Source organism: Porites lutea, chromosome 2, assembly GCF_958299795.1.
Source record: "Porites lutea chromosome 2, jaPorLute2.1, whole genome shotgun sequence".
In the NCBI taxonomy this organism is placed as follows: domain Eukaryota; kingdom Metazoa; phylum Cnidaria; class Anthozoa; order Scleractinia; family Poritidae; genus Porites; species Porites lutea.
In genome coordinates this window covers 34,990,615-35,062,703 of record NC_133202.1, presented here as the reverse complement: position 1 = coordinate 35,062,703, position 72,089 = coordinate 34,990,615, and the positions used below count along the sequence as shown (strand labels likewise).

The 72,089-nt window shown below is 39.2% G+C and overlaps 4 protein-coding genes across 4 annotated transcripts; 1 reads left to right on the top strand and 3 right to left on the bottom strand.

The window, feature by feature from the left end:
• Positions 1-11,473: 11,473 nt before the first annotated feature.
• Positions 11,474-14,811, bottom strand: LOC140928468 (uncharacterized). The gene has a single exon (XM_073378223.1). It carries the CDS (start codon positions 14,665-14,667, stop codon positions 11,920-11,922), a length of 2,748 nt encoding a protein of 915 aa, XP_073234324.1. The 5' UTR covers positions 14,668-14,811; the 3' UTR covers positions 11,474-11,919.
• Positions 14,812-44,416: 29,605 nt separating this feature from the next.
• Positions 44,417-47,067, bottom strand: LOC140928467 (uncharacterized). Its single transcript, XM_073378222.1, has one exon. It carries the CDS (start codon positions 46,941-46,943, stop codon positions 44,517-44,519), a length of 2,427 nt encoding a protein of 808 aa, XP_073234323.1. The 5' UTR covers positions 46,944-47,067; the 3' UTR covers positions 44,417-44,516.
• Positions 47,068-53,102: 6,035 nt separating this feature from the next.
• Positions 53,103-55,078, bottom strand: LOC140928466 (uncharacterized). The gene has a single exon (XM_073378221.1). It carries the CDS (start codon positions 55,058-55,060, stop codon positions 53,348-53,350), a length of 1,713 nt encoding a protein of 570 aa, XP_073234322.1. The 5' UTR covers positions 55,061-55,078; the 3' UTR covers positions 53,103-53,347.
• Positions 55,079-55,702: 624 nt separating this feature from the next.
• On the top strand, positions 55,703-61,669 carry LOC140928465 (uncharacterized). Its single transcript, XM_073378220.1, has one exon. It carries the CDS (start codon positions 56,087-56,089, stop codon positions 57,941-57,943), a length of 1,857 nt encoding a protein of 618 aa, XP_073234321.1. The 5' UTR covers positions 55,703-56,086; the 3' UTR covers positions 57,944-61,669.
• The last annotated feature ends 10,420 nt before the right edge of the window (positions 61,670-72,089 follow it).

The window sequence follows — 72,089 nt, the reverse complement described above, 5'->3', positions numbered from 1 at the left end:
GGTGGCACACCCATGGGTGCAGTGTAACCCAGTGATTCTTTAGGTAGAGCTAACAAACATAGGCCGCACTTTAGGTGGCACACCCATGGGTGCAGTGTAACCCAGTGATTCTTTAGGTAGAGCTAACAAACATAGGCTGCACTTTAGGTGGCACACCCATGGGTGCAGTGTAACCCAGTGATTCTTTAGGTAGAGCTAACGGACATAGGCTGCACTTTAGGTGGCACACCCATGGGTGCAGTGTAACCCAGTGATTCTTTAGGTAGAGCTAACAAACATAGGCTGCACTTTAGGTGGCACACCCATGGGTGCAGTGTAACCCAGTGATTCTTTAGGTAGAGCTAGCAAACATAGGCTGCACTTTAGGTGGCACACCCATGGGTGCAGTGTAACCCAGTGATTCTTTAGGTAGAGCTAAAAAACATAGGCTGCACTTAAGGTGGCACACCCATGGGTGCAGTGTAACCCAGTGATTCTTTAGGTAGAGCTAACAAACATAGGCTGCACTTTAGGTGGCACACCCATGGGTGCAGTGTAACCCAGTGATTCTTTAGGTAGAGCTAGCAAACATAGGCTGCACTTTAGGTGACACACCCATGGGTGCAGTGTAAGCCAGTGATTCTTTAGGTAGAGCTAACGGACATAGGCTGCACTTTAGGTGGCACACCCATGGGTGCAGTGTAACCCAGTGATTCTTTAGGTAGAGCTAACAAACATAGGCTGCACTTTAGGTGGCACACCCATGGGTGCAGTGTAACCCAGTGATTCTTTAGGTAGAGCTAGCAAACATAGGCTGCACTTTAGGTGGCACACCCATGGGTGCAGTGTAACCCAGTGATTCTTTAGGTAGAGCTAAAAAACATAGGCTGCACTTTAGGTGGCACACCCATGGGTGCAGTGTAACCCAGTGATTCTTTAGGTAGAGCTAACAAACATAGGCTGCACTTTAGGTGGCACACCCATGGGTGCAGTGTAACCCAGTGATTCTTTAGGTAGAGTTAACAAACATAGGCTGCACTTTAGGTGGCACACCCATGGGTGCAGTGTAACCCAGTGATTCTTTAGGCAGAGCTTACAAACATAGACTATACAGGTGTACATCAGATGGTAACAAGTTTTCCAGTTAAAACTTTGTCATAAAGTGCTATACCATGGCACTTCGACTATTTCATTATCGCGCTTGTTTTGACGCACAATTGATAGTCAGGAAAAGTCGTATTGTCTAAAACCATAGCAAAAGACAAATTTACACACATCACAGCGTTAAGGTAAGGTAATACACGGTATTTCCTTCAGGTACATTTACATTTTCTGTTAGGTTATAAGCGATTAAATCACATGCAGCGACGAACAAAACGCGAAGCCGTCAGATATTCTAGAACCGTGTTATTTACAGTGCTGTGGATTATTATTGCTTAACTAGCTAACTACGCGCTGATGGAAATAAGTTTCGGCCGCTTTAAATTTTGAAACATTTCACTGGTACTGTATGGTCATAATTGGAGCGGAAAGTTAGCACGCAAGCAAGGCGATTCTGCTGTGGTTTCTGTATTGTGGAAGATATTACGGCAATGAGGCTCCCGAGGTCCGTTCTGGAAATCACATCTACATGTAGGATGAAATGTATTTTGCGTGCAGACGTCTCCTTTTCCAGGTTAGGTTAAATAAACCGTACCAACGGTTTGTTTAACAAAGCTCCCTCGAGACAGTTTCTTGGTGATTTTATTAATTTTTCCGATCTATTTTTTTTTTCATCTCTATTTTCGCAGCTTTTGTGATACAAACTAAATTCATGCTTAGTTGTGATGGCATTACACTGCTTAATCATGACGGCTTTGGAAGAAACTGAATATATTGCGCTTCGCGATTTCGCAAAATCGCTGCGGGAATAAAAAAATATTTTCTTCCAAAAAAGCGTTTTCACGCTTCTTTCTCTAGTCAATTATCTCGTTTGTCTTGTTTTCTCAAGGTCCTTGAGAACAAAATAAGACAATATTTTATTACCTACAACCTAAAAACTTGATTTTTGACCAGATCAAAACAAAAATGATCTCTGAAATGGAAGAAGAAAAGCCTTTGGCCTGCCGACGCAATCGTGTCTGTTTTGCTTTCATATGATGACATTTTCGTGACAGAAAAGTGTCGGGAAAAGCACCTCGCGCTGATCATACATGACAAAATCCGTCGCGCCTAAGCTAATTAAGAAAAGTCTCCTCGAAAGCTCCATACAATTCCTTATAACAAAATTATAAGGAATTGTATGGAGCTCTCCGGGATACTTACAGTGCAAGCCCTGTGTGTCTTCTCATGATTGTCATTAATGTCATTAATTTTTGTGGCTAAATAAGCTTATCAGTGATGTGCCAGAAGAAGCCATGTTAAAGATCAAAAGACCTGTCAGTGTTCTCGCCACTAGGAGCTTGTATCAGAATCTGATGCACAGTGGGTGCCGCAAAATAGCAGCCTCATAGGTTTCTCTACTGGCTCTTCCCCTTTTTAACTTTCCCCAAACAGAGAGCCTGTACTGTTCACAGGCTATGCAACATAATACATGTATTATAGCAACATAGAGCTGAAACAATCGCCAAAGAGTTAAGATATTGAGAAGTGTTTTGCTGCAAACCTAAGGAAAGTTAAGGCTGCTTTAATGTAAAGAGCTTTCAGCAATGGATGTAATTTGTTTATTAGGCTCATTTGAATTTCGACTTTCAATTAAGGTGTTTACTGATTCCAATAAACAAAGTGAAATTAAATGTTATCACTGAATTGTGAATATGTACACAATGTAAGCTCATATTATAAAGCTCTCTTGAATAGATTTAATTCTGATAAATCTGGCACTTTCTCAAGTAATAGTTATCTCACAACTACTATTATAATAGTATTCTCTTCACCCGGAAAAATAAAGGTATCTATAAAGTTGATCAATTCGATCGATAGTTCAGCACGCATTGTTGTTGGTTAAGAATTTACATTTACACAGTAATGCAGGTAGTGTGCCTTCGATTTTGCAAGGACAAATACGATATGTGAGAAAAACAAAGAGGCATGAGATATATTTTTTTCAGTTATTGAATATTATTCTCTATACTGGTTCACTTTTCACCTCTGAACTACCACACAAGGTGACTGCTTTGCAAGTTGTGAAAGTGTTTTTCAGTCCGTATAGTGTAAGATCCCCACGAAAATTTATGGTTTGAATTTTAAATTCAACATTAGCTTTTAAACCCAACTCTTCTATTTGACCTTGCTCGCTGTGTATTTTCAACTCGCTTCATCAAATTACAGTTACATGTAGAACTATACAATTTTCAACTCAACGCTGTGAATAAAACTATACATACACGGGACACATTTTCCTATATTGCTACTTTTTATAAGCTTGAATGCCTGAGCCAATACTTGGTGCATTTTTCCCCTTACCGCGTCACATTTCAAACTCGACCATGTATATTTTCAACAAAACTTATGATTTTTTGTTTACACTACAGTGATCATTGATCAAGACCAGGGAGACCAGGTGATATTTGGAATAATCAAGGTCTCAGTAAGTGTTATCAGCCTCGGCCTTCGGCTCAGCTGATATCATTTAGTCAAACCTCTCCCTTGATTATTTCTGGCTATCACAAAACCTCATCCCACACCATTTATTGTTTAATATTAACAAAGTGAAGTAAGACTGTGGTGGCACAGCCCCTGTACATTAATTTGTAAATACTCAGTATCTTACATTTCAGTGGGTAATTAAGGCAGCAGTGACAAGTGAACTTCATTGATTCCTGATTTTCCTTTCAATACTAGGCAAACATCTTAGGAGCACTATACAATATTGTGCAGGTAAGTGACACTGGGGTTGAGGGGTTTGTACCAGAAAATAGAAGAAAAGTCAATGTTACTGAGAATTTGTAATTACATGTAACAACAAATGCTGAAAAGAAAAAAGAATACCTTATTATTTATTTGATATTAAAGTGCTCAGCCTCAAGTAACTGCCCACCTCCAATAACCCTCCACCTTATAGGCAGAAAAAAAATGAATTATCTCCTAACCTTGAATAAGTGCCTACCCCATACCAGCTAGATCGAAAAAGACTAAGTTCTACTAAATTAAGAGACCAAGTTTTCGTAGTACAGTATTTTAAAGAAACTTTCAATGAACAGTTAAAAATCTGCTTTGGAACTCAAACAAAATTACTCTATCTCCAACAAAATTACTTTTGATGAAAACTGTGAGAATTCATTAAACACCCAGCCCAAATACACGCATTAAAGTGACCAACTTGAATAATAGCCCACTCTCAAGGTGCAAAACTTTAGTGAGCACCCAGGCAAGGCACTTAATCAAATAAATATGGTATTTTGTTATGGGACCTCTTCATTGTAGCGGTACATGCAGTCACGTTTTCCAGTAGGTGTAGTGCTTGATTTATAAACACACAAGCTGTTTTATAAAAACTGCATTGACAAATTAGATTTGCAATTATTGAGAATCTATTTTATACCAATACAGCATTACATTTCATTTCACCCTTCATTAATTCGGCTTTGCTTTTTCAAAAACACTGTATCTCAGCTCCAGGTTTTGTCCAAATTACCGTTAGTTAAAATTTTTTGTTCATTTAAGATAGACAATATTATTATTTTTGAACCACTGTGCAAATTAACCTTTTAAAAAAATAATGTATGAAATAGCTGTACGTATGATCTGGAGATAGTTTATCTACAGTGTATATGTAAACTGCTTTTAATAGACCTTTTTACCAATACAGCAGCCATATTGAATTAATTCGATTTAAGGAGTATTATAGGATGCCCAGGGGGCATGAGCACATTAATTTTTTTAGTTTGTATTTTGGAGTGCTTTTCGGGAAATTTTTTCGTAAAGTTTTCTTAGAATAAGATTGTAATGGGAAAAAAGATCCTTGTGCCCTGTTTGGATGTAATAATGATCGCCTTTTTCTAGTTCAGCATTAGAAATATGGTCTTTCACTGTATATTTCTCGGGAAAAAGGTGATCATGATTACATCCAAACATGGCACAAGGATCTTTTTTCCCATTAGAATCTTATTCTAAGAAAACTTTAAGAAAAAAATGTTCCGAAAAGCACTCCAAAATACAAGCGAAATGTGCTCATGTCCCCTGGGCATCCTATAATACTCCTTAAATTGAATTAATTCAATATGGCCACCGTATCGGTAAAAAGGTCTATTAGTACCCTTATTTTGTTCGGCTGTTGATAATAATAATGTTATTGAGGACAATCACCTGTCTTTTTCCTTCAATTCCCAATTTATTTTTGTGCATTCCTCACAGCAGGTATGTCAATGCCAGAAATTTCAAACCCATTGAATTTATTGGGTGGCAACAAGCTACCTTAAACTTCAAGGACACTTTGGAGGATTCTTGCTGATCTCAGCAAGACTGTTCTTTGAAGTGCAGTGCCAACTCAATCCCAGAATTATTTATGTTTTTTCAGTTAAACCTCCAGTTTCTTCAGAATAGTACCCAGTGCTCCAAAACAAAAGGGGCAACTTTTACACCTTCATCTTTCACAAGTAGTATCTTCATGCCAGATGAAGATATTAAGTCTTGTTGACTATACTTGTTGTTGATCTCTTGTTCGATGTCCACCCTTTTGTCACAAGGACATGCAATATCAGTGATGAGGCAATTTTTGTTCTGTTGGTCCACACACACGATGTCAAGGCGATTGTGATCCAGTTTCCTTTCTGTTTATATTATATACAGAAATCCGAAAGAAATTTGAAAGTCTTATTATCCTTAACATCACAATATTATTATTATTGTTGTTGTTGATGATGTTATTATAAGCATGGGTAGTACAGAGGTTCATACACATGTACAAAAATAAACTACCTTAACCACTATTTTGGGCTCTAATTTGTGGTTATTGCTCACTTTTTTCAATGACTGTGCTTTGCAGATTTTAGTAAAACAGATGAAGGTGCGAACAGATGGTTAAGCAGACCCTGCAGCAGCTAGATGCCAGCTCCTTGGTTAATTCTTCCAAACCCCAGAGTTTAAGGAGATCCACCTACAAGCCAACCACCCTTTAGTTCACATGCATGGCCATTGTCATTGATTAGCAGTGGAGCTAGTTGTCACACCAGTACATCCTCCTCTACTGCAGCCTCCCTCCCCACATTCTCCTTTACTTTAAGGAGTGGCAGTGATGATGAACATAGGATGGAGAATGGATGGATTAATCTCTAGTTGTTGCCATTGTTTGATTAAATTTAGTATCTTCACTTTGAATTCTGTTTTAATTTTTACAAAACTTTTTTTTAGAAAAAATTGAAATGTTTTGAAATCACTCATTCTGAATATTCCAATCAACCTTGCAACTGTACCTTGTATATTTCTTTGAATGAATTGTCAACATGTCCGAACACTTTTTAGAGTAAGGTTTATCAACTGACACAACTTTGCACGTTTTCCTGTCAGAATTATCAAACTTTGTTCCTGTATTTGAACTTTAAAATAAATGATGTTACGCGATTTAAAATCTGTGTTTTTCCCTCATGCGTTGGGCAATTAGTTTAAGTGAATAAGACTGGGGCGGTGATAAAAATGGTAGAATGGTCGGAACTGTTAAAAATCATTTTCAGTATAATACTGCAACCCCACAAATAAGTCCCTGAAATGCAATGAAGTTCAATGCTGACCAGGAAACATATCGTGAGGTATCAATGGAGTGAAAAGGCGGTATCACTTTTTTCAATATCAGGCATGGAAATTGAAAGTATCGTCGAATTTAGTACAATAAACGTGTTGCAATTTTCGCGTATCAGGGAGTTTTGCCACGATTTCAACATCGGTAATTTCATCATGAACCGTGGAATTCCAGTGGTGTTTGAGTCCCTGGTATTTGACGTACCATGGAATTTCGGGGAAGAGAAAACACTCGAAACTTCACGTATCGTGGAATTTCATCGCATTCTACGGAATAGAATCTTCACGTGTCGTGAACGTTTGGAGTATAAATTAGGATAACACAATCCGTAGCGCGGAATTTTAGTGAAAATGAAAGGCAAAAATTGTAGCGTTCATCAACGGCACTCCATGATTCTCGGCAAATCTAGAAAAATAAGGACGTTTACAGGTCTTGACACGCCGCGTTTCAATGACGTGTCCGGATATCGGATATTCCATGCCGCGGAAAAAGTTCGATTCAGGAAAAATACGGGTCCTGATACTCAATGTATACGCTGCGTGTCCGGAACCCGATACCTCTCCATACTCCCGTTTTTCTCAAGAATACGGGTTCGTATCGACTAATATCGGGACCATGACACAACTCATTTCACACAGTGGTAAGCTAGCAGCAGGCCGTGATCCGACACGACGTTTTCTGGTCTATTTCGGATCTTATGTTTGATTTTCTTTTTGGCCTCATGTCTCGATTCGGGAAAAGCAACTGAGAAATCGAAGCAAAAGAATAAGAATCCCGACCCCCGACTTCCAGTCGGCGTTTTACTTACAGTCGCAACACGGAATGATGTTATATTCTATTGAGTTGATATCAATACAGGTGTTGAAAGCCTTGGGATGTTTTTCAGTTTAACCAAGAGAGAATAATGGAACAGACAGGGACACGCTCAGTTTAGATATTGTTAATTTTAGAGAAGTTATTTTTTTTTTCATGACGGAAGTTTTGTATCACCCTGCCCGAGACGTCCGCTTACTTAATAAGTCTTTATTTAAGGCTTCCGTGCCTTTACTGTAGAATGCAGTGGTGGATCCCGGAGAGGGGGCCCGAGGGGCCCGGAAGCCCCTTACTTTTAGACCAAAATGAAACCCGAAAGGTCCACCCCGCACCCCCCCCCCCCCCCCCCACCCCTCTCCCCAGCTGAAAGTCTGGATCCACCACTGGACTGTTTGGGGTTCATTTATGCCTTAACAAGTATCAATGTCCACCGTGTATTGGTTTTACTGTTTCGAAAGGTAAAAAGTATATGGTTTGCCGACTACTCCGATCCTCTGGAAGCCTCCGGGCCGGCTCTGTTTCATTATTCCTCTTGGTTTTACTCAGGAAGAGAAACGCAAATGAACGTCAATAATTTCCATTTTGGAAATTTTCTGCCCAATAAAAAACGTACATGGGAAACCGAAATAATATTGATAATATTGTAGAAAAAATATACTTAGAAAAATTGACCTTGTTTCTTACCACGCTTGGATAGATTGAAAACTGTTAACACTGGCCACAAGATACTCCTGACGTATAAGGTTTCCTCAGTAATAATTCACAATCTACTTGGCCTGCAAACAGCAAAATTAAAGTCATTACAATAGAAACCAAAAAAAGCGAAAATATTTTGAACATGGTGAAATAGTCGTTTCCAGTTCCGAATTACTGAGAATAATAAGAGAAAAAGACGCAGAGTATTTTTACTATCATAAACGTAAAAGCGTATGCAGGCCTCGGATTTTAACTTGATAAGTCGAGAAGATCGATCAAATTTGCTTCAACAATAACTTAAGACAGAGCTTAGAAATGTGTTAACAGCCAGATCCGAAATTTGTCGTTATATTTGCCAGAGGACCGACGTCCTGTACCATTATTCCTTTTGGTTCTATACTCAGAAACGGAAATGCAAATGAACGTCAAATTTCTCGAGCAATAAATGAGAATGAGAAAAAGCGAAACTACAACCAGCGAGTTCTCGTGTTCTCACTGTATTGCGGGCAGAGAAGTGGAACGATTTCTCACTGAACTAGCCCTGAAGTTATCCGAGAGGAAACAATTGAAGTATAGTTTCGATCGTAATTCCTTGCTAAGAGAAAAATAGTATCTTTCAACATCAGCAGTTTTATATGTTATATTGAAACACAAAGTCTAGTAAGCAAAACCGTCTTTAAACCAATGCTACATACATGATATTTTTTTCCTTGTGGGACTTGAGTAAACCAGACATCGTAGTTTTCTTCGAACAAGGCTATTAATACACGGCCGAAATATCTGAAACTGAGGCAATGTTTTTAGACACGGTGGTATACATAGGCACGAGATTCAACGAAAAAGTTGTCCACGATGTAAAGACATATTTTAAACAAATGGAAACCTTCCAGTACACACATTTCACCTTTGTCAAAGGAGAAGCCTTGAGAATCCTACAAAACTCCTCTGAAGCAACGTTTGAGGAAAGTATCATTCAAATTTATATAAAAAACACTTGATGGACAAAGGTTACCCATACAATTTGAAAGGAAAATCATGTTGCTAGCATAAATAAAACTCGCAGGCAGCGTTCACACTTGCCCGGGCACGGTCGGCCGAAGTGTGGTACTCGTTGAGCACGAACTCACCCTTTTTGCGCAAGTACCCACGCTAAAATTCGGATGGTGCCGGTGTCCGAGTACAAGGTCTCGACCCTGTACTCCGGCACAAAAGTGGGCACCGGATCCCTCTGTGCACACAATTTTTGTAAGTTCCGGGCAGTCCACTGCTTTGTTCTCGCTGCTATTAGCTCATGTTTCAATATGGCGTCTGACCGGACATTTCATTTTTTTATCCGCTCTCCCTCCCTCCTTCCCCCACCCCCGATAGAAGGCTATCCTATGTAGTTTTTGTTGTCGGCAGCATTGAAGCATCCTAGAGGTCTAAAATGTTCTTAGCCTGTTCCAGGCGTTAAGGTCGTATCGTGGGGAACACACCCTGCTCCACTATCCGAAAAAAAGACAGAGGCCGCCTTTTATTGCTTATTGCGGGGAGGGGGAAGGGGGAGCGAAAAAAAATTGGAATGTCCAATTTTATTTTATGTCCAATTTTATTTTATTTTGCTCCGCCGCCGCTGCAAAGGGTACAAATTCGTGGCTAAAACTATTCATTGGTTCGAGTTTTATTTCCTTTGACTATAATACGTGAGTTTGAAACAAAACGGGATCCAAAGTAAGACAAACTTGAACCTAAAAAACACGGATAGGTAAGGGTCATTTTATTGTATAAACCTAGAGTAAGGACCTACAATTTAGGTACCGTTTTTCACTCAGAACATTAAAATCAAATTTGTACGTAATATATTATTAGGTGATCTGGTATTTATTGAATCAAGCCGCTATCTAGTCTGCTACACAGCCGTTTTTAGTGTCGTCACGCAACGCTCCTCCCCACTAACTTTGTGGGCAGGAGCGTTGCGTGACGACACTAAAAACGGCTGTGTAGCAGACTAGCCGTTACCTGGTTACTTTATCAAATGTAATCTACCCTCAGGAAGTGTATTTACCATGTTTACAGTTGTTTATCAAAACGCAAAAAGTTACAACCATTGATCAGCGGTTGGCAGTCTGTATACTGCGGGTCTGGTAGCTACTGTAAACTACAAAATAGAACACTCTCCATTTTAAAAACACACACAAAAAACTATTAAAGTCAATTGTCCTTAAAAAATGTCACGAAAAATTGTCACGAAAATGCGGATGTTTTACTCTTATCATGACTTAAATTACTTTCGGTTTCAAATCACTTTCCGTCGGCTTTGAGGAATTGACCAATTAAGGAAAGAACTCTAGTGCCAAAAAATCGCACACAGGAACTCTGTAAATATAGTATCAACTTCTGTACGAAGCTTGTTTTCATAACCATAAATTTGCATTTCTTTATTTTCAAAACACTGCGGAGGAAATACTGCAAAAGATCCAATGTCTTAAGTTTCGCTCTTTTTTTCTACAGACTTCGATACTACAGATAGTTATGTCATAGCATTATTTCAAAAACACAGCAATTTAAGACCCGCCTTATGTGTTTTTTTCCTTGAAATTGTGCAATGTTAATAAGTCATACTGGACACTAAATCCGAGAGTTGGCAATTACAACGCAATAAATTCACTTCGAGAGAGAGGGGGTACAGCTCAAATACCTCGAGCTGGTATAAAAATGATACTGCTTACTCTAACTGTCCTTCTAACAAGTAAAATAGTAGCGGTTTTTATAGCCAAAGCAAGACATGTTTGTTTTAGCTGACCGTGGGAATAAAAACAAGGTAAACTCGGTGTGGGTAATGTTTTGGTATACTGGTCTTGGGCCCGGTTCAGACGCCGATCTTTTCATAAGCCGAACCTAATACATTGAATTAAGGTACAAGAAAGGTTCGGCGTCTGAATCAATTCAGGCGGTCTAAATAGTTAGGGTCGGTCTTAATTCGAATTAGCTAAACGTTCTGCTCACGAAAAGTTTGGAGTCTGAAAACCGGGCCTTACATGGTTGCGATCGGCAAGAAGCTACAAACCAATGAAGTTCAGTTAGTTATACGCTCATTTTGTCGACAGACTGCGATACTACAGAAAGTCATGTTGTCATGTCATGTAGCGTTTTGAGACCTGCCATATGTGACTTCGTTTCTTATTAAATTGTACGACGTAAGATTGACGATGAATCCGACCGCAACGCCAAAAAAGGTAGTATCTTTTTATACCAGCGCAACTTATATGAGCCCAGTGTACCCCCTCTGACTCTCGCGGAGAATTGTACAGACACGTTTCAATGAAATCATATTGTGCAACCATTCAAAGGAGAACCCTTCAAATTTACTTGGGGATAATTCTTTTTAAATGCTTAAGTCATAGAACATAAGATAGTTTTGTCTCTTTTAGGAATGAAAAAGGTGAATGAAAATGAAATGAAAACTTTATTTTAGTGCTTTGCAGCCAATGCTGGTGACTAAGCTAGAGATCTTCAACGGCATAAACAGCACTAGAATTTGGTTTTAAGAAATTCTGGACTCAATTCGCTTGTGCACGCATCAGTTCGCGACTCCAGGCGAGACAAGAGACAGCCATGAAATTTGCCCACTACAATTTTGGACACATTGTGTCGAATCATAATTGTTTTTCGCTTCACATTCATACCACTTTTTTTTGTTCATTTTTCTCACCAAACTTTCCCTGGGCGGTATGCTGTCAGGGGCAGGTTGAATTTGTCCTTTTTTTAGGAGGAAGGGGTGGGAGTTCTTTTACTTTACCCCATTGCGCCTCCTGATCGAAGTCTTCGGCATCGACATTTACATAAACATTTTCGACCTCTTCATTGGAGTTCTCCAGTTGCAAGTAGCTTGATGTTCCTACCTCGACAGTGTTGTAGTTGGCAGATTCCACACCATGTTCAGCACTATCGCCGGTACTTTGTCCACCTTGTTCAGAATTGCTCATGTAGCAAGCCGAATCGTCTTCAATGTGGGAGAATTCTCTTTCGCAGCATTCTGCATAAGCCTCATCGCCGTCATCGGAATCCAGAGTATTGACGGGAGAAATCGAATTTGAAGTTTCCTCTCCTGTACTCTTTTCAGTTCCATCTTTGTCCGAACCAACATTTCTGCTCTCTGAGCCAATTTTAAAATTGTTTAGCGTCCTAACCGAAATAAAAATGTTCCTGTTTTCATCTGTCCTGTTTTCCACTCTGTCAAACCCGTAAGAAGAGGCCATTTCATCGATGGTGCCGGACAACACACGTGATTCATCCCCCAGCCCTTCTTTTACACCGACTTTTTTCTCAAGATCATTCACGTGGTCACGCATGTCGTTCAACTTTTTCCTGATTTTAAGAAACTGTTCAATGTCTTTAAAATCCATGAAATCGTCCTCGCATCGGTTTGAGATTATCAATTCTTTTTTCAACCTACGCGATGAAGCGATGGCTGGTTTTTCTTGACTTGTTTGCGTAGGACATTTGACGTTGTTTGGTGTGCTGGGATTCGTTGACGGTACAGTAACTTTTTTCTTTTGTGGGTTCGTGTTCGTCTTCAGTAGATTTTCCTCTGTCGAAGGAGACGCACACCAAGTATCAATCTCCTCGTACGTCCCATCTTCCACACTGTCTTCTTCAGCACCAATTTCCTCAGCTCCCCGATAATCATTGATTTCGTAAGATGACTCGCCATTTCGTTGCCTTTCATTTTCCAGCGCACATTCTTGGGGTTGTGACCCACAAATGTCGCTTTGGGTTTGCAAGGTTCCAGCACTATCTTGACTAATGATGTGTCCTTCATCTTTGACTTCGGTGTACGCAAATTGGTCCTCATACCATTTCCAGTTTGTTACATTGACTACTTTATAAGCAACATCTGATAATTCCTTCCTAGGAGGTAACACTGGTAAGGGATTTTTACTTCTTATGAAGGCAACGTTTTCTTCTTTCTCGACGCGCTCTCCAGGACAGCTGTCCCCGCCTTTCCTTGGAGGCAGTGGTGGAGGAGGACTGTCTTGTAGCATTAAGCTATTATTTTCTTCAGTGTCAGCAAGCAATGGCCTGAGGAATACAGGCTTTGGTGGCAGCTCAGGTTCTGGATTACCCCTTCTCTGTGCCGATTCGCTGTATTCATCGTTATTTGTCTCTCGCCAATTTGCCTGTATCACTTGATAATCTTTGGATACGTTTTCATACGCTGCCATTGTCACCAGCTGATTTCTTGAAGTGGGCTCAAATGAAGACGGACTTTGGAGTTTGACAGTTTTGGCTTCATTTGTGTCTCTTGAATATGATCTTGTTTTAGGGGGTAGGGCAGGTACCTCAGAATTGAATTCATCTTTGTGATTGACTTCATGTGAAATTTCTGAAGATGATGAATTTTCGAAAACGTCACCAAGGCCTTTATTATCTGTAATAGGCTTGACAACCGCACCTGGTTCAGATGTTTGAGCGTCTCCACTATTTTTTGGAAGGAGTTTCCTTCTTGGAAGAGGTTTAATGGATCCTGGCGAAGCCTTGTCACGCGCTTTAGAGTCATAGCGTGATCTTGGAAGTGGTAATGGACAAGTTTTTTTAGGCAGCTGAACGCGGAAACGCCTGACTGGATTTGCTGTGAAATAGAAGGATTCCTTCACTGCATTGTCTAGTTGTTTCACTTGACAGTCATTTTCCTGCAGGAGCCTTTTGCATTCTTTTACCTTATCGCTAGCTTCCGTTGAGTCGTCCGATCTGAGGCGAACAGTGATGTCAAGAGTCCTAGGGAAAACGTATAGCGACAAGTCGTGGTTGAACGATGCCGCAAAGACCATTGTCACTTCGGTTTTGTGTGTAAGAAGGACGTGACCTAAATGTGCCAAGGACTGTGAAGCGAAGCGGGTATTGGGCTTTGATAAATCAGATATAAATCGAACATTTACTGGTAGGTGATTGTACGCTAGAATCTCGTGCAAGTAGTATTCTGAGGGGTCCAAAAGCGGCAGAAACTTTCCTTTCACATGAAGAGGGAGTAGAACATCCCGGAATTCGTCTTGACTGAAGACAATTTGGCATTTCAACCAGTGAGGACTGCTTTGTTCATCCCTCAGCAGTTTCAGCTTACTTCCTGAAACGATCCCAGTCGTTAAAATATCTTCAAGAACGAGAATAAAAGACCATTGAACATTGGTAAGTTCTTGAACTGTTTCAAATGTGCTACATTCGAGCGGAAGAAGGTAAACTTTGGTGTTGGAATTTTCTTGTATGCAAATCTCTTGACGATATTCATCAAGTCCTAGAATTGCTTTCTCTGTCTCTAATCTGTGGAAAAGTAAGACCTGATCAGGGTCCAGTGTATCGTCGTCATTAGCTCCACAAAACCCATCGACAACCCTGACTGTCTTTGGTAAAGCATTTCCATAACGATCAATAAATGCAGCGAGATCGCACAATGATCTTTGCGCGTGAAAGGCCATGATAATTAACATGAACGTGCGTGTGCTGTTAGTGATTTGATATGCGTCTTTCCTTCAGCGAAAGCCACTAACCCAACGGGATATTCATATTTGTGTTCCACAAAAGGTCAATTATGTAGACGGGCGTGAAGCCAAAATTTAAAATCAGAATGTTAAAAATAGAACGGAGGGTCCTAACTCATATCAAACCAGTCCATTTTGTTTTTCTGACTGAATAATTTTACAAATTATCTTTTAACTATTAAAACCTCGACCTAACCAAATTTAAAACAGTTTGACCGTCGATAATTATGCCGAGGATCGGCAGGGAATGATAGGCCGGAGTTCCTGTTTGTTTAAAATCATAATCTTCCCTTTATCTCTTTCGATTTGGCATTCGGATTATAGATTCCCACCCCTGCCTCGGCCAGAAGTTGCACAAGCGTTTCAGATCCTGAGAGTTCGGGGCCAATGTAAACTTGACTTGTGCAATCAGCTCGATCGACCCTCCGGCCGCGATCCGCATCAGTATAAATTGATAATTGCCATCAAACCTTGTCCAACTTGATGAAACAAAACTAAACTTCTTAAAAGATGAGATAAATCCGGCTTAAAAATTACTTTCCAAATACTTCACAACATTTTTATGACGTTCTTATACTTCTTACAGTGTTTCTTGGTATGTTGTATGTTAATCGTGTACTTCAGTTTTAAATTAAAACATAATTAAGTCTTAGATAAAAGGGAAGTATGAACCTTCGAAAACGATGTATTGGAAGCATTTAAGTATTGGTTATATGTTTAAATAATTTTTTCCACTTGATACCAAGAGAGTTTTAACGAGATCTGATTGCGCGGACGTTAATGATCATGTATTATGTCATTTTCATTGTGTTTATTTCAGTTTTGAAAGACTATGAATAGTCGAATCTAGTTTTCTTTCTTTCTTTCTTTCTTCGCCACCCTAATCGGCCTCTTTGACTGTTAATATTCAAGGACTTCAAGATATCAAATGGCTCCATGTGGATGATTTTTGTACAACACCTTTTTCAGGAATTTCCGCGATTTCTTAAAAGTTACGTTATACTCGTTTGTTATTCCTTTGACACATGTGTTTCGTTCAACAATCGTGGATTTCTTTGACCAAGTTAAAAAACATGAGACGCCTGTAGTTTAAATTCAAGCTTGCGGCATGTTTATTTCTATCCCCGACGTCATTAAGGCGTATTAAAGGGACAGTGTCCCGATTATGCGCACGCGCGAGCGTCATCTGTTTTTTCTGTCACATTGACTCGACAAGATTTCCTTCCGGACCCCACCGCCGACGCAGATTTGTTGTTTATATTCCCAAGGAATATTTCAGAGTTTCAAAGAAGTCTTTCGTCTTATTTAAAATTTGGCTCGCGCCACGAAGACTCATCGCGATTTTGTTTCTAGCAGGGCTGCTTTGCGACCCGAAAATCTCGTTCCGCTCGCTTTAAAATTAAAATAGCTTTTCTAATTTGAAACTCCTGTCAGAGGTTAATCGTTCCAAGTCCAGTAATATTTGCCTAATTTGCTCGCGTTCTAGCAAATAAAAATGCAATCTCAACGCTATATGAATCATCGCAAAGGTTAGTCAATTTCATTGCACTAGTTTTTCTAAACATGCATGTAGCGCCTGTTTGTTTGATTTTGTCGGCCGTAGGGAGGTTCATTTAAAAGTTTTCTAACGCGTCGTTGCAAGACATTCTGCTTCACGAAGCTCCCCTCCACAGGATCTCCTCAGTCACATCAATGTCTCAATGGTTTCTTTCTTACAGTCTTAAAATTGTAGCTGTTTCATTTCTGCGTATTCCTTTCATAATTATCTGAGCTTGTATGGAAGTTAAGATAGCTCAAGAAATAAGCCTTCAATCGGCATCAAAGCGCTTCCCATCTTCTGGTCCTCCGGCCAACGGCAATAAAAGTAACGCCAAAAAATCCAGATTTCGCCCAAATCGAAACTTAACAGGAACAATATATCATTGATCTGTAATCCTGAGAACTTTTAGTGTAGTAGCGAACTCGGCCAAGCGCGATGCAAACGAATTTTTCAAGGTTCTCTTACTCTCCTCGCATCTTTTGATTTCGCGACATCCTGTCCAAAAAAAAACAGTTTGGTGCATGCGCAGTAACGCGATACTGTTCCTTTAAAACTTCAGTGCTGTGTGAGCATAAATTCCTGGTCGAACAAACATCATGTTGTCACGAAGCCAAAGAAGGAAATCTACAATATTTACATCAGGACGCTTTCAGCATAGCGTGCGTGGTGGATCTTAATTGTAACCTGCGATCAGGCGGTCCTTCTTCACATTATTTTTTTGCGCTTTTCCTGAAAAAAGAACTTCTGATTGCTGGTTACCTTGCGTGCTAGTTGCAAAATTTAAGTTGTGAGTAGAACATAGAATCGTTAGAGATAAACGCGCTACGCTAGGTCAAATTAAGTTCTTAAACCTTTAAACCTGATATCAAAATTTAAATTCTCATTTGTTGTATTTATGCACTTTCTATAGACGCAGTGGGGAGAAGTTGTTAGAGAGTCCATTAAATTCATCTTGAGTGATCAGTCCCTTAATTGTTGTACGTGACCATAATGTTTTATGGAGCAAAGATATTGGAAGAGAGCGTTTGTTGGCAAAGGGCGCTTGAAATTTGACATGTACAGGAAGTTTTTGGTTGACGAAAGTCGTACACTCAAGACGTTACCTCAGATAGTCTGCTACACAGCCGTTTTTAGTGTCGTCACGCAACGCTCCTCCCCGCGTTGCGAGACGACACTAAAAACGGCTGTGTAGCAGACTATACCTTAGATGGCTATAGTTTTTTTGTCACCCGCCTCATTAGTGCGGATAATGTGGTAAAACGTCATGCTTTTTAAAAAATTCCCTTGAGAAGTCACTATTGAATGTGTAAGCGGCCTTACAAATAAATTTATGTATGCCTATGTGGGAAACAGCGAAGTTCAGCATTCAGAATAAGATAAACGATGACAGGATGAGGGGTACAAGTAGAAAGGATTGTTTCGCACGGCAAGGTCCGGGTCAATATTTCACAATATCGTGGGCATCATGCAAGAAATTAAATTTATCAATTTTCTTTTAATTTCAGTTAAATTCAGTTAATTTAAGTTTCTTCTTTCACACGTTCAAGGTTTAGAAGGAATTGTGAACTGTATTTGGCAAGTTTTTGAGTGACAAGGTTTTCCCTTTAAACGTCCCCAAAAAATTGGCAACTTACAACATCGCTTCCGGTAGCGCTCATACATCGAAAATGGACAAACGTGTGGTATTTCTTGATGCCTACGGTAGAATCGGTTTCTTTAGCAGAGACCCAAAAAAGCGCCACTAGAAATCCGTGATGACTGCGGAAGTGAGATCTGCCTCAGGCCATCTTAAACATCATCAACTTAATTTTGAGGGGGGGAGGGGGGGGTAAAAAGGTAATTTGATTATAACATTAATAACACTGTCTCAGTATATAGAAAGATAAAAATCATAGATGTGTTACTGTGATTATGCAAGGCAATTCAGTTCCGCATTTCAATAGCTCCACGTACAACCAGGCAGTTGCTCTTGGCAACTGGGTTATGAAAAGTAAAAAATACAATCAGATCCAACCCCGCTTTACGGACCCCAGCTTGTATTTGTTAACCCTTTGATGTGTTTACTGTGACTATGCCAAACCATATAGTTCCGCATTTCAATAGCTGCACGTACAACCGGGCAGTTTCTCCTGGCAACTGGATTAAGACAGGGCATGCAGATACAGTCGAGCCCTGCTTTAGGGACACCAACTTTGTTATTACGGACAGTTTTCTTTGTCCAGCCCTGACATTTTCTTTTCATTCAACCCGCTTAATACGGACATCGAAACGGTTTCTTGCCCAATCAACACTGAGTTTCTCATAGAAAGTCAACCTCGCTAACGCGGACACTTTATCAACTGTGTGTGGCTGCAATAGACCGTCCCCTTTTGAAGGTAAAAAAACCATCAATTAACCAGATAACAGCATGTCGATGTTCCTAGTGCTACAGCACCGGATTAGGATGATTTGTAGACGTTAATTTCCCGACTACTTTGGCATCAAACGAGTTTTACAGGAAACGGTTTCGATTAACTTATATATAGATGCGCGATTTTTTAGCGTTTCCGAGGATTTAGTCCGCTGAATGTGCCGACCTTGTGAAGGTAGATATTTTTTATTTGACGATACTTATGTCCTCTTTTATTTTTTATTATTTTGTTCTGATAAAAGGTGTCTTTTACTGTAACAACATGACCCGCTTAAGGGAGCTGTGTCACGAAATTCCGCCAAGTTAGGAAATTGCAAAATGCCCGTTGAATTAAGAGAAACATAAAAATAACAGCTTAAAACTTTCAAGGACGGTTAAAAAAAACATAACAGAAACAACAGATGCCATGGATGGACAAAACTGAAGAAGATTGAAACGGATTGAAATTAGGGTTTTTGAAAACTGTTTAGCCTAACAGCCACCTGAACAGTTTTTCAAAGTTGATCCCTGCTGCTTGCAACTTCAAAAATAATGTTCAGGAGACATATTTGTTTGTCTCGGATGTCTGATTTTGTCATATTCCTGTAATTTCTTTGCTTACTTTAATTTCCATAGTAATTGAGGGCGAGTAATTGGCAAAATTAAATAAAATGAACTGGACTGGACTACTATGACACGGCCCCTTTAATACGGACGCCCTGTTGATACGGAAACTTTCTATTGCCCCCTCAGTGTTCGTATCAACGGGGGTTTGACGTACTACTTTCTGAAGTACATTTTATCCTTTCTTATATAACTATCCTGTCCTCCGCCGGAACACAACCAAAATTACCCCTGTAATAACCACAGGGTCGCCACACAATCTGTTTGTGTAACCGGATTGTAATTTTATAATAAATGTATTGGACTTGCCATTTACTCCATCTGTAGCAATATTAATATCGCTAAATATGTATATTGATCAATGTTAAATAAACGTTGTGTTACCTTGCCTGCTTTATATTTTCGTCCTTTTGCCTCAAGAGAGGCATTTTGAGCGATTTGAAGGGATTTCGAGTTCGCCGTCACTGTACCGATGTTCCTCTTGACGGACAGGCGTATCTGATTTATTTGCTCGATATTTTGGTTTATGCAAAATTGACCTTCATCAATTCCCAGAAGAGACTTGAGAACAACAATAAAAAAAATCTAGAAATATGACCAGAAAACCTCGGAGTCAGGTTAAAATTTTAATACATCGAACGTGCGCAGTTGTTATCTCATCTTTATCATAGTGGTTTTTTATTCATAACAATCTGGTCTTTCATCTGTTACTAAAAAAGAAAAATTATAAGAAGCGTTCTTTTACTGTTACACTTAAACATATAATTAAAAGTGATTCCAGTTAGGATCAAGCTGATCCCATTCGCCATTAGCACACTCCCATAATACACCTCATTTGCCTTTCAAAGTTTTGCATAACTTTTGTTTTTCATTTCTCCTAGGTATTGCAGTTGTCCCACGACAAATGAAGACAATGCCTATGCAAATTTTTTTTCGGAAGGAGGACGGGGAGCAAACAAGGTGCATTATGGGAGATGTGCAAATGGCGAACTCCTGTCCGTAATGTTTAACCAAAAAACCTATAAATCGCCTTTTGCCGATTTTTTCACCTGATTTCACAGGGTCCAGAGAAGATGTGTTTGTCGTTAGAACATCAAAACCCGTCGAAAACCTCTGAAAAAATGGGTTATTTTGATCGCGTTACAGTTTCGATACACATTTTATAGACCGCAAACCAAGAGACTGAGGGCGACGTGCCGTGCGCCAGCGAGAATATGGCTTGCGTTTATTGATTTTCAAAAGTCGATCTGGGTCAGATAAGAAGCGAAGAAATCGTTTACAGTAGATTTATAAAGATTCCATTGGGCTAATTTATCGTGCTAAGCGACAGGTATAGACATTTTTCAAGGTGAGACTTTAAAAACGTAATTCATACATTCACACGAAACTCCTCTAGACCCTGTGCTGATTTTACATTAAATAGCCAGATTCGGTTGTTTCATACTAAAAAGTGGATTTTTCTCATAAAGCTTGGTACTTTGCTTAAGGTACTTTATGATCTTTACTCCTTAAAAGGTTTGAAAGGGCGGACAGCGTTTTGAATTTAAGTCCTACTTGTCCTGCCCATCTTCTAATTCTTCATCAAATGGTACACGTATGTTATTTGGCGTTCCTTTTTGAACGTCTGGCAAAACATCGTTTCTGAAGTCAACTGATCTGGCATCAACTTTATGAATAGTTGACTGCAGGCTGCGACGACGACGACGACTGGTTAAGATTTCCAAAGAGTCGCTGAAACAACAACAACATAAGCTTTATTTGCATGACTATAATTATGTAGTTACAGTATTGCAAAAGCTTTAACATAAAAAAAAAACAAACAAACAAACAAATCATAACAATGATAATGCAATGCAATGATTACTATAGTCAATCAAGTGTCATCAGCGTGATTTGATAACAAATTATTACAAACAATTATTATTTTTATTGAAACATAAAAAAAACATAGGTGTGCCTACATGTTCCATCCTTACAACTGTACATTGACACGAAAAAAAAGACAATATCATGTTTAAAGGTGGAACTCTCATATGTGGGCTATTTAGGTATGTGCCGCCCGATAGGTGTGGTTTTTGAGGGTCTCGATCCTCAATAGCGTATCATTTTTGCCCATTTTAGCATTGTGCTTCCAGTGTGATCCGTAGATTGGGTACCTAACTTGTATCACCTAAAACTTAAGTGCGTAAATGCCCAGCCACAAGACGACAAATTATCTGTTAAATAACTGAGCCATCCTTAGAATATTAGGAAAGCACCGTTATGCTCGTGCGCGTAGGTTTAATATCTCCATTATAGCTCTCATTGCTACTCACAATTCTTCAGTTTAAGTATTTTAGTGGGCATGGTGGAGGGGTGAGGGTTAACCAATTCCCTCATATTATTTGAAACCTGACGCAGTAAACAAACATTAAGTTTGTACGAAAAATGGGTAGCCAGTGCTCTTCTGGGGGTATCGTCATACCAATATTGCCCGTTTACTTTACACAATTGATCTAGAAAAAAGCAGGTTTGCGGCTTAAACACGTGATCCGTAAGTTTAATCTTAGTCTAAGAAGACAGAGCACGCACAACAGTTCGAGAAGAAAATCTTTGAAAGTTTAAAGGTATGTTTTTTTATTTAAGGTGTTTGTCAGTCACTTGGATCGTTTAATTTCCCTCCACTGTCCATCTTCTCCACTTCTGGTAATAAAGTTCAGCATCTTCTCTTATAGGTCACATTTTGCACAGGTCACTTATAGGTCACAGTTACAGTATTGACTGGTAGCTAATTTAAGCCAAACAATCTTCCCTCGATCTAAAACAACAATTGGGATAATAATTAAGGTTAGGAGGCGCTTTTGGCCTGATATATACGTTTCTGCAGGATATCTTTGCATCGTGATCTGTACCCTCCGTGACTTGTGGAATCAGTGAACTTTAAAAATATGCTGCGGCGAATTGCTCAGACTAAAACATTCGAAAGTGTTGTTTTCATATAAATATGGGTTGAGTTTTCCTTTTCTGCGGATCTATCAGTCAAAGTCGCTTCAGTTGAAACACGAAAAGATGCACGTATCATTTGGAGCCATCTTGCATGAGTGAACAGGCTCAAAGAAAATCATTCTTGTGGAAACATAGTGGGCAATACCAAGTGTGTAAAATAACTTCATATTGCCCTCCTCTTAGTTTTACTACCTTTGTATAACTTTTTTCTCTTACCGTTCTTGGATTAATGTTCAACGTCTTCCGGCGAATTAGCGCTTTTAGGTAATAACCTGCTCTTTTACATATATGCATTCAACATTTCCTATATATATTGCCCACATGGTTTTGATTGTCTATGCCTTTATTCCTTCACGATTTCTTAATTCCCTTGGCTATCCTGATAGGCGTGAAAAGGTTTCCATGATATAGCCATGCGTATTTTGTTTAAGTCTCCATTTCGTTCTCATTGCGCCAGTAAACTTAGGATTGACCGAAAAATTTACCACTAATGTCGGGTCAAAAATTGAACTGACCATTGAAGACCCCTAACGCCCTAAGAGTGACTAACATCAAATCTCTCTCACCGATATCAATACATAATCAAGAGAACAGGCTACGAGAATTTACAATATGATCACTTAAGGGAACTTACTTCGATCTTTAAACAAATTCTCTCAACTAATTCTTTTATGATATGTATGGAGACCAGTCTGGAGAAGTCGTAGGTGGATACTGGGGCTTCAAGGGTTAATCATCATTATTCATTCATTATTCATTCATTTTATTTTGCCATTAACCAGAAATACAACAACAGTACACAGAAATACATTAAAGATAATAGCAGAGCTCCAAGCGCGCGCGAAGCGCGCGCGTAGGCGGAGCCCCATTGCTAAGTAAATCTACCCATCCCAGAAAATTTGGTAATCACGTGACCGTACACCGACCGCCGACCGACCGTCCGTCCGCACCACAGGAAAACCAATGTTTACTCTCACATTTTAGCTAGTTTGGGAGCCCAAGAGAAAACTAATTTCACATCAATGTTGTGATCAATTGACAGCTGTCAAAACAGGGCATCCGCTGACCAGTATCACCTGACCGTAGCGCGGGCTCAAGTGTCGACCCATCGAGGTCGAGTATTTTTTGAAGTTATCCGCTGACAAATTACCAGTTTGAAATGATCGCAGGCTCAAGTTTATTTTTTCCAAGGATTCATATCAAATATGTTGTGTTTATGTCACAATGGCCCCGCACTATTAGAATTTTGATTTCAAACTGACTTCGGAAGCGAAAATTCAGCCAGTTTTTTTAAAAGTACAGGCGGGGAAGACCTTATCTTACCATGGTCACGCGTTGGTCACGCTCTACGTCCAATTTTTATACTCTGATTGGTCAAAATTTGACAGGTGAGTTCATGCGAAAAAATTATGCAGCATCTTGAAAATTGTTTACTTTGACAGCTGAAGCTGAAGAGTTTTGTGTCAACTTGTGATGTTTTTAACTGTCTTTTTCTTCTGGATGTACAAAATGAAATACAGCTGCTATCAAGAGTCTTCTGTTATTCATGGCTGGTTTGTTTACTGGGTTTTTGGTTGAGGAACGCGTCGCTTGTCAAAATTTGGTAATTCGATTTCGGATGGCATCGTTTTCGTTTTTCACCTTGCTTAATGCTTAAGAGGGTTTAAAAGTCTCAAGCAACTGTGGCCTTCCTTGATAGCTTTCAGGAACTGAATCTCGAATGGTAAGCCTGAGTAACTATTGTATTTGATGTTTGTTTTTGTTATATCTAATTTCATGAAGTCTTGCACATTCACGCTGACAGTTTATGCGGCAAGTTTATGCACGTTTGTAGCCGTAGTTTGAGTCAATGATCTGACCTAGTATCAGGTTTGAACGGTTTGATATAAGCTTACAGAACTTTAAAAAGCCTTCAGATATATTTGCTCACCACAGATAGAAAACGTTCCGAAGAATATTTAGTTATAAATTTGGCTGTAGAAAGAAAACTTTGAGCGATTTTCTTGCTTCGAGGAGTTCACCTTGGAAAATAGTAAACACCCGCCCCTGGAAGCCGGCTTATAAAGCTTCAGGCCGAGACTCAGGATTTTTAGAGACACTTTAATACTTGTCTTCATGAATGAAAATTGTTATCTCTGTAAATGTTTCACCGAATTATATTTCTTTTTTTGATTGTTAGTAGTCTCTCTTGCAATTTTAATCGCTTGTCTGTGCCGTTTGTTTTCATCGTTCATGAACATCGCTTGCAGGAGTACTCAAAAATGTCGCGCGTATCAAACGCTTTATAAGATTACACATCGTTATAACTGAAACCATTAAATAACAAAAAAAAAAATAAATTCGCTATTATGTTGAAGTGTAACGCTATTAAAGTTCATTCAAACACTCGACCACACTGACAGCTCGCACTATAGAAACGAGAACCGGCTAGCCATATGGGTGATTTTGGAAATTTTTGAACGGTTTCGCTTTACGATTGATCGTCCTGAATATTGACTGAGTGCAATTGGTCTTGAAAAATTGTGAAATACTGCATTCTGTCCGAGGTCTGTGTGATAAATAGTACTGTTTTACCTCAAATGTGATGTATAAAAATTATAAAAGGTTGGTTTAAACACCCCCAGATTTGTTGGCAAGAATTTGTAAAGTAAACCTCTCGAACGCAAAAAAATTCGGCGTGATTTGTTTTCCAAGAATTTGTTTTCGAGGCCTAATCCCCTGTGATCTTGAATGTGATCGAACGGTTTTGGTGCGAATTTTGAATATCTTTGAAATTCCAAAAACCAGTCAGCAAAACGTACAGACTTAAAAATGATAATTTTCGCCTTTTAATAACGTTTAGTTTTCCTTTTTGATATCTTACACTTCGAATCTGCTCATAGACATGATGCAGATTCTATTTTCGCGGGAAAGGAAACACAATTTAAACCACTCCATGTAAAACAAGACACATAAAGTGTGACTTGACCTCGTTCCCAGGGTCCTCACCTACTCTTTTACCCCATGAGAGGGCTGTTTATTCATATTAGTTATATAAACAATTCAGTTTAACTTCACAAAGGCACATCTATCTTCATCATTGTCATCCAATTTGACATCGTAGACTTGCCCAGGAATAATCATATAGCAGCCTCGTTTCCAGGATCTCTCTCGCTCCACGGGACGGGAAGAAGAGGAGAGATGAAAACGAGGTTAAACCCTTACTCAGTCTACAATGAATCAGCGTAATCACATTTTTTTTCATTTGTTTCTCATTTCGAGCTCATATTGAGCTCAATACGCCACTTGCACATCTCCCACAGTGCACCTTATTTGCTCCTCAAAATTTTGCGTAAGCATTTGGACGACTGTAATACCCAGGGGAAATGAAAATAAAGGTTATAAAAATGTTTTTGTTGGGGGGGGTGGGTGGGGGCAAATAAGGTGCATTACGGGAGATGTGTAAGTGGCGTATTAATGAATCGTAGGGTAAATAGTAAAGGCAATAGCGAGAAATTGAATGTTTTCCCAATGCGTCGTTAGGTTTCCCGCAAGGATGAACAAGTTTGGGGTGGCATTTCTATTGATGTTTGTTGTTGCTTTTCTACTAATTGATGACAGGTGGGTTGTTGTTACAAAACTGCGTTCAACAAATTTTCACCTTGTGGCAACCTTTCCGATGTTCTTAGTTTGACTGGCCCATAAGAATCAGTTAGCTATAGAGCGGTTTTCACTTGACTGTCGTAAAACCAAAACCAAAGTAAATACACTAGCCAACCAAAGGGCGTAGTAAAACCAAAACCAAAACCAAAACCAATCCCTTTCGACAGTCAAGTGAAAACCGCTCTATTATCCTAATGAAAATGAATTCATCGGTAAGAAAATAATTTAAATGAGGCAGAAGCATGCAGTGTTAGTGAACAGCGGCTTCTCTCTAGGTAAGGGAACCCGGCAAAATTTTGCTTGTGGAATCCGGAAACCAGGCAATTTGAGTTGTCGAATCCGGAATCCCCGGCTTTAGAATCCAGTTTGTGGAATCCAGAATCTAAGAATGTCTTGGATTCCCTTACATGGGCCAGGCGGTGAGAAGGGAATATATGTCTAACCATTTCTGTTATTAAGTAAAGTGGTCATGTAAAATGCTCCTGAGCATGAAGCTCTTTCTTGGGAATTACTAAAGACGAATGTGTGATATAGCCTGTGTAGCGAGCGTTTCCGTTTCTCGCCGGTTCCTTTCGTTTAGTGTTTATCATTCTGAACGAAGTCGAGTGATGCGTAAATGCATGCAAAGTGTGGGTGTGTGGGAATACATTCCCATAAATTGCCGCCCAGGGTGCTAAATCCTGACTCTATAAGGATAAAACAAGCGAAAAATGATACTTTATTTAAGGCCCAAACACTCAAAGCAAACCCCATTCAAGAGGAAAAATGTAAGAATTTAATTGCAACACACAAACCTTAAAGGCCGTTGAATAAGTACCGTGACGACCCTCATGGCGTACGACGAGTACCAACGTCATTTTCATAGGGGAGTATTCACTACGAGCCTCAGCGCTCCGGAAGTTAAAAAATTCGTACCGTCTGGTTGCTATGAAGTGACGTAATCATCCAGTTAAGTATCCATCACCGTAACACTGTTGCGGTCAACTACCACAGCGCTCGTAGAGTACTTTAATTAAAACCGTGTTCAAAACCCTGTAGGAAGTCTGTTTATTTTTGAGTCGATTAATGCACTGCTGACTTTCACGAGGTCAACTTTTGCATAAATTATCAAACATTATGTTAAGCGGGAAATCTACCTAAGGTTCGCGGAAGAGCAACTTCTATAGCGGCGCAAGACAAATGTTTCGAGAGTCGAGGATGTGCTCACAAACTATTCACTATGCGACGAAAGGAGAAATCACTGGCATGATAGCTGCATGTAATGGTAGTTTTATCAAACCAGGTAGGGCCGTGTTCGCTCGAGAACACTGTGACAACCTCATTTGGCGCGCTTCTCAATACTTCCAAAACATGTTGTAATCGGTAAGTAGACTTAAGCACTTAGTATCGCCAAGCCATTCGAATCAGTGTATACCCAATTCTTTATCTGAAGATTCTCGCAAACACATATACCAAGTAAATCTGGATGGAAGAGGAAATTGTCTCCCTAAACGCAGCCAGATTATATTTTGAAGGATGGCGGCACAATTCAACGCGTCTTCCAGGTCAGCCCTAATTTATAGTTCGTAAGAGTATAAATTGCGATCTCCCTATTTTCGCTTAAGCTTTTTTTGATAAAACTTCAGTAGAAACAAAACAACGCAGACATGACATTCTCCTGCATGAGACACAATCGGCTGAAGGAAATATCTGTTTACAAGTCGGGTAAATTATCCATTCTTGCGCACCGCAAAATCAGCTAAAATCAGTCGCTGGAAACCTGGCATATTATTAAGCCTGAGCGCTTCTAAGAATAACACGTTTAGAACTTCGACGCGTAGATAAAAAAGGCAGTTGTTCTATATCCTTTCTGGTTCATCCAGGTAGAAGTCCTGGCATATTATTATACCTGAGCGCTTCTAGGATATATAACACGTTTAGCATTTCAACCCGTACCGTAAAAAAAAATTAGGCAGTTGTTCTATATCCTTTCTGGTTCATCCAGGTAGAAGTCCTGGCATATTATTATGCCTGAGCGCTTCTAGGATATATAACACGTTTAGCATTTCGACCCGTAGCCGTAAAAAGAAAAAAATAGGCAGTTGTTCAGTATATCCTTTCTGGTTCATCCAGGTAGAAGTCCTGGCATATTATTATGCCTGAGCGCTTCTGGGATATATAACACGTTTAGTATTTCAACCCGTAGCCGTAAAAAACAATTAGGAAGTTGTTCTATATCCTTTCTGGTTCATCCAGGTAGAAGTCCTGGCATGATATAATTATGCCTGAGCGCTTCTAGGATATATAACACGTTTAGTATTTCAACCCGTAGCCGTAAAAAACAATTAGGTAGTTGTTCTATATCCTTTCTGGTTCATCCAGGTAGAAGTCCTGGCATATTATTATGCCTGAGCGCTTCTAGGATATATAACACGTTTAGCATTTCGACCCGTAGCCGTAAAAAAAAAAATAGGCAGTTGTTCTATATCCTTTCTGGTTCATCCAGGTAGAAGTCCTGGCATATTACGCCTGAGCGCTTCTAGGATATATAACACGTTTAGTATTTCAACCCGTAGCCGTAAAAAACAATTAGGTAGTTGTTCTATATCCTTTCTGGTTCATCCAGGTAGAAGTCCTGGCATGATATAATTATGCCTGAGCGCTTCTAGGATATATAACGCGTTTAGTATTTCAACCCCGTAGCCGTAAAAAACAATTAGGAAGTTGTTCTATATCCTTTCTGGTTCATCCAGGTAGAAGTCCTGGCATGATATCATTATGCCTGAGCGCTTCTAGGATATATAACACGTTTAGCATTTCAACCCGTAGCCGTAAAAAAAAAAAATTAGGCAGTTGTTCTATATCCTTTCTGGTTCATCGTAGGTAGAAATCCTGGCATATTATTATGCCTGAGCGCCTCTGGGATATATAGTAGCAGTTTGACCCGTAGAAAAAACAAACTCAGCCGTCCATTTTGTAGGAGATATTTAAGCGTTTTTGTCTGTGTTAGCAATGTGATCGACTTCATACGCAGACCTTAATAATATGTTTTTTTCTTTGACGGCACTGAATAATTTTAGCCGAAACCTGAGCCGTACATTTGTTGAATGCCGCGCTTTTAATTAAATTTCTCGCCCTAGAATGATGACATGATGGCGCGAAAATTGACGCCTCTATCGTGTTAGATGCGAAATATGATCAGAGATAAATGGAATAGTGAATGTTACAAGCTTCTGAGTATCCAGCTGAGATAGGGGACTTTTAGTCCCCTATCTCAGCTAGATAAACAATTTTTTTTTGGTTGCTAAGACGGTGCGGCTCGTTATGCCTGGGATGTATTTCCTGTCCTACGCTCGTCACAGAAATGAAAATCACGTTTTAATCATTTTGTTATTTTGCCATTAAGTGGTTTTGGTTTACGTACAAAGAGGACACTGCGATTAAACTTCAAGTAGGGAAACAGCATTTCCACTTACCGAGAAATTAGCCCTATTTCATCAGCAGTTAAACATATTTTCAGTATCAAAGAAGGTTTAAAAATATTCAACTTACATCCGTTTTCATCGCAAAAATATACTTTTAACCTGTTCACTAAATTCAGTTGTTATTCTGTATGTATTGCTAAACAGCAGAGAAAACTAGAAGTTATTACTAGTTACCAAGGTAACTCACTTTTGTAAATAATAGAAAGGCTATTGACAACGCCCTATTCACACCAAGAAATGTCAAAAAGCTGTTTAGTAAAACCAAACTTTTCATCATAAAAGCTGTTTTCTAATTTGTTTTTTAATCAGCTAAAACGAAAGTACAAGTTAAGATTAACTTTCTTTAACAGATTGTCAAACCCGATTAGCTAAACAGGTTTGGCAAGTGTGAATTTGTGAATTGGGCGTTAACTTATAGTTATCCTCTTTTTCACAGTAACAACTTTAATTGCTAAAAATAACACTCTTACTTATACCATTTTCTGTAATAATCGCATTTTCAGGAAAATGGCTGTCCACTATGCTCCACTCTTTATGTACAAACTCACTTCAAGACGCAAAAATGCTAAACTTATTGTTTCTAAGATAAATCAATGTATTGTCCTGTAACAGACTCGTTGAGGGCAAACCGATCCATTTGTGCGTACTAACAAAGACATGTCGAACTTGCTTGTCTTCTTAAATCAGTCTGAGTAGATTTTATGCAAACATGGTCATTAAATATAATTGAGCTTAATACGGAACTTAACTTTGGGCAACCTTGAACAACGTTTATCCTTTATGTGCTAAACTTCACACACATTTTATGGTATAAACAAGACTGACCTCCTGATTAAACAGTTTCAAGTTTGTTTGTAATATTCCTAGACTTTCACTCAACTAAACAGGGACTTCCATTGCTTGATTCTTGGTCACGTGGCCTTGACTAAAATCAAACGTATCCCGATCGTGGTACATTAAGCAATGTAGCCTGCTTGGGATACATTACGGCACGATCAAAGAATGGTGGAAAGTGGCGTGACAGAAGGCGGGAAAAACCAACACTGCCAGTTTTCTTTTTCGTGAATGAACACAAGAACACAAACACGAAGCCTTAAGCTAAAAAGCAACGATTTTTAAAGTTATCCTACAAGAGAAACAACAGCTGGTGGAGGAAAAATATGCAGATAACATAAGGAAAGTACTTTTGTAAATCATTCTTTCAGTGGTTTTGAGTATTAAATTTGTGTTGTTATAGTCGACTGTTTTCGGGTTCGCTCCGATTATTCTTTTGTTGCTGTTGAACTGAAAGTCTAGAAATATAACAAAACACTTAATGTCAGGTCCCTCGGGAAACTAGTTAGTTTTGTTTGCCCTGGAGTCCTGATGTTTCCCTCCACTTCGTCTCGGAAGGACTCAGGACTCTCGGGAAAACAAAACTAACTGTTTCCCTCGGGATCTGACATTAAGTGTATAATGTTACTAATATCAGCGTAATATGCTAGTCATGCATGTCCATGGCTATATATATGGCTTTAGTAAAATCCAACTAATGGTCTATTATCAATGCTGCGTTCTGATTGGTTGAGCTACTACTAGGCGATATGTTATAGCCCACTAGTAGCGAAAAACGCAGGCTTTTTGGCGGCAAAAAAGGATTAAAGTCTAGCTTTAACCAGCTAATTTTTTTTTTATTTTCGATATTTTTGACCAACTAGCTGGATTTTACTAAAACAATTATTCCTCTGACCCTCATGGCCTCTGAGTCAATAGCCCTTTCGGCCTTCGGCCTCATTGGCTGTATACTCAGAGCCCATTCGAGCTCGAGGAATAATTGTTAAATAGCAACAACAACAACAAAACAAATCAAAAGTCCTTACTAATTCTGGAAAGCAGACAATATCTGGTACTGTGACTCTTCTTGGACACATTCCCACCGATTTTAAAAATCAAAGTTTCTTCAAATTCTAAAAAAGCATGAAAGACTTGAAAATATATTTACTAATATTTTTCTTATTGTTCATAAAACTAGCGCACAATTGCAGCAAATAAAAGTTTATCTTATCTCGTATCTTAGTTTCAGCCTAGGTGCTTTATGCAACCGTTTCACGGAAAAAAGAAAAACTAAGCGGCTAGATGTGTAAAACCGCACTGACTTTTCTTCCCGGCATTGTCAAAAAAGCACATGATATTTTAAACAAACTGTTTTGTGTTGTTGTTAGGCTGCTAGGAGATACACTGTCGCATCTATGTCCATAGAAATATTCACGTACCTATCTCTCAATGTTAGTATACCGTAAACTTCCGCTTATAAGCCCCCACTCCCCCCAGTCCGGTCATAGGTGGTCAAAAGTCCCCCGGGTATAATCCCCCTGTTTATAAGCCCTGTTATGAAGTTGTATGAGCCCATATCTTATAAGCGGAAGCTTACAGTAGCCGTATTTTACCACCAGTACCCGCTCTTGTCCCTACATCACCACTGCTATGGTTTGACGGCTCGGTTCAGCAACAGCTATGTGCCAGATTTTTCTTTATATTTACTGTCATTTCCATAGAAGAAAACTAAATTGTTTTTATTTGATGTTTTGTGGTGGCTGACGAATTTTCTGTCGATGCATTCTTCGTAAATGTCACCATTCCCATCATTGCAGACATGCTCTGGTCCATAAGGTTTCCTCACTTGGCGCTTTTGATCTGCTGGCTTCGCCCTTTCGGGGACAGCATCTGTTTTTTTCTTTGCCAGCCTCTCTTTCATGGCTTCTTCCGAGTCGTTGTCCAAGTCGTGTGACCTATCGGAGCTAAACCATGGAGTTGTGTTATCAGTTTTCTTAGGTAATCTTCTTCTTTCCATTGGCTCTTCTTTTGTACAGACCTGTTCAAGATCTTTTGCTCGCACACTCAAGTCGTTCAACTGTTTTCTAAATTTAAAAAACTGTTCAATGTCATTAAAATCCATGCAGTCCTCTTCGCGGCGAGTGGAGATCGAAATGTTGTTGTTGTTACTGGAAGGTGCCGCGGCAACCTCTTCCTTTCCGCTCGTTCCAGTGGTTTTGCTATTGTCTTTGTTGCTGCTACTGGACATCGTGGATGGCTTTTTCATCCCTTCTTTCTTTTGCTCTCCTGTGGTCCTCTCCAGTCGAAATTCACGCGCCGAAGACTCCAGAGACTCCAGGGGTAGGAATATCTCTTCGTAAGGCTCGTCGTCTGAACTGTCGTTTTCCTCTGCAACATGCTGGACTGCAATATTTTCCATGCCTTTTCGTAATAGGTGAGGGTATGTGAGGGAACCACCATCCAAAACATTTGCATAATCGTCATCTTCAGCTTTTTCCCAGTCCATTTGATGTTTTTTCCTTTCTTCTTCTTCCCTCGGGACGAGACACACATCGTCAGGTTCATGAATCAATTCTAGGTTGACATTTCGCCCACCACCTTGCTTAATAACGTCATCCTTTGCAGACTTCCAGTAATTATCATCAGCTTTTTCCCAGTCCACCATATGGCCTTCCGTTTTCAGATCTTCCGTTCTGTCAGGTTGATGAATCACTTCTAGGTAGGCGTTTCTAGCGTCATTTTGCTCAAAGGCGCTACCCCTTGCCTCTTCGGGTATCAAGTAATTATCACCAGCATCTTCCCTGTTCATTTTATGTCCTGAAGGTTTCTGTTCAGCCGGGATGAGGTAGTCTTCCATTCCAACAGGTTGAAAAGTCATTTCTTGGTAGACGTTTGTGACGACATCTTGCTCAACGTTCACCTTTTCGCAGGCCCCAAAATTGTTCTCGCTCTTTTCCAAGTTGCTTCTATCTCTTACAGGTGGTTTCTTGTCTACCCTTTTCCCCTCGTCAGGCTTGCCAGTTAGTTCTAGAAGGAAGCTTCTGTCGCCTTCGTGCTCATCCTCGTCCCTTTTCCAGGTAGGTAAATCGACCACTAAGTAAGCTAGGTCTGAGTCATGAGTCTCGCAATCAGATTTGTGCTCTGGAGGTAATACCGGCGGTGTTACACCACGTGATACGAACTCCGAGCGTGTCTTTTCACCATATTTGGGAGGCAAGGGTGGGGCAATATCTTCTTGTGAACCGCTTTCTCCGTCGTCATAAACAATCACAGATGGAATTGCTACACCTACTTGTTTGTCATACCCTTCTGGGAAAAGGTCGTGTTGTGTTAAATCTACTACGTTTGTATACAGTTTTACCTCTGTCATTTGTTGACATTCACCAATCCGAGACCTTGGAGGAAGTACTGGAAGGGCGGCTTCCTGAGGCGATTGCAAACTAAACTTTCTGACGGGGCTCGCTGCGTAATAGAAGGAACTTGCTACGAAATCGTCGAATTCTTCTAAACTAGTGACGCCTGTGTGGAGGATTTTCCTGCATTCCTTGACCTTTCTGCTGATTTCCGCTGAGACTTTAAATCCACAGCTGACATTAATTTCCAGTGTTTTGGGGAAAACGTACAGTGACAAAGTTTCGTCAAATGAAGCTGCAAAGACCATGGGAACTTCCGCCTCGTCTGAAAGACAAATGTTTCCCAGATTGGTCAACGATGGCGCGATGACCCGGTCATTGGCTGATATTGACCCAGACACAAAGCGAACACTTACGGGAAGATGTTTCTGCGTGACAACCTCGTCTAAGCTATACTCTGTAGCTTCCAACAATGGTAGAAACTTCCCCTTAAGATGTGAGTAGAGTAGAACTTCTTTGGACGCGCCATTTTTGATAACTTGACACTTTAAATGGTTGGAGACGCTACTTCCATTGCTCAGTATATTGATCTTACTTCCTGATTCGATTTCAGTCGACGGAATGTCTTCAAGAACAAGGATGTACGGCGGCGTTTGATCAGTGATGAGTTTTTGCACCGTGTTGTAGATTTTGCATTCAGGTGGAAGAAGGTGAACCTTTAAGCTCGAATTTCGTGGGAAGAAGATCTCTTGGCGGAATGCGTCAAGTGCCATAATAACTTTTAGCCTCTCGACTTTATACAAAACCAAGATCTGGTCTGCTTCTAATGTTTCGTCTTCTTCACTTCCCCAAAACCCATCCACCAGCTTAACTGTCCTGGGAAGAAAACGCTCATGACGATCCAAAAATTCCTCTAGAGTAACGGGAACTTTTCCCGCCGATTGTCGCGAAAACTCCATGCTTCGACACAGTACAGTGGGATACTACTTTGATAGGCAGTCAAGCAGAGTTCACAGATACCAATTTAGAGCTTCAGCGATAATTTAAATGTGAAATTGTGCAATAGTGATAAACACGATGGGGTTATGGTTTCATTTTCCCGGAATAATTGTATAATCGGATTACGTCGCAAAGGAAATGCCAGGGCTAATGGCACAGTTTATTTTTAACAGCACCTTTTGTGTACTGTGGAATTAAACTGAGAATAACTATATACTAAGCTCACAAAAACTACAACTTTCAACATCAAACAATTCAACAAAAAAAAAACTTTTAAGACTGACTGATTCATTGGCAGAGCTGGCCTCAGACAACTACAACAACAACAACAATTTATTTTTAATAGATATTTCCATATATACATGGCACTACCTAATCTATTGATAGAAATTTCTCATAAACAGATAATTTCATTATGAAATAACATTTTTGTATCTGTAATATATAATGTCGAAAATATAAGCCGCAACTGATCTGCAAATAAATGGATGGATCAATATAATGAAAACGGAAATATATTTGGATTGTCATCAAAGCATTTTTTTAGAAAAAAAAAAAAGGTATATTCATCAATTATCGTAAAATTCCGAAAATAAGCCCCAGGGCTTATATTTTTCAAAGGCCCTTTTTGAGGGGCTTATTTTTGGAGGGGCTTATATTCGGAGGGACTTATCTACAGAGGAAATTTGCGTTTTAAAATCGATTGGGCTAGCCTTATAGTTGGAAGTAAATTTACCGTTTTTGCTTTGTTTTACTTTGTATTTGAGGGCAATTTTTCAAGTACAAACCCCCGGGGGGCTTATATTTGGAGGGGCGATTTAACGGACGGTTTTTTGCGCCACCGGATTGGGGGGCTTATATTTGGAAGGGCTTATACATGGAGGGGCTTATTTTCGAAATTTTACGGTATTTTGCAAAAAAAAATGGTTGCAATACTTAAGGTTAAATGCAAGACTGCTTTTTTTTGTTTTGTTTTTTTTGTTGTTTGTTTGTTTGTTTGTTTGTTTGTTTTTTTTTTGCAGTTCTTTCTCTTCAGTTTGTTTTTAATCCTTTAAGCCCTAATATCCGCATACAAATTCCCTAGACTGATCTCTGTACATTTTCTTAAATAATGTGTTGAGAGTATTTCATAAAAAAACTAAATCATTTTCTCTCTACAGTAATCCTTTTGTTAAATCTCATAACTTTTTCTCTTGATGATGTATGGATATCATCAGGAGAAAATTGATGTTGGTCACCACTCAAAAAGGTTAGAAGTTTTCATACAAAGCATGCGCCGTTACTATAAAGCGCAGGAGAACGTTACATGACATCCATTTTCATCTACATTAGCGACATCGAGAATATAGATTTCTGTTTTTGTTATCAGTTGATTACGGTCCAATATCGGCATTTTTACACTAAGCGTTCAAGGATATTTTAGTACAAACACACAATAAAATATGAAGTTACTAAATTGTCAAGGAGGATTAATAACTGATCGGTAAAGTATTACGTTTACTTTTAAAAAAAATCATTTTTCTTTTCTTTTGTTCCCCACAAAGTTCTCTTTCGTCCGCATATTTCGTATATTAAAAACAATAAAACTTATTTACCGTTTACCGATTTTACCTTTTAAGAGTCAGTCATGCCAGTCAACTGAAACAGATTTTAATGCTAAGGTTTAAGACCTATACCAAGAACAACTATCACCAAGTTCGATAGCTAGGGAAAAGAAACAAGGGTCGTGAAAGAGGAAATATTGACGAAGACAACAAAAGACCTTTTCAGATAAAAGCATACTATTTATAAAATGTTAAATTCACATTTTTCTACTATAAACTAAGCCAAAGACAACCATTCTCAAACGTAGGATTCCAGTAAGACTGAAGTTATGGTGAACCCTGATTATTTACCTAAATGCTGATAAAAATTCTCTGACGCACGTCTCCCTTTTGCAAAATCTGTGTCTAAATGTGTTGATGAGTGAGAATGAGGAAGCTTTGCAGTCAATGCGTTTTCTGCGTTTTAGGAGTGAGAAACTAAACATTGAAGGCAATTGACTCCTGGCCTTCAGGAAATAGAAATCAGAAACAATAGTCAGACCTGAAATAGGGAATTAATTGAGGAAAAAATTTTAGGGAACCTGGCTTCCCCGTGGTTATTCACTTCAAAGAGAAATATATTTTCATACGGTAGCTTGCGGTAACTTTTCAGGCTGTTTGCGATTGATTTCAAAATGTCCTTGGGATGAGCTTTCAAACGCAATTTCAAAATTTTGTCTGCAAAAAAAAAGAAAAGAAAAGTCACACGCACGCCCCCTGGGCTGATTATACTATGGGAATACAACTAATAAATTACTGACTCAATTTATGACAAGAGGGTAAATCAAAGCCAGTCTATTGCAGAACCGTGCTCAAACCTTAATGTTACTACCACCGAAGTATTTAATATATCGTAAGAAAAGAAAACGTCCAGTATAGACTATTAATGTGTAATTAAGAAGCTTCCTTTATTGATTTTTTTAAGAAAATCATCACAAAATAAAGCATAACGATTGCATCAGTTCATTTTTATAAATCTTGCCTAGGTTATATTCCGATAGCTTAATTAGGTCGTAACGGTTATGGTTACTTGATAGCACTACCTAATATATTCACTGCACTTTGCTCTTGTTATTAATGTTCTCTCAAACAGTGATATGTTTTCAATGAATATCGTGTTCAGGCATAATATGGGACTTTAAGTCGCCGTAACTTAAGGCGACTTTATGTCCCAGCGTACTGAGTCCTATGTTCTTCCTGTTCATCTTGAGATCTATATTGAGCAGAGCAGAACACATGTCTTGCTGTGCCTCTACGGAAAGCCCCGCCTGCCTCTGTTTTTTTGGATATCCATCTCGCTTTCGTCCAACTGCAGTCGATGTCGACCTTAGCGACGTCTCCGCTAAGCATGAATTGAATTAAGAAAAAAACATTCGAACTAAAACCGTTTAGAAAAGTGCAAGTAGGCTTAATACAGATTTTAAGTATCACGCTCAGACACTTGAAAAATAACTTCAAGGAAATTCCTGTAATCAGTCATCAAGCAGCTGTCCCAGAACTTGTTTTTACTTACCAATGATTCTTACAAGTAACCGCGAAAATGAATGTTTTTGTTTTGGTAAAACATCTTTCAGAACTATTGTTGTTTTCTAAAGAGATCTGCGTACACCTGTTACAAGCAATTATCAATGCCAGGTTATCATTCAACCGTTCACCTTCAATGATTTTAGAATTTGTTTAGAGAAATTTACTACTGCTTAGTCCTGTTTCAAACGTCGTTCTACTGCCGTGCTAAGCTGGCTCGACTGTAGCTCAACTGCAGCACGACATTAGCACGACTTGGTTTCAGACGTCGAATATAATTCACACAATGACAGTCGAATGGAACGGCTGTTGCCAAAAACAAAACATGAAAATAAAGAAACGGTTTAGCAAACTTTTAAATATATTCTAATTTATTTCATAATTCATGAATTGAGTTCGGCACGGCGATAGCACGACGTTTGAAACCAAGCCGAGCTACTGCCGTGCTACACGGAAGTAGCACGGCTTGGTTTCAAACGTCGCGCTACTGCCGTGCTAAAGTCGAATTTTAATTCGATCAATTGAGTTCCTCACGGCAGTAGCACGACGTTTGAAACGGGCCTTAGCCACATGATAACTGATAGGGTTGGAAGTCAAGGGACATCACCGCATAAAACGCTTGAGACAGAGAAGGAGGAAATGATAGGAACAGAGTTGAGTCTTTCTTAGTTCGAAACGGATCTTGCCATCTTATTAAACAAATATGTGAATAAAGTTATTAACTGCTGCTACAACTAAATTTCGAGGGCTGTCTTGTACGGAAGTAAGTTTATCTTAACGATTTCAAGAGTGTGGTCAATTATACTTAATCCTCTATGTTGCTGATTGAAAAACACCGATGAAAATTTATCCATGTCCAGTCTTTAAATCCGTTTTAACTTCATCTTAGGAATCACCGTAAAAAAGGGCAATCAAACTTAAACCAAAAAGAAAAATTCCTACATGGAACTCTCTGGGACTAAGCGTTTAAAACGTTGTATCACTATAACATTATCAACTCAGCGTAAGACAACGTTTAAAAAAAAAGTTTTTAAGAGAAGAGTGTTGCTGTCATGTTTTTCTTTGTTTGTTTGTTGTTTTCAGTACTAAAACTCACTAAAACAACAGGTGTAATTTCAATTTAAGTCAAATAAAGGAGTTCATCACCTGTTAGAAGAATTTTGCTGAAAAAATCCCTTATTTTGAGGCAACTGATTTCTAGATTTGATACTAAAGAAACCCAAAAAAGGAATTACAAGAATTTTCAAGTTTTATATACTCGGATCCTCAATCCTACAAGTAAAGGGGGTAAAAGACAAAAAGGTCATAACATAAAATGAGATGTATTGTTTTCGATGATGAAGTTAAGTTGTCTTTTTTATTCTAAAGGGTACTTTAGATGTTTTGTTGATAATTGGCCAGCAGATGGTGCGGGGGTAGGATCAAGCAGCTGCAGTGTCACGTCACGCCAGTGTCACGCTCTTAATTTTGGTCATTCAGAATTGCACCAGAAAATTCTCACTTAAAGAATAAACTGCAATTAACAAGATTTCAGTCAGTTATCCAACGGCCAAATCAGAGCGGCTGGTTGCATGTTAAATTGCGTTTGAAAAGAAACCGGCACAAACAAAATTGTTATAAATACCGCTCGGGAGAGCACACGGAAATAAACTGACAGTGATCCTTTCTCACGACGACTAATACCTGAAAAGTCCTTCCCCTTGCCAGGTAGGAAAAATTTAATTTTTCCACGAATGTTTCTCTAAGTCAATCATTTAAAGAAAATAGGGAGGGTTTATATTACCTCTTGAGGAAATGATAGTTTTAGATTTTTAACTTATATATCGATCAATTACGGAAAGTTGCCATACAGTGTACAAAAGGACGTGTTATTCATAAGATCACTGTTAAACATGTTTGCCGATTTCACAGTGCTTAGGCTATAACTTAGTTAATTAAGTTGCCCGTTTATATCTTTGAATATTATCTTCAATTCTGGTGGAATGTGGATCCCCCTGTCTGGTCTTTTTTTTTGTTTTGTTTTGTTTTGTTTTGTTTTGTTTTTTTGGTTTTTTTTGGAGATTTTACAAAAAAGAATTTGAAATTTTTTTAAAAAATTTCATCTGGTTGAAACACTAAAAATTTGGACGCACCAGTTGTTTCTTTTTGTGCGAAAGAAAAATTAGTCGTAAAGAATAAATAAATGTAACTTTCTAGTCGCTGAAGGTCTATAATTGCCTATTCATTTATCTTTCAGACAAGTTAAAACATGAGCAAGTTCTGGGTTGCAATTCTCTTGATGTTTGTAGTTGCATCCTTGTTTCTGGATGACAGGTAAGCTGTCAGTTTTCAATGCGAATTTATATTATTATGATGGAGAATGTTAGCCATAAGATAAGATAGAGTTCATGATTTTCGGGCGAGAGAGAAGATGTGGCATTTGAAACATCAGCTAACAGTTAGTGACTGAGAAAGAAAAAAGAATTCGGAGCAATGACCTATTTCTGGGTTATTAGTAGTGATATCGGATGGGTCATCATAACAGGACATCACCAACATAGTTAGTAAAGTGGAATGGTTATGAAAGCAGTCGGACTCCTTCGTCGTATGTCACTCCCGACCGTGCACAACGTCCAGTAGTGATTCCTATTATTTTGAACTTAATGACTAATGGGAACGTAACATTACGTTAATTTATTCACTTGTAACAATTTGTGAACAAAACACAAAGTATTATTGTACACGGGTCAGGGAAGTTTCCAACATAACTACAACACCGTTGTTTTCAACTTTGATGTTTGCCGGCGCTTTCATAACCAGTCTCCTCTATTAACCGTGTCACCACGGAAACAACCAATTTTTCAATGCTCCAAAAACCGACCGTGCAGTTATCATCATTCGGAAATCAAATGAAGTTTGGAAAGTACTAGTTGTTATATTTCTTTAGAGTCTTTAAAGTCTTAATCATAGCTCTTTTCTTCTTTATAAACCCTTCATATTTCTTTGTTTTTTTTAGCGATGCTTGGCGAAGACGACGTCGTCGTCGAAGGAGCGGATTGCAGATGGACGACGGTGATGTAAACCTTGCCGACCTCAAAAAGGATACTTACCCGGACGAGGTACCGGACAGTTTAATTCCCGCGACTCAGGGAGATGAGCTGTTAGAAGATGAAGAAGATTATGATGTTCATCCAAAACATGCTCACGTTTAATGATTGAGAAGTGGATTATCATGCTGTTGAAATGCCTCGTTATTATGAGATTGCAACGAACGAACCGCCTACAATTCATTTGACAAATGTAAAAAAAGTAATAAAGGAAGCTTTGTATTGAATTATATGTACTGTGATGTATAATTTCTTTTAACGCGATTTCTTTGAAGTATTTCCGGTGAATCTATTCGCCGCGTGTATGTTTCCTCTATTAGTTGCAGCTTTCATCTCTTTTATGGATGAAGGTCCTAAATTCGATTTTTCAATCAATTTCAGAAATTTCATTTTTATGACGTCACACTTTAGTACTCTATTGAAGCCAAACGCACTCAGGTCTACCAAATACGCCAAAGTGTTAGTTTGAAATTGGTACACAACACTTACAAATAAGTTTTCATGTTTATTATAGTTTTTAAAAATTCAAATGGCACTATATGTTCAGTCATTTCTAGCCAGTTTCGGGCAAAAAAATAAAAGCCATCCAACGTGTAAATGCACGCTGATTTCATTCAGACTGTCTTCATTTTCTCAATGCCCTCCAAGAACGAGAACGGTGAAAAATAATAAAAGGATTAAATTAACAAAAAAAGGTCCGGCGTGATTACCAAAATTTCTCGGATGGGTAGTCTTAGGTATGCTGCTACGCGCGTTCGCTTGGAGCTCCGCTATTAACTATGCTGTATATAAATGGAGTCTCTATTTTTCTACAAGATTTACATCCAGAAATGATCTTAAGCCCGATAAGCTCCAAAGTCACAGTAACGAAGGAAAAGGAAAGGAGAAAAAGAAATAGCGAGGAGAAGGAAAGGAGGAGAAGAGAAAAAAGCAATGGCTGCTGACTCTTAGTTTTCATAATGGCTACTTTGGAGATAGTCTTCGGACTCAAAAGGTCCACTTGGCGGTAATCTTTTCAAAAATCCGGCTAGATGTATAATATTACAATCTGATAACTGCACAGCTAGCCTTCCATCTTTACTTTTTGTTTGAAGAAAATTACTATCCAGTAATTCGTTTAATACGTCTTGCTGAGAATACATAATTGTACTTTTCGGAAACAATTTCAAACGGACACTTTGTAAGTGTGAATCAATCTCTTTCGCTCACACGGTGCTTTCATCAGTAGTGAATAGTTGTACTAAGTCCTCTTCTCTGTGTGGCATGCCTGCCCGGACTTTCTTGAGGAAGCCTTTTGGAATTGCCAATGCTATGGTTCTAAATTAACGGAAGTTCCGTTTAGGCAGACTGTGAAAACCCTTAGCGGCGAGAGGTGTTACAGGATTTCCGTCACTCGGATTGAAATAAAGGAAGCAAGGATGAAAATATCCTTCCAAAGCGGAAAATATAGAAGCGGAAAATCCCAAAAATAGAATCGTTTTAAAGCTACCTACCTGCTCACGTCACTAACAAAGCTGTCAAAATAAGGAATCTATATTGAAACGTCAAAGCGATTTTTGAGGTGGCGGCGAAAATTCCCGCTTAACCAATATTTCGTATTACCTAAAGTGGCCAAAGGGAAATGTTTCTATTAATGAATGGTCTGGTCTTGCTAAAAGTTACTAACATAATTCTTAGTAGTACAAGGGTTTGTAAAAAATTCGATTGGGTTATCAAGAGGCACGTCTTGCAAAGTGGCGAATTTGACAAAGATAGCAGATCTGACTAAACATTGCGAATCTGATCAGAAACATGAAAAACCGGCGAAGATTAACCTTGCAAATATTTAAATAGGATGGCTGAATGTCGAAGATGGTGATTTCACGACAATGAAGAATCTGCCAAAAAGGGCCTATATGGCAAAAATGGCAAATTGACAAAAATGTGCCAGGGGTTTAGAGAATATTCAAATGAGATGACAAAAGGGAACTCTTAGAAAGTGGCGATTTTGAGGAAAATATTAAAATGGTGAGATGCATGATGCAGATGAGACGTCTAGAGGGGCCCTTTGCAACTATGTGGGTTGATTCAAGATGGCTTGATGTTGGCCATTTTTTTCTTTTTTCTTCTACAGCGTACGGGTATGAGAATCACCAAGTTCTGGGTTGCAGTTCTTTTGACCTAAAGAGCCTTGAATATGTAGCGCCGAGAGTGAAAACTGTCGGCGAATATCCATGTTCAAGTCATTAGGCCCGTTTAGAATTTCAAAGACTAAAACCCTTGCTCCCATTGCACCGTTCCTTAAAACTAGACTGCATTGACCTCTTTTTTCAATCGGTATATGCTAAGTTGACTTTCGACATGATGGCTTCTCCGCCACGCACCATTTTTTTTCTTTTGTTCACTTGCTCAAAGTACTCGCCTCTTCCATAAATAAGCATCATTCAACTGACAATCTACAACTCCATAATGACACCATTTCTTGCCCATTTCTTTTCCGTTACATGTTTTAATGCAAAAGGTTATAAAGTTCACTTTAATTTGAAATTTTCATTCCCTACTTCGCAGCGATTCTTGGCGACGACGGAAAGACGACGAGGATTACTGCTGACTTCAATAACAACAAGTTCTTGCAAGAATTACCGAAAGGTGAATCGTCGTCTTTGTTTGATTATAGATTAAGAGGAAGAGTACGATGTTCATCAGAAAGATGCTCCTGTTTAATAAACGAATTACATCATTATGCCACCGAAACTGCGTCAAATTGATAACATAAGTAAATTGCTGCTATGATGCTGTTATTTTGCAGCGTTAGAGCTGCTTGATATATTTATTGTGATTAAGAAACATCCTTATAACAATCTGTCTTAACTATATTCATTAATGAAGAGATGGAACATATCGAAAATATTTACAATATTCGTGCACAATGAAGCTGTTTAAGCATTTCATAAGTTTAACAATGGAAGGTACCCCTCCGTTACAATAAAGATATAATGTGCCCTCAGAGGACTGATCTCTACGAATACTTGGGAATGGACTGCTTGGATCCTGTTGGGGTCCGTTTCTCGAAAGTCCCGATAACTTTTCGGGCCCCAAAAGCTGTTTTATGTTTGCCATGTTTTCATTCCAGTTTCATTAATTTTTTAAATGATACAATGAACCTATCAATGAACGAATCAAAATTGACCGGTTTATAAGCTAGGAACTGTACTACTATTCAACAGGTTCTGATTTCAAAATTTGCCTTCGGACCAGGAAGGTTTTCGGGCCTTTCCAGAAACAGGCCCCTGGACCCTGAGCCGATACCAACATTAAAAAAAAAAAAAAAAAAAATTGGCATTTTGTTTTTTTTTTTAACTTCTCCTCTTCTTGATTATACACTCGAGAGAATTAAACCAACTGCTTTTCGAATTAACAGAAACCCGTGACCACTGCAATGTTTTACTGAGCACTGGTTTGCTGCATATCCTCAACTGCTTGTTCATTACTTGATTTCTCTTCAAAGACCACAAGTCTTATAAGAAAATAGTCAGTACTAAAAAACTGGCAAGTCTAAGTCTTTCAAATCCCTTTTAGAATGCAAATAGGAAACAAAGAGGCAACTGCAAGGGAGCATTTTAACACTTAAAGCCCCAATATCCACTTACAAATTCTCCAAACTGATCTCCATACATTCCTTAAAGAACGGGTTGAGAGAATTTGATAAGATCAAAGCATTTTCGCTTGATAATGTATGGATATTGTTTGGAGAAAATTGATGTTGGTCACTCTTGGAACTAAAGGGGTTAATCGAGCTGTTCAATTTTGACAGTGTCTAAAGCTGTGGCCTCCATCCAGCAATAAAGCGCAAGAGCTTCAAACGATAGAACCGATCCATTCCAAATGATTCCAGAGCCTCTTCATCCAAACATACTAGCATGCTGCCATCGACTTGTCGTTCCTTGAAGATCCCTTCAAAGTGATGCATGTTCAATTTCCGAAGGCATTGCAAAACCTCAGTTACTCTTAGAGAGCTCAAATCTTCTGGTATGGTAAACTTGGACTCCGCTTTTTCCGAGACAGGTATTTGTGGGTTTTCTCCAGACACGTGCCTTGTTTGTGCCCCTTGAAGTTGCTGAGAAGTTGCCGAGGCTTCTTTTTCGTTCCCTTTTTCAAGAAAGGAGGCAGAAACTGAACGAGGCTTTGCCACAGGGGATAGAGACCCCGATGGGGCTTTCCCATCTGGGCTTGATACCATCGTTGGATTCCCTTGTTCTATGCCATGGAATGAACGGGACTTCTCCCTGGAGGGTGGGACAGGTTGACCAACTCTACTGCTTGGAGCGTCAACGTCTGGCGTCGGGGAGCTCACGGGAGAAGAAATACCATCTCTTTGTTTGTTTCTTGAAGGGATTGGCGGAGGTGTATCATCTTGACTCTGACAAACTGGTAAAATGCCTTCATTTACGCAGGTATCTTTTTCAATTCCAGCGCTGGATGGTAATTGGCTTTTTTGGTTTCGATTCTGAATTGTAACTTTGTCACGTCTTGGGGATGGTTGTGGAAGATTTTCCTTTATTTCTTTGTTGTTAACTGGCAATACTTGGACTTTACTGGCAGTCAGACTGAGTTTTCCCTTTATCTCTCTTGGGACTGGGCAAGGCTCCTGTAGTTTAGGAAGAGGAGGAAGTACGTCAGCGCTTGATCTTCTTGGGACACGAAACGCTGGTAGGACTTTTGGCTCTGTTTCAAGATTCATTTCTTCAGAGCCATAGAAAGGCGAGTTTTTTGCCTCTAACCTTGATGACAGTGAAGGATTCGAAGAATATGACTGGTCCTCAAGAATAGAATCAAGTGCATTGACGTCAGAGCGAACACTTTCAGTTTCCCCGCCTGTTGTTCCTTTCCTCCCGAACGTGTTCATCTTCCTTGAAGGTTCGTTGTAAACCAGGGACTTCCTATGAATTTGTAATGAAACTGTTTCTACTTTTCCTTGAACGTCGTCACCTTGCAAGCTTTGAGCTTGTACCTGCAGTAAATTATTTAATTTCTGTTTCGACAGTTTTTCTGTACTCGAGTCACTTTTCCTTCTTGGCACTGATGACAATGATCTGCTTTTAAGTTTTTCTGCATTGAGATAATTAAAATTCAGATCGTCGTAAACGTTCTCTTCGCTTTCGGTGGTGTTTGTTCTAAGTTCAAGGTTGCTTAGAGTTCTTTGAAATAAACTATTTCGCTTCCCCTGGCCCAACAGACTATTGCTTCTTGCTACTTTCATAGACGGGGGTGGCGAATACGTATTTCCATGGTGTACCCTTTCTCCACTCATTTGGAACTCTGATATAGCCAGAGGCTTGTCGTTGGCCTCCTTATTTCTTTGAGATGGCATTTTCAGACAAGGTGATTCAAGGTCGCTTTTTACTCGATATCCTGACATGTCTTCATACTCGTCAGTAGCTTCATTGATGTCGCTATCGAATTTTGCACCGGGCGATTTAGAGGGGTCCATTTCTACAGCCATGACGCTTATGGGCAACATTATGGGGAATGACAGCTCTGTCTTCACATCTTGGTCTTCTGTAGTTGCCTTTACAAACGACTCGACTAGGGTCCCCTTCAATTTGACAACGCCAGTGGGCAAAGGTATATCTTCATCGATGTTCTCTTTTGTACTGTTATCACAAGTGAGTAAAACATAGGCTGGAAGTTTATTCTTTTTGACAAACTTGGCAAGTGGTAACCCCTCTCCATCCAACAGAGCTAGAAACTTCACTCTACAACTCATCGGCAGTTTCCAGAGCGTTTTCCCTTTATCATTAACGTTTTTGAAAGGCAAAAATGTTTCGCCAGTTTTTCTCTTTTTCTGGTCTATCTTCAACTTATCACCAACTTTGACCAACGACTCGTAATTCGGATCACTTTCAATCACACGAACGAACTTCACACCAGAATTATGTTCATGAAGAAGTTCCGGAATCCCCAATTGTCGCTGTTGGAATTTTTCCTCAGCCATACGTTCAACTGTACATGAGTAGTCGATCGGGATGCGAGTCTCCTGTCCATCTGCATCTTCAAGTAACACTGTTTCGACGCTTTCCAAACTTATCAACCTGTAAACCGCATCGGCACTTACAGTTGACCTCTGCTGTTTGTCATAATAGCCTTCATACACCTTCACCACTTGAGGAAGAGGGAACTTCTCGATAAAATCCCTCAAATAAAGAGAAGTGTCTGCAGGCTTTGGCGAAACAAAGTCCGACATTACATTAATTTCTTAATTTCTTGACATTACCCGAGAAACGTCTTAGCCAGTGAAGTTCTGTTAAGGACACAATTTAGAGGCAGAACGAAGTATTGCATATGAAGTTGTTTCTCCACAAGAAACTTCCTCTTGAAAGAAACCTTGTAACTTGTCAACTTAATGATGAGCCGTCAAATTCCCTCGCCAAGGAATAACTTCCCACATGTGGAATCGATGACACTGCTGTAGTTTCGTATGTCAGTTGACTGTCGTTTTCTAAAAACGTTTTAATCACCTTCCGTAATTATTTTGTTAACAAAATATTGCATGACAGTTTCGCCTAATTTAAACATCGAAAGTGAATTGTAATGATGACATGTTTTCCTTCAACTTCTTTCGTGTTTGATGGAACCCTTGTCATTTCTTCAGGTTGGTAAGTTATAGGCCCTTATAGTGTCAAAAAAGATTAAATTAAATTAAATAGACGAAGAATCCGCAAAAGAGCGTTAATGTTTCGTTGATGACCAGCCTCTTTCATCAGTTCACAGTATCGTTCACTTTAGGAGAGTCAGAAACATTATTATTAATCATTTTTTTCATTTTAATTCTAAAGACAAATGAAGACGTCATTGACAAATAATATTTACCTCAGAAAGCAAAAGAGAATCTACATATAAATAGGAAGGTCAGTTCGTCAGCGAGTACACTAAATTGATGCATAACTTTCGATTTTCATGAGTTCATCATAGGGGTACATGTACTTGAGTGCACTTTAAAGCTCATGCGTGGAAAGTTCTCTCAGCATGGTAGGGTCTTTTTCACTTTTTATCAGAAATCGTTAAGATTTGCTCTTTTATAAGCAGTGGAAACTTAGTTTGATATGGCCAGTAAGTTAAAACTTGACTATAATACTGCTTAGCCTGTTCACACACCCTCTATTTTCTCCGAGCGAGAGTGATAAAAACAAAAACAGCGGGGAATTAACTGACCGCTAGAGCGCAGCGCGCTCGCTCTAGAGCGCTCCCCGATTATCGAACAGCCACATAAAGCAACATCTGTGTACAGGCTAAATACTGCTCGGATACCATCCTTTCTGCTCATCACTCCCTTAAATAATTTTGTGCTATTGCAATTGGCAAACCCGTGTAGCTCCCAAAGTTGGTAGAAGGCTCACAGCTTCATCGGAACGATAATACCTTGCTTCTGGACATACACAATCAAAGAATACTAAAGATCTTTCACGAATTAATGCTTTTGAACTGAAATAACTCAGTGGATTGCTGTGTAGAAAGGTTCAGGCTTTTTTTTCTATAATAACATTGATTATTCACTAAAGAAATAAACAACCTGATATTCCTATTATATTCATATTATCTTTTTAAGGAAGAAAAGAAAAGAATGCATCGTTAGGGTCATGAAGGTGCAGAAACAAGGTATTTTGGATAAAACATATAATCCCATTATTTTGGAAAACAACAGAAATACTACCACAGGTTAGTATAGGTGTCCTGGACAAAATTAAATAGAAAAACAAATACCCTTTAAGTCCTTCTGAAATGAAGGATGAACCGCGCGAAGGCCAAAAAAGCGCCATTTTCCCTATACCTTGGTTCGGAGGGCGGTCAGAATAATCTTAATTCTCGATCTATATTGTACAAGATTGTATCTCAAGGAGGACTGGGTGACTGTTTGCTTTGGATAGAGTTGGTAACACAAATTAATCATAATGCATGTTTAAATCATTTGTCTTAAAAAACCGCGCATTGTTTTAAAATTGGAGAGTGCCGCAAAAAAAAGGACAACCAGCCATTAGCATTTTCTTCTTGGTCGATACTCTCGGAAGGAAATCATGGACTGGTGGGTCATGCTTTCAAAAGTTGTATGAACAAACTAATGTGCCAGGGCTGATATTGTGTAACTGAGCCGACTTGTCAGATGACAACTTTCCGAGACAATAGCGCAATAATACCCGAACAGGCTTCAGTTGACAATACCCGTCATTCGCTGATGCTCGTCTGTTTTGGCTCAGAAAACGAAAAAAATGAAGCTTGTCTTTCTTATTTCTTTACAAGTGTGCAACGATTCAGTACAGATTTCTCCGGTCACAGCTCTCGCCAACCTCTTCTTCGAATTCATGCTGGAGAAATGTCATCCACAGTCAATAACATCTTACCAGATAATATGCAACGAACTGTTTTAAGCTGATTCGGCAGTGCGGTGTTTTTTGTTGTGCAAATTATAATGAATCGGTGTCTCAATAATTTCAAATATTTCGCTTTAATCTAAGCAGAGATTTTCAGTGGAGGGAGATATTCTTTTGCGATCCCGGCTTTTCGTGTTTCTTTTGCACTTCTTCAACTAACTTACAAGTGCGCTCGGCGCGTTTATTATTTAGGAAATAAACAATCATCAACTTGCATACCATCTGGTACTGAATCACATCTAACTAGAATTTCATTACTGCTCTTGAAGTTAAGGTGATGTTACACGGAACGATTCGCAACGACGATTTTTAGTGCAACACAGCGTTGTAATGTTGGAACGATATTGTAACTATTCGAAACCCTGTCGCAACAATGTTGCAACGCTTCGTTGAGCTAACAATCGTCGTTGTGAATCGTCTCGTTTAACATTACCTTAAGTCGTTGTTGGTCAACTATAAAAACAAAACTCGTGTCTAATGGCCTAGTTAGAATGGCTGCAGTTTTTAAAGATCACACCTGGCGACGTAAACTGATAAACTGCTGATTAATTCGAATTCTTAAGAAAAATGATATGGGTAGGTTATTTTAAACCGATGTGTTTTATTGCCTGGTGACGAGCTGACCATCTTTGCACAATTTTTTATCACAATATTAAGGACAAAGGGAAACACAGCAAGCTCTACTGCAGATGAGCGTTTTTAGAGTCATTTTCCCTAAATCACTACTTTCACGGCATACTCCATAATATACCTTGTTTACCCCCAGAATTTTGCATAACCATTGTTTTCAGTTTCTGCTGGGTATTACAGTCGTCCCAATAGACTGATCCAAGACAATGGTTATACAAAGTTTTGGGAGGGGTTAACAAGGTGCATTATGTGAAAATAGTGAATCCGTTATTTTACGTAGTTGATGAACGGTAGCATAATGAGTTTCACTTTCCATATAAATTGATCAAGGTGTTACCTGACCTGATTTTTAACATATAAATGTAATGCTTTCTTAAATGCGTTTCTGGGCTTTAATTCTTTTAAATCGTTTGGTAAACTATCCCACGTTATAGCATCTCTGCATTAAGGAGAAAGTTTTTCATAATTCTTCCTTTTAGTTAGTTTCAAATCAATGTGTATTTTTTAAGCTGAACTTTTATATAGGACTGTATATTATTGTTTACTACAAAGAAGTCATTAAATGTTTCTGGATACTAACATATTTTAATGATACTGAAAAATCGTTAAGGAGAGTCCCCAAAATTGCCGAAAAACGTTATAAAAGGAAAAATTCCATAACTTTTTTTTTTCTTCCGGAATACATAGTATATAGTATTGGCTCTGCCGGGCAAATCAAATGACAAGATAATTACATACCCGGTAAACGGGAATTAAAAATAGGAGTGTGTCCATCAAAATAGTGAAACATTTTAATTTGTCACATTAATCGACAACACCGGATTTCTGGAGTTGTAAACAAAGCCCTAAATATGTGGTCAGTATTTCTAATGTATTTAATGATAGGAAACAGAAAGCCGAGCATTTGATCAAGAAAAATAGTATTTTCCTGTGTAAACATAGGTGATGTTTAAAATATGAAGAATTGTTATGGCTATAACGATATTGAAACATATTTATCGAAGCCTAAGATGAAAGCAAACTAATTCGCTTTAACACGCGCAAGCTCAATAACAATTGTCTTCTTTCAGTCCTGTCACCTTACAGAGGAGAAAAGGAAAATGGGAACTTGGTTGCTGTGATGAGTAGTTACATTAAATTTCACGACCTTAGTTCCCCCTCCCCTTTTTCTATTCTGTCAAGTTTTCTAGTTACTTACAATTTATGAGAACACTCGAAATAATGAAACATTCGTATTTCTGAAAAAAAAAACACTGCGGTAAAAACACCCCATACCGAAAGTTCTGGACAAAACCAAAACGATTAAATTGCATTATGACCCTTGATCAGAACTGTCACTGAGTTTTGCGGTTTGCTGAAACATCTCGCGCTTAACTTGAGTGAAATCTGAACAAACTATTTAGGCTGTATTTTAGGATCAATGATGGGATAAGATCTAGGTAGTTAAAGAAGTTGAGGTCAAAATTTTATTCCCGGGCCAGCTGAAACGCTACCCAGATGTTGCCGTATGGATTGCTCGGCTGTGTTGCCCTGGGGTGGGGGGGACTCCGCATATGAAAGGGGTGGGGATGCTCGTCGTCTCGCTTAGGGGTGTAAATTTCGGATTTTGGTCTCACTTAGGGTGTTCTGCGCAAAACGCCATCATATTTAGCTGTGAAGGTCTCGTTTAGGGTTGCACAAGAAAAAATATATTAAAATACACATATTGTCAGGAGCCTATCACCACTAACATGGTCTCTTTTAGGGGTAAAAATAGCTTTAGGGGTTTAATTCAAAATTTCCGACGAGCATCCCCACCCCTTTCATATGCGGAGTTCCCCCCCCCCCCCCCCCCGGGCCGTGTTGTGGCGGTAAAGCACTCATTTCAACCTCTACACCCGAATTAACCACTATTTGGTTGAACAAAATAACATTTATTTGTTTATCCTTTGTCATAAACTCAAGTACAATGTAGCCAAAAGTTGCAACTGCTGGGCAACAAATATTGAACAGTGTATGGAAATGTTCCGAGGGGACACTGACAGGAACGCTCTTTCCCGTTGATCACAAGCTAAAACTTGAAAAAAAAAACGAAACGAAGGCAGCAACATTTGTTGACCAAATGTTAGACCGTGTGTAACTGGGTACAGTGTATATAGCATTTTATAACTGAGACCTTTAAAATTGTGGTAAAAAGAATTCTATCACATTACATTTTCCTTGTTACATGCTGTTTTTTATTTTTGATCAGTTCCTTGGTGACGTTTGCGTCAATTCGAATATCTCATTTCAGCCTCAAAACAGAAAAAGGAATAAATATCTTCAGTAGCCTACCTAAAGAAATGATAAACAAAATGTGTTGAATTGTAAGACATGATACTACCGAAGAGTATTCATTCTAAGAGAACAAACTCGATCAGAAAAGATTACTGATATTTCACCCTGAAGTGAAACAATAGTGCAGAGTAGGTACCTCCGCATTCCGCAGGCAATATGATGCTGGCTGGGAAATGTCGTATGGTAAAGAAAAATTAGCTGGCAATTGGTTAGAAATGACAGCTTGCTGATGGAAGTTTCTACCGAAACTATAGTTTAAAAATTGGCGAGGGGCAACACACGACTCTTGCACTTAGTCGTAAAGGAAGTTATCTGACCTTTAGAGCTTCGCTCTAACTAATAGGCCCTTAAGGGATTTTCCCTTGCCATGTGATATGAAGGGAGGCTCCTTATAAAGATTTATCTTAGTCGTTTGTGGTTTTGTATAGGATGCCATTTCCCTACTATAGTATTTTCTTAAGGCTAAACTCGGGTGGTATTGTGTAACAAAAGGTAGTTTCTTGGGGCACTTACCAATAATTCTCATCTTTAAGTTAATTTTGGCGAAACTATTTACAAAATTGTCTCTTCACAGTAAAAGATAAGAGTTAGAATACAATTACAGGATAAACTTGAAGTGTTATTTTAAGCTACCAAAATATTGTTTTCTGCATATCAGTATCCAAATAACCTTACGATCGTATTGCTGGAAGTGTATTTGCTCTCTCAAGGAATATTTGCCAGTATTAATTCACATTTCATTCGAGTGACTATTCAAGATATATTATCTCAATAGAAGGACTAGAGCGAGAATACTAGAAGTTCAATGTTCTATCTGCGGAAGATTTGACTAGTACGAAAACTATATAGTAATAAAATGCCTACACGATTACGAAACCGTAGAGTAACAAAATGCCTAGTCAAATCTTCAGTTGATAAAACATTGTACTTCTGGTATTTATAATACATATATATACTATTTACAATAAAACATAATGTCTATATATATTCGTCGGTCGTTTGTGAGGACCTAAATTTAAGTTTTCAAAAACTATCTCTGTCAGCCTTTAATGTTCATGAAACGTAGAGCTAAATATGCTTTATATATTTTCTTTCCGCAAAAACGCTTCCGCCTTCGCGGGAGGCTCAAGATTTGAGGAATTACTCTAAACTGAAAATCTGGCAACCGATTCAAATTATCATTAAAAACTATAATAACAGAAATAAATGTTAATATAGGAGTTAACATGCTCACAATCAGAAAATGCAGCAAAATATATCAGCAAAACAAACCATCTTAATTCCGCTTCGGAGTCCAACCTCGCTCAATGAACATCAGGAGTTTCTTTCTGTGAAGCGCGTTGTCAATTCCAATACACTGCATCATTTCGTCATCCATCTCCAGTAACATTGTCCCATCTACGTCCTCTTGAACGAATGATTTCACATACTGGTTTAATCCCAGCTTTCTCAACAACTCGCTGACCTCAGATACTGATAAGTTTGGCAAACTTTTTCGAAATTCTGCTGCAGGGTCGTCTTGTTGTTGTGAATCTATTTGATGGGGACTGGCTTTGGCGAGCGTATCTCCGCTGACTGGACCTGACTGCTGCTTTGACGAAACTTCGGATATCGTTTCATATGTATCTTCGCAATCCTCTTGCTCTTCTAGATTCGCATTCGTTTTAGTATCTACCTTCTCCAGTAGTCTTGCCATGGATTTTTTTCCGTCTCTTTGAACTGCCATCTTTTCAGCACCGGGAGCCTCTGGGCTTCCTGCTTCATGCCTTGGTGCACTATCGGGTTCTCGCCCAGACCGTGAAACACATTGACCTGGAGTGTTTCTCTTAGCAGCAATAGTTTCTGGCCGCGGTGGCTTTGGCGAGTTGGGCTGCATTGGCTTTTTTGCACCTGGACGAGGAGGAGCAGTCAGCATGATGTTGCCAAGCGTTTGAACGGCTGGCGCAGAGGGCTTCCCCAACAGTTTTGGCCTGGGAGGTGGAGCATAGCGAGCTTCAGCCTTTTTGTTGTCTACACTATTTCGCTTCGAGGGCAACCCATCTGACAATGAAGTTAGAGGCGGCGTTCGAGGTGGAAGAAGCGGCCGTAATTCTTCATAGAATTCGTTGTTATCACTTTCCAGCTTTCCGTACAAGTCATCGCTGATGTCGTCAAAGTACCAAGACGCGTCTCCAGTGCTGCCGCATGTGATTGTAGAATTTATATTAACTTCACTTTCGATTAAATGACAAATTTGGGAGAATACGTTTGGGCGGATATTTAACATCGCTCTTTTAACCGTTATTTCTAGGTCGATTGGCATCTTCAAAATTCTCAACTGTTTCTCCACCAAGGTTGAAACAATTAGAATTTTTTGCTTCACTGCCTGCTCCAGAACAAACAATCCCTCGAACGGCACAAGCGGATTTGTATTACATTCATTGAACGCTTTAGCTTTGCCTGTTAAGACTCTTACCCTGGTTGGAAGGGGAGTTTGATTTAGTACATCTTTAATGCACATTGGAGAAGCATTTCGGAGAGTCTCAAAAGGTCCCAACTGGTTACCGGAAAGCAGTATCGTGCGCGTGCTTCCCATTACTCTGCACTTAATTTGCTTGTGACCTCGGCCGCTCTGCGATGCTTCTAGGAGTTCAATTATGCCTCCAACAGCCACATCACGTTCTGGTATATCTCGTAGCGATCGAACATACTTTGGAAAGGGAACCAGAAGCTCTTCGACCGTTTCGTATCGGTCAGCGCATCCCATTGGAATAATCTCGAATATTTTTCCAGGATAAGTTAAAGGGATCGAAAAGTGATTTCCATTCGCATCTCGGGCTATGATTCGAGACACTTCCTTTAAAGCATGCAAGTTAACAATATCGTCTTGACACCACGATAATTCCTCTGAATCAAGAGATTCGTACCCTTCGACAACCTGTACAGTTTCAGGAAGACGGCAGTCTACCACGAAATTGCAGAGCCAGCTGGAATCGTTCAGATCGTTCATGTTTCCGTACTACGTATTCACTTTTCAGTGCTCAACTTGTGACAGTATCACCGAGACACTTAGACTGAAGCGCAGTTTATGTATAATAGCTTGATGTCAGCCAAGTTAAAAAAAGAAATTTAAGAGGGGGTGGAGTTAGTCTCAATCACTGACCTAACATGGTATTTAAGCAGGCTAATAAAACCCCCAATAGCCTGAAACATTTTCCTTGATGAGTTCTATCCAAAAATAATGTTTCTCTAGGGAAGAAATTATTTTTGAATCTCACAAACATTTTTAAATCTGCCTGATTTTGTTGTATTTCCGCATCCACTTCCTTACCCCACTCCTGTTGCTTAAACAATCGACAACATGTAAATTCTTGAATGATGCCAGCCAAACTAGTTACGACTTGTCCAAATTGAAATATGTATAATTTTTGCCGATTCATATTCTTTTTAAAGGGGAACTGATCACGGTTTTTATTGAGTGGGTAATTCGAAAAGGAATTCTAGGCTCTCTATACCACACTCATTATCATGATTTTATATCGATTCGAAACGCCGTCACAGTCACAAATTTTATGTCCCGGCGGTGCCTTTATTATATAGCTAAAAATTTCATGATAAACAATACTAGAAACAATATTAGAATTCAATTCATTTCACTACATACGCTGATTTGAATGAAGACAAAACGGATGGAACCGCCGATCGATTAAGAGGCAGATTTTATTGATAGACGTCACGCTTTCATTTCTCTTTGCCATGCGCATAAGCGGTAGCAGTCGTATAAACAAAGACGATTTAAGGGACGAACCAACGTGAAAATATATTTTACACTATTTAACTGTTGATTAACGGCTCTCGAAGAACGCACTTGGATTCTGAAGTGACGAAGCTGTTGATCGATTCAGTCATTGGCAGCTCTATCGAAACAACTCCCGTTATGGTCTACTAAGTTAGCGACTAATTCATCACAACTCAACTCTTCCGTCTTCCAAATTGTGTACAGTGTTGATCACGCTGTCGATTTAACAAGCACATAATGTTTGATGACATCACCTGGAGCACAACATCTTACTCCTTAAAGGGATTCATCGACTATTTTTCTCTTCCGCAGTTGGTTAAAGTCGAACATGGACTATACAGTGAAGAAGAAGCTAATACGCTTTCAGCAGAGCAGATTCTCACTTTGCACTACACCAAAAGAACCGACAAGGTGTTTACAACAGCCGCGGATAGGAAACCTTTCTACATTCCCATAAATTTTCCGGGCAAGGTGGAAATACTTCCCACATTCTGCCAGGACATGTACTACAGTGTGCAAGACATTGTCGACGAACCCTCTATTAAGTTTATTAAAGCTGTGCACGACAGTCCACCTTCCTTTGGGTTAAAAGCGGGCGACATTTTAAAGCTGGTAAAAACCCTCGAGGAATATCGCGAAAAATATGTTCTTTGCGAGTTTTCCAATAAAACGCGGGACCTTGTGAAGCTTCCTCTGAGCTTCAAAGCTGCCTTCGTTCCTTTAGCGAAAGCGGAGACATTTCATTTGCAAGAAGTCTTAAACTCCCAGTCCGCATTTAAGCTTCCAGTTCGTGTGAAATTCAGCTGTTGTGAAACCCTGATACAAGATGTAAACAAAGACATTGATTTGCTTTCTTTCGGTTCCGTTCTCTTGAAAGAAAAACTTGAAGAGTCAACAATCATTGCTACGAGTCGATGGGACAATACTGTCACGGTTGTAATGATTCCTACTGATTTAGATGTAACGGTACACCCTGCAGAAGGAGCTATAAATGGCGATAGCACGTACGCTAGATTCTGCAGAGAAATCCACGACGGCGCTGACCTGGAAAAGGTGGAATTATCTCTATCAAACTACCTGAGAGTAGAAGAGAAGCCCAATGTTGATGTGCTGTACGATTATGTGGAAGTAAGACCTCGCCTTCCTCCTCGAGATTCCGTAAGTTCTCTATTGGAAGTTAACGATGATTCGTCGGATGATTATTTGGACATTCCTCCACCGCGACCCCCAAAACCAGAGTATCTGCATTCGCCACCATTATCGCCGAAGCACGCACCATCGCAGCTGCAACAGCATGAAGACAGAAAGTCTTTTGAGAACATGCCCAGTGATGGACATAACGAAGGTCCACCTCCTCCTGTTCGAACTGCATCACTTCAGCCAAGCAATGATAACCACTTGGAAGGTTACAAACATGACGATAACCAGCCAGACTCAGCAGAAGAAGACTACCTATATCCCGAGGAGTTTGACATGGAACGTGAAACGCCTCAGACGCTTCCTAAAACACCACCGCCAACACTCCCAAAGCCACCAGGACATCGTATGCGTCAAGTCGACCACCATTTTCCTTCTCTTGGTGATGGTGATGATAATGACGATGATGATTATGATGAAGAAGATTACCTAAACACTGAAGACAGTGATTTTGATGATTCTGGTGAAGAACACGATTACTTATACCCGGAATACCCTGTGTATGAAAATAGTGAAGTAACTTCCACGGCGATGAAACCTCAGCCGAGACACGGTCAGAGTAAAGGAACCTGGCTCTCAAAATTCTTCCGGAAGACTACTTCCAAGTCATCCAAAATGACCTGTTCCTCTTCGAGTTCAGCCACTTACAGTACAAACCAGGATTATACTTCATCTGATTTCCCTGACGATCTCAGCAGTGTGTCTGTAGCAGAATTGGGTGAATGCCTGAGAAAGCTCAACTTAGAGAAGCATGTTGACACCTTCTCTAGCAACCAGATAGATGGAAAGTTGTTTTTGACATTTGATAAAGAACTGTTATCATCACTTGGAGTCGATAATGTCTTTGAGCAGACAAAATTGATGAACTTTATAAATGGATGGAGACCCAGAAAATGAACAAAAAATGTTTTTGATTGCCTTGTGTAGGTAAGCTATAATCTGATGTTCAATTTTGCTGCGAAAAAAAGTCCAGGTTTTCCTTTGATGCTTCGCAAAAATCGGTTAATTTAGCTGCAGTTCATATAACGCATTGTCCCCCCAAAGTTTTTGGAGTATTGTTTGAAGAGCAAAGGTGGGAATTGAAACTTTCAGAAAAAACTTTTGAACTTTCAAGTTTATGATTTTGCTTATGTTTGGTTTTCTGTTCATACAAAACCGTGTCAATAACTATTTCATTGATAAAAGCCTTTTCAAAATTACCTAGTTGAAAGATTGGCTTCTTGCTGAAGCTAGTAACTTCATGGACGATCATATATAGTGGGTAGTTATAGGCGTTCTTTCTTAATCCTTGCAAGAAATCCTAATATCATTGTACAACTGTTCTCCATAAAGTTGCTGTTGTACTGATTCACGAGGGGAAAAGTGTTTAACAGTCAAGTTTTAAATTTAAAACAGTAAACTGATCATTACGGCAGGAAGAGTGATAGAAAAAAATTAAGAAAGAAAACAAAAATAAAGTGGTTTCCACATATTATATTTGCAACACAAACCTTCAACGGGGGCTATGAAAGAAAAGTGAATACAGATAAAGGATGAACGTTACATATGCGAGATAAACAGAAAATGATAGGCTACTAAAAAGATAAATGTCACTGGTTTGTCGTTGTGGTCTTGCCTTCACAAGTGTTTCTGATACAATTTTTTACCCGTCAAGGCCTTTTTCACTTGGCGATCATTTTCTTTATTCTCATGACCCTTAGAGTACACAGTGAAATTTTATGGAGAATGTTGACTGCTCTAAGAGATTTTGGGTTGAACAGAATTCCCCACTCCATAAAATGTAAGAGGAATGGGTACGAGCTTCCGGCTCAACGACTTCTGGGATCGTTCTGGTTCTTAATGGTTGCCTTGGATACCATTGACCAATCATAACTAACTATTCCTCCACTCAAACCTTCCCAGAAATTAGTGCACCCAAGTAAGGGCACCCAACGACTGTTTTCTGTAAAATATCTTTTCGGAGAAGCTGATATTGCCTAGAATTTTCTATAACTTGAGGAAGGCTAAAAATTTCTGATGACCCTTCCATTCATGTACAATTTTTGAAACCTATGTAATAAATTCCCTACGATTTTCTGAAGTTAATTTTTTCAGATTTCATTCTCCAGGTTAGGAATTTTTTCGTAGAAAAAAGGAAACCTAAAATTTTTCGGATCCAAAAATGTGATGGAGAGAGGAATCAGAAAAATTCTCATTGCAACTAAAATTTTTGTGAAAATAATACTGAAGCTCTTGTAGGTTCGAAAAAGACTTAAGTTCACCTAGGATGACAAAAAAAAGCACATTTTATAGCGCCGTTTATAATGCATTTTTAGAGATCTAAAAGTACTCTGGATAGCTTAAAAAGTGTGTTTAGTGTATTTGGGAGGAAACCATCGTTGGGTGTTTCTTGAAATGAAATTGTTACGAACTGGTATCTAACTGGGAGCAACCTCTCAAATTTTGGTGAGGGCAAAAACAAGTTACCATAATTATAACTAGAAGACAAATTTGTGATGTAGGTTCTTAATACTTGGGGAATATTTCTATTTCATGAGATTTTGTGGGCAAAATTTGCCTTGGCAATAGTAACCTATGCCCAGAATTCGTAACGAACGTTTCAAAACAATTTTCTTAATAGGTTATCCCTTGAGCAACGTTAATAGTTCCATCATAGTTTGAAACTTAAAATCATTCAGGTTTTATTATTGTAAGTTCATTCAAGGTTTTTAACAATTTTGTAAACATGATCTACAATTAGCATGTATCTTTGCCGATTTTGACATTTTTACAATATTTGAGTAGATTCAGCTATGTCTCAGAGTTATGTGAACAGTATAAGTTGTGTATGGCTACTGTTATTGTGTGGCTACGGTGTTAAGGTGTGTACTGCTTTACTGACCTAACGTCTTTGGTTACGCCTAGAACTCCATTTTCATCATAATCACCTTTTAAATGTTACTCTATAACATAAATGCTCAGAGCAGTGCAGTCTCACTGCATTGATTGATATACAATTCTTACGGTTATACTACTACATGAGAAATTTCTGCAATTTGATTGGCTTAGAGCAGTGGTATTTCAGCTTAATTTGAAGTACCTAGATGTGAAAATTACAAAACCTTTGCGGGTAGTAGTATAAACAAATAATAGCATGATTTGTACGTGATATTTGGCATAAACACCACTCGTGATATTTCAAAATTGTCTCAAATATCACTCGTGGTATTTATGACAAATATCACTACAAATCATACTATTACCTATACTAACAATTATCAAAATATTTGATACTGTTGGCCTGAGGAAACAGCCGACATTTCGAGACGCCACCACCGTTTTTCCCTCGAAATGACGCCCGAGGTACGAGCGCAGAAATTTCTTACTCTTGACATGTCCCTACCCAGATCTCGGTAGTACTTCTGATTGGTCGTGCCACAAGGAAATTTGCCTGAACGAATCGAAAGCACCGCTGAGATCTGGGAAACCGGTGGTGACGTCGCGAAATATCGGCCGTTTTCTCAGCGTAGATATTGATGGAGAAGATTAAAACTTAGTATTACAAGCTATGTTGATCAGTCAAATCAGTTGTTGAACACCTTGTTGGACTTGGGTAATGTTTAATAAGTTTTGAGAAACTTTTGAACGCGGTTATTGCTGCTAATAAAAGCTGGGTAATGTTGGACCAACTTGTATTTCTAAATCCCCGGGTTGAATACACCCAATTGCAAAACCGTTGTCATAGAAAAATAAAAAAAGGAACAAGCCAAATAGAAATTAATTAGGCCTGCAGTAAGCCTAATGAATTCATTTGCAGCATCCGCACACGGACGTCATATTTGCCTGTTGGAATTTGCTATTGTTTTAAGCTGAAAACAATAAAAAAAATTTCCAGCTGGGAAGTGCAACGGCTGCAAATGAATCCACCCTGAGAATGTGGCTTAATTAGCCTATAATAATTGATTCCTATTTGGCTTTTTCCTTTTTTCATTTTTCTAAGACAACGCAATTAGGTGTATACAGCTACTTCGAGAAAGGTTGTCGGAAACAAATGTGCACGCGACAATCCAGAAAGGTAATATGGGATGTGATCAATACATTGTTCTTGACTCTGTAGCTGTCAAGCCTACTTTTGTTGCTTTTCTTTAGCACTCGCAAACATACGTCCATGACCTCTGGTACCATTCTTTCAAATTTCTTTGAAGAACAGTGAACTCAAACCGACCCACAATACCTTTCGGGATTGTCGCGTGCACTTTCTCCGACAACCTTTCTCGCAATAGCTGTATACATATTGTCCTTAGCTCGACAATCAGTCACGTATTCTAATCAATTCTTATTTCAGGAAGCAGCCTTTAAGTTTCTCGAATTGTGCATGCTTTTATGAAAACTTACAAAGTATCTTTCGCTTCAATAGCGTCATCCACTAACGTAAGAAAATGAACTGGCAAGCCCTGTAGAAACATTTTTTAGTATATACCCGAATTTATGAGTAATAATAATGATAACTTTATTTGTGTGTCATAGTATTAAGAATGCCTGCTAACTGGAGACACAGTAGTAAAGCAAAAACAGTAAATATTAAATAAATAGTAAGATATCAAAATACCAATACTGTTCTATTAAAATAAGTGTGTGGTGTAATTTGTCGGCGTTGAAAGTTTTCTTGTTAATAACTGCTCTTGCTACCAACAAGGCTCAGTTTATGCTAAACCATTGAATAGTGCCCTTTTGCTCGCTCTTATTGGCTAGCTCTGAGGTGAGTGCAATATTCTCTACCACTTTGGATAATAATATTTTTTTGAAATGTTGAAACCAGGAGTCATTTCATAAGTAGGTTGAGTATGATCGTCCGGGTGAACGTGGTCCTGAATAGGACTGTTGCATTGTTGACAACGACTGACGTTTGGACAACCTGCGAGGGATGAGTACCACGACCACCGTTACTACCACGACTACCATGACCACCACGACCACCGTGACTACAACGACTACCGTAACCTCCTAAACTACCACGACTATCGTGACCACCGCCACTACCACGAATACCACGACTACGACTACCATGGCCACCGTGACTACCACGACTACGACTTCCATGACTGCCGCGACTACCACGACTACGACTACCACGACCACCGTAATTACCACGACTACGACTACCCTGGCCACCGTAACTACCACGACTACGACTACCTTGACCACCGCGACTACCACGACTACGACTACCATGACCGCCGCGACTACCACGACTACGACTACCACGAACTCCGTAATTACCACAACTACGACTACCATGGCCAATGTAACTACCACGACTGCGACTACCGTGACCGCCGCGACTACCACGACCACCGTAACTACCATGACTACGTTTACCATGGCCGCCGTAACTTCCACGACTACGACTACCATGACCACCGCCACTACCACGACTATGACTACCATGATCACCGCCACAACCACGACTACCACGTACACCGTAACTACCACGACTACGACTACCATGACCACCGCCACAACCACGACTACCACGTACACTGTAACTAGTCATGGTGGTCATGGTAGTCACGATGGTCATGGTAGTCGTAGTCGTGGTAGTCGCGGTGGTCGTGGTAGTCGTAGTCGTGGTAGTTACGGTGTACGTGGTAGTCGTAGTCGTGGTAGTGGCGGAGGTCATGGTAGTCGTAGTCGTGGTAGTTACGTTGTACGTGGTAGTCGCAGTCGTGGTTGTGGCGGTGGTCATGCTAGTCGTAGTCGTGGTACTACAACTACTAGTTCAAGTTCAAGTTTATTTTATTCACAGTTATTCAAAAGTACATGAATACAATAATAATAGGAACAACAAGAAAGAAAATCAGAGCTAGTTTACCACGTTATAATAAGCATTACTTTAGAAAAGTGCGTAGAGGCCAAAGGAGAAAAGCTTTTCGAGTTGGCCACTACCACAGTGCAGCTACTGATGGGAGGAGGTTTAGTTTGTTAAACTTTCACATATTGCTTACGATTAGTTAAATAGCTTGAAAACCGTGCATGGGGAAGTCCTCGGATCCCGTATTTATTCATTTTTCCTAATAAAATATGGTGGTTGATTGTATCAAAGGTCTTTGAAAAATGTACAAAAAAAAACCACATGCTATTTTCTAATGATCAATTGCTGATTTTAAATTCTCTAGGGTTTCTAGAATGGTATATTCAGTGGAATATCCCTTTCGAAAACTAAACTGAAAATTAAAACGTAGACAATCTTTCTCCAGATAGGAAACAAGTTGGTCATATACAAATCTTTTCAGTACTGTACTGAAAGCGGGAGAAACGACAGCTATTGGTCGGTAATTCCCTGACTCAGATATACCACCACTTTTAAAAACTATGACCACCGTAACCACCACGATCACCGCAACTACCAAAGGTTTGCAACTACAATGATTATCCACTCCGATTACTGTCAACACCGTAACAAGCCAGAGTACCGTAACAACCAATCGTCCTTATCGATGTGCTGCTGTCAAGGACCGGATTTTTTAAGCAGTTTAGACCGGGATAGGGGATTTTGGTCCAGACTGGGGAGGTATCATCGAGATTGAAAGGTTGCAAGGAAAATTGAGTTTCTGGTTCATAGTTAGACACGAGATTTAAAGGGGCACCGCTGCAAGATGCACATGCGCATTAGATACCATTTCTTAGCTGATTTGTATGTGACGAGACATGCGCGCGTGAAACAGAAGTGAGGAGCGTATCCGGAATCGGGATACTCTAAACAAATCTTGAAGAGTTGAACTAATTACAAGCCGAAATCGTGATTATAGAGCCTAAGCCATATCTGCGGGGACGCGTCGGAAAATGAAACCCTCCCTATTCCGGAGATTTGTCGTCGACCATCCCAGACGATTCATTAGTCGGCAAAATCTGGGACGGTTGGAAACAGTAAAATCCCCGATCGTCTGGGATTTTCCAGACATGTGAAAACTAGTGTGATTCCATGATCCACGCTCCCGACACATCCCAACTCCAAAGTTCGTAGGCCAACCTCGGGCCTACTGACACCAGGCACAACTGAAATAACGTCAGTAAATGGGAACAAAGAAGTTGGAGTACCATATTTTGTTTATCTTACATGTTTGCCCAAGTTGTCCAAATTCTAGTAAGTTAAAAAATTGAACTATTCTTTAGGCAGTTCTGAGCCATCATTTTACGACGAATGAGCTGAGGAAGAATGAAACCTCAGGGTAACTAGTGACATTGCCGCTTCACGTTTGTACGGCAAACGGCAAGATCAGATTCAAGTTGAGAATTTCTCAAAACAGAAAATGAGCAGATAAAAACAGATCAAAACAATTCTTGTGGATAGAAAATCAGTGCATGAAACTACTAATTTATGAGTAGAAATAATGAACAGTAAACGACAAGTTAAGGGGAGACTTCCACGAGGTACAAGTTCGCGTTTGCCGTTTGACGTAAACGTGATGCTTGACCTCTCTACTGTTTCAATAGCGCAACCCAGGAGCACCCAACGAGAAAATAGTTCAAAACCACTTAAATATAGCATTGTTTAACGTATTTTAGTATTTAAACGGTAGATATAGGCATATTTTAATCCCCTAAAAATTTTTCATCTGTTCGGATTTCCTAGCTGAAAGGCTAGCGATCCGAAAATTATAGGGATCCAAACTCACCTTTTCGAAACTTTCAGCCAGAAAAAAGGCTCCCGAAAATTCTAGGTGACCTTTTAAGGGTAAAAATCCGATAAAAATGGGCAATTATACCAGTTTTTAGATGTTCGAAAATCCTAGGAGTGGCAGGCAAGCAAGAAATTCTACAACAAATGTTCCGAAAATTCTAGATCTCAAATCATCTTCCGATCAGATATTTTGCAAAAATTTACGTTGGGTGCCCCTGGCAACCCCAAGATGAAAACCGTCAAGAGATTACCCATACCTTTCCATTACCCTGGGGACAGTTGATTTGGATTCCTCTGTTTTGTGGACAATAGCGTCTGTCCCTAAGGTGTCCATCATTAAGGGCTGACTAAAACTAGCGTTACTACACACCTTGTCATTTAGTTTGGCTAAAGAGCGCTGTTGCATCAGTGTTATAGTCGTGACATATGGTACTCTATCACCATTCATCATTCTTATTCACAGATATTCTTTCAGTTGTGACGCTAATATCAAATAATAGAATCTCGCAGTTGGTCTCACAGGCAAGTAATTATTAAAGCAAACAACCGTTTTTCTCAAAGCTCGTTGACTGAAACAGTATCAAATAAAAGACAACGTCGATCATAATTGCATACTGCCCATAGTATTCACATGCCAGGATTTTAAGAACCAAACGCAGAAATAAGTCTGCTAGGAATTTTTTTTAATCGCCCTCTGGCTATGAATTACTCGACTGAGTTATTTCGTAACGTATTCCTTTAAAGAAAAATTACTTAAGCGCTACAAATTATAGTTATACCAACACTCAGATGGTACATCTAAGCGGGGGACCTTAACTTAACCATTTTGTTTCTTTCCTCAATGTGAGCAAGGTGAGTCAAATTATTGCTGTTTGAGTAAGATAACTTGTTTCTTATCGATTCAGGTAAGAAAATAACTGTTGCTTTCACCATTTTCATGCCTTTCGAGAATGATCTCTCTGGGTTGTTCCGGGCTAGGTATTTCAGTCTGCGGTTTGTTGAAACTGTCACAGTGACAGATCCAATTGCTTTCTAGTTTCTTGCCAAGCATTTTAAAACAAGACGGCTCAAAACTGCTGTAAAATTGAACATAAAATCTATTTTACTGGAGTTTTAAACAACTTAAGCAGCATGTTTAGATTAACAACTCTTCGTACGCAAGAATGAAAGCTCCTGCTGATTTAAAAGACTTTTTTGTTCTTTTGTATCGTGCCGATGATGAAGTTCGAAATTATAACCTCCTTCGATGCCGGCTCTAATGCAAAGTTATACTAGTAACTTAACATACTTTGCAAGCTAAATACCAACATAAAAGTTTAAAGACGTACACTTTAGTTTCTTTAAAAAATATGCTTCAATCAAGAGGCAGCTGACTGACCAGACTAGTCTCTTGACTCTGTCTGAGTATATCATAGCATATTGTAAATGCCCTTTCAACCTTAAATCCGGTCATCTTAAAATATTGGTTCTTTAAGTGGGTTATTAATATATAGTCTTTGAATCATTAGAATGATTGACATTTTAACTTGCTTTTTACATATTTTAATCCGAATTCTTTTGCGGTTTATTTTGCGTGCACATTCAGTGAGATATTGTTTGAATGCCTGGCATTATTCAGTCACTTCTAGAAAGTACTATGATTCTGATCTATCGCAGGGCTGGAAAGCACTATTCAAATGATGGCTTCCATCATTTTTTAGTATTTAATACACGTCAGGCATGAGACCAAGATGTTTTACTACGAAAGCCTTAAAGGCTCAGCATATCTTTGATTTCCCAAAAATATCAAAAAGCATTTTCAATCAAAAACTACTTTATGACTTGTTATATATACCAGTTATATGTTTCTTTCCACTGAAGGGAAAACAGAAGGTTGAGGAAGTTATGATGGCCACCAATTTACTTTGGAATATTGGATTTAATTAGATCAATTCCCGGGTTCTGATCTCGTTCTTGTTACTCGCTGGGATTGTCAGATTATTCGGTAGCCCCAGGGGCACCCAACGACTGTTTTCTGTAAAATGTTTGTTGGGAGAAGCAGATTTTGCCTAGAAATTTTTATTACTTGAGGGAGGCTAAAAATTTCTAGATGACAGTTCTGTTCCTGTACAATTTTCGACGCTCATCAAATAAATTCCCTAGCTACGATTTTCTGACGTTTGATATTTCAAATTTCACTCCCCAGGTTAGGACTTTTTCCGTAGAAAAAAGGAAACCTAAAATTTTTGGATTCAAAAGTATGATGGGAGAGGAATCAGAAAAAATTCTCACTTTCATAACGTTAAATTGCCTCTAAAATTTTCGAGAAAATAAGACTGAAGCCCAGGTAATTTCCGCGAAAAGACTCAAGTTCCCCTAGGATGACGGCACAGATACAAATTTTATAGCGCCGCTTCTTAAAAAGTGTTTTCAATGTGTATTTTGTGGGAGGGAACAGTAGTGGGGTGCCCCTGTTCAGCTAGCTCCTCGATGTGCTTCGACGAGCACAGCTCTTTTTGTCTTTACTAACATAATGCACATTTATTCGTAGGCGCAAAAGGTGTGGAAGGTTTCTTTCAAATAAAATGACTTTTTTTCAGTCATTCTATTCTGATTTTAATCAGTTAATTGTTCCTTTAATATCAAGAGGTTACTTTTATATTTCACTCAGTTCTGTCCCCAGTTCCTCATAGTTATATTTATTATAATTATACAATGAGGTTATTCATGACTCTTGGTATTTGCTAACCATAAAAGTCATCAGCTTCAGCAGGAAGTCTCCAAAAAAGTTAAGTCTTACCCTCCTCCCCTCCCCTGCCCTCTCCTTTCTTCATGTTCTTCAGGGGCACTCAGGAATGATTCCCTTCTAAATGCATAGAAAACACTTTATAGGCTGTCCAGAGTACTTTTCTATCGTAAGGAATGCATTCTAAGTTGCCATTATTGGTATGCGTTCGGTAAACCATGGCAACTTGAGTCTTTACGAAATTACAAGGGCTTCAGTGTAATTTTCCCGAAAATTTTAGATGCAATTTAAAGTTTTACAAAAAAAGAGTTTTTTCTGATTCTTCACTTCATCGAAAATTTTAGGTTTTCTTTTTCCTACGAAAATAACTGCAGTGTAGCTTAACCTGGGGAGCGAAATGCGAAATGCGAAATATAAAACCCTCAGAAACCAGTAGGGAATTTATTAGATTACCTTCGAAAATTGTGCACGAATGGAATGGTCATCTAGAAATTTTTACCCTTCCTCGAGGAAAAGAAAATTCTAGAAAATTTTGCTTCTTCGAACAGATATTTTTCAGAAAACAGTCGTTTGACGCCCCTGTTGCTTGCGCGGGCTCATCCCAGGCTCCTTGTGCTTACTAGACCAGCACACAGCTCGAGTAGCTCACGAGTGGGTTTACAGGGTGTCCCAAAAGTTCGTTCCTCTCCTTTATAAGTATGTATTTTAGTATGATTGGACTTGGTAAGCAAATCATTTAAACAAAAGTTGTCTTTCAATGTAATTCACTATTTTCATACTTGTTGTGCCATCTGTTGAATCGAATATTCTATTTGTGTACTTCCACGCCAAAGGTGCGCGTGCGCGAGTATATTTTCAAACCACATATTATTTGTATTTTATAGCCCAAATTACTCGCACTCCTTTCTTGTTTTTTATGAATATCACGAAAGATGAATCCCCTTCACGCAAAAAACTTCAGCTAAGTGAAAGCATAAGCATGTATGCTTCGATTTACTGGCTTATCTGTAGTAGAAACTGTTAAAAAACTGGAAAATGCTAGTGTTGGATGGTAAACTGATCATGAGGAAATGAAGGTTTTGAGGGCAAGAAACGAAGGGGAAGACCAAACGTCCTGAATAATGCTGCTAAAATAGTTATAAAGAAGGCAAGATACAAAATAGGAGACTCGACGAGGAAGCTCTCAAATAGTCAGCAAGCCAAGTCCAGAAAGGGTTATGAAAAGCGATTATTTAAAATTAGAGACCCCTGAGATGGCAAAAAACCCTCTGCTTAGTCTGCCAATTAACGCCCAGCTCGTCTCCAATTTGTAAAGAAGTACAAAAAGCCTTGCTGTGGAAGGGGGTAGGGATGATTATCGTTTCTGGGTGAATGCCCAAAATGTACTTTTTTAGCTGCCCAAACTAAAAAAATATTGTTTGGGGGTTGAACTGGCTCCTGTGCACCAGGTGATAAAAAGCTCAAAATGGATCATCCGTGGGTCTACACGCTGTATCTCACTCCATGCCACAACGGCTACAGAATGTGATAAAAAAATAAAAAGGCATGCCAGTTACTAAAATTCTGAATACATGTACTCGATAAAGAAATAAACATCCCCTAGAAATTTCATGTAAAAAATAAAGTTTTGGTCAACAGTTATAGTGCATAAAATTAGAGGAACGAACTTTCCGGACACCCTGTAATTGTATTGACTGTTATTATCTCATTATAACTTGTCTGGCTCTCCGAGAAAAGCTTTGAAGACGTTTTATTTGCTCCATTAACAATTTCCTGTGTAAAGCGGTCTTTTTTTTTAAAGTTAATTTTGCTTCATTTTTAGGGTTAAACTTCCCAGGTTATACAGTGGTTAACTTTCCTTTCCGATCTTTCGAGCAACGAGTATTCAATTCACACTGACTTGACAATGAAGAGAACTCCGACAAAATACACTTGCGGTATAAAGACTGCACAGGACCGCAAACGAATACGCCGAAGAACGTAGGATCTATAAAGACCTGATCAGCAAAAATAATAATGTAGACATACTAAATTCTACAAGGAGAATACTGCAATGCTGATCGTACTACGTAAAAACTAACTCTGCAAGAAATCAACACGACACCGAAAGAACTCAAAACAGAGCGGGGTTGTAGCCATATATAGACAGCTGTGTGGTGTTGATGTCGTGCAGAGTTAATTTTTACGTAGTACGATCAGCATATTTAATATGTCTACTTGCGGTATACTTCTTTCATGCCTGTTCAAGTAGTGCAGGTAAGGGAGGTAACAACGACGAGCATAAGGACATAAGGTCCATAAGGCTTACTTTGATCCGTGCATGGAGAAAAAGTTCATTTCCACTATTTCAGTCACAAAAAAGATGGAGATAAATTGTCTCTGCTTCTATAAGCACTGCATATGGTCCACGGTATACTTAGATCCGTGCATGGAGAAAAAAGTTTATTCCGGCTATTTCAGTCACAAAAAAGATGGAGATAAGTTGTCTCTGCTTCATACGCACTGCCGCAGAAATGGTACTCTTTCATATTTTAAATACATTAATCTTCAGTGTAAAAACACGATTGGAAGGAAAATTTTGTTCTGCATGCCATGACTAAATAACGATATTTCCTGTTTAACACTGACGTCTACCATCTCTGAAATGTTTCCGATGCCTGAACCCAAAAATAAAACCAATTATCAAAATTTCAGGCAATGTTCTCCTTTGTTATAAAATCGGCTAAGAAAGGAAAGGCTCATTGACTTATAATCAAGTATGACAAATCAGCTTGCATTAATGCGCTTTCGTTTAATGGTGATAAGCGGTGGCTGAGTTGTTACCGCTACGTAGTGGGCCTCTTCTCCTGTCAGTGGACCCCTGGGGATGAGCTGTAACTTTGGATTAAGCCTTTACCGTACTAGTGCGTTACGGCGCCTGAATCGTCCAAACCGCCAGTAAATACAGAAATAAGAGAGAATAAGCAAGAGAAACGATTTCCTCTTAAGAGTCCTTGCATTTCGGTGCTTTCCATAAATAAATTTATTTTAGTCCAACAATGCATGAATTCAAATGTTACTGAGGTAGGACTGACTGACAGCCAGCAAGGTTAAAAACAGCCTGCGTAGCAGGGGGCAAAAAAAAGGAGCTCGCTCACAATATGTTTGCTACGTAGGCCATGCTAAAAACCACAAACCGAAGTGTACAGAGTTATACCTTGATCGTTCCTAAAGGTAAATTATATCCACCTGTTTAGTAGCAATATTGTAAAAGCCTGCATCCCCTCCTCGCTGATAAAGTAGCAACTCGTAACCAGTTTCCAACAGTTTTGGAAACCTCGACACGATTTCCTGGTGGCATTCTACACTGCTGGCGTCTGTTTTAAACTGGATGCTAGCATCCCCTAGGCCCGCATTGATCAAAATAGTCCTGTCTCTCACGGCAATAGGCGGTTTTGATGCGTCGGTCCGTGAGAGACAAAAAACCTTTAGCGTACAAGTCGGCACTCGTTTGCCTTTGCCTTTGCCTTTGCCGGAGCCGGAGTAGGTGTTTCTTTGGGCAGGGGTTCGTGAATAGGCGGCAAACAACTTCTTATGTTCTTGCGAGGCTGTACTAGATGCGGCTGAATAATTCAGAGAATTACTGTCAGGAATTGCTGGGGTTCCAGTGTCTCCCATATTCGTGTGGGAACCTGACAATACCGGTTCATATATTGTAGATAAATACAAAAAATGAAATAAGCAATAACATTTCTAAACTCCCCTCTAGTTTCAAAGGTTTAAAGACAGTTAACATTGACTTGGCGCAGTTATTCCCTATGAAAAAAATCCACGGTATATATCTCTTTCCGTGCACCATCGTTTGTCTCTTTTGAAGAACGCTATAGATCATAAATAAGTTAAGGAGGAACAGAGACTGTAAGAAAGATACCCCCTTTTCAGAACTGTATATCATAAATTAATAACCACAAGCGCAATAGGCTATTTTCAACAACAGGACTCTCCTTCAATCGTTAAATGTGTCACTGCTAACAGTGATTCTTTCTTACTAAAAAAGATATCAATTACAGAAGCAGTAAACATTCAAAACTTCAAAACAAAACTACGCATAATAAATTGCGTGACCAATATGTGACAATGGCCGAACATTGACCTGGAATCCACGAGGACACTCCAGGGGACATTGACAGCTGACTTTACTTTTTAACTTATAAACTGAGATTAAATTTCCATCGTTTGCTATGTCCTTCCACGTGTTGGCCGTGTCTGATAATTCTCTAAACGAAAAGCTCATTTGTCTTGTTTGTTTCGTTTTTGTTGTTATTGTAGTTTTTCAACAAATTCTTAATCGCTACCGTGTGGCAAGAAATTCTTGCGGGTTATAATTTTTAGGATTTTTCAAACGAGACGCATACCGTAGCATTGTTTGAAAATACGTATTTCTATTGCACGTACTTAACATAAAACAAAAAATATATATATTATCAGTTCTGGGTACTGAGTACTTTCTGAAAATCGGAAAAATTACCAGCAAGAAAAACCAATCGGTCCTAATCGAAAAAAAAAATTCTTCCCGAAAAATCACAACAAATAGCCAATCTGCAGAGGCATACCTTGACTCGTGGCTTGACTGGCTTGGGGCGTTCCAGACGTTTGACTCATAACATCCAGCTGATTTG

Excerpts from the sequence above, each read along its gene's own strand:
- LOC140928468 (XM_073378223.1), bottom strand. The coding sequence starts at position 14,667 with ATGTTAATTATCATGGCCTTTCACGCGCAAAGATCATTGTGCGATCTC.
- LOC140928467 (XM_073378222.1), bottom strand. The coding sequence starts at position 46,943 with ATGTCGGACTTTGTTTCGCCAAAGCCTGCAGACACTTCTCTTTATTTG.
- LOC140928466 (XM_073378221.1), bottom strand. The coding sequence starts at position 55,060 with ATGAACGATCTGAACGATTCCAGCTGGCTCTGCAATTTCGTGGTAGAC.
- LOC140928465 (XM_073378220.1), top strand. The coding sequence starts at position 56,087 with ATGTTTGATGACATCACCTGGAGCACAACATCTTACTCCTTAAAGGGA.